Source organism: Mesocricetus auratus, unplaced genomic scaffold, assembly GCF_017639785.1.
Source record: "Mesocricetus auratus isolate SY011 unplaced genomic scaffold, BCM_Maur_2.0 Super-Scaffold_100010, whole genome shotgun sequence".
Classification (NCBI taxonomy): Eukaryota; Metazoa; Chordata; class Mammalia; order Rodentia; family Cricetidae; genus Mesocricetus; species Mesocricetus auratus.
Genome location: NW_024429194.1, coordinates 36,270,791 through 36,342,879, shown reverse-complemented (window position 1 = coordinate 36,342,879; position 72,089 = coordinate 36,270,791). Strand labels below are relative to the sequence as shown.

The following is a 72,089-nucleotide window of genomic DNA, read 5'->3' as shown; positions in this document are numbered from 1 at the left end:
TATAAATCTGTCTGTTCTCTCTCAACTCATTCAGCCTTCTGATTTATCAGAATCACTATCATGTAGCATGCTGGCATATTTGTGAATATATTTTCTAACATTGAATTTCAGGAAACACACATAAGAATCAAATAAATCTTACTCCCATTCATGTCATCCTTGGAGTCTATGCTTGACAACAATAGTACAATAACACTAAAAATAATGGAGTAGACACATGTACATGGGAAAATTCATTGAATCAATAAATATGTACCACTGCTTTTAAGAGTAAACAGCTTGTGGAAGATGTAGACTTGTGACTCACGAGGGAGTTCACACTAGCTTCCAAGAACCAAGTACATGTAACCCTTTTCCGATTCCACTTCAGGGATGGGCATCATTAGCTTGAATTCAGTCGTGGTGAAGAATTTGCACCATAGAAATTGGAAGCACAGTGAATGTGAGATTTCATTAAACTTTTACTGTTGTATCCACCACCACACATCAGCATAGCCTGTGGTTTGCTAAATACCAATGATGTGAATAAAAAATGATGAAAGTGCAAAGAAAAGGTTGGACCTTATGAGCATCATGAGCATCAATGAAGGTTCCTTTGGGGACCAAACTCAAATGTCAACTGTAGGCAGAGTTTCTCCGTGTCTTGTCAGCTGCTCCCAAATAACCATTCAGAGACATCATTAATTTTAAATGCTTAGCCAATAGCTCAGGCTTATTACTAACTAGCTCTTACAACTTAAATTAACCCATTTCTATTCATCTGTGTGCTGCCCTGAAGTTTGTGGCTTTTACCTCTCCTGCATGTCCTGCCTCCTTTCTATCTGGCTGGTGACTCCTCTCACTCTGTTCTTGTTCTTCCCAGCATTCTCTCTGCCCCCAAAATCCTCCCTAGTCATTGACCAATCAGATTTTTATTAACAGTGGGATTAATACATTGTCACAGTGCACAAAGATTTGTTCCACAGCAGTCAACAACTCTGAGACACTTTTCACAATGCCCTAAAGAAACCCTGCTTTCATTCACAGGCTAGGATACGACAATCTTTATCTCTTCCAGAAAGTTTGCTTCATTGAATAATTATCCTTTTTTTTTCCTTTTCTGCTCATTTATATGTTCCTCCTCACTGGAATGTAAACCTTTCAATGACAAAGGTCTTAATCCTAGATAGTAAAAATCATTCAGAAAATGGTAGGTGACTCTTGAAGGATTAGTAGGATTTGGCCAAGCAAAAAATTAAAGGGAGAACATCCCAAGCAGAGGAAACAGGAATAGGAAGTGCACAGTGACCAGAGAAAGATGGTGAGAGCACAAAATATGGAGTCAGATCAGGGTAGGAGTTGGCAGGGCGAAGATTTGAGCGCTGGGGCATGAAGAATCCCTCAGTGAGCATGGTTAACTCTGAACTCCAACAGATTTGTTCACAAATAGAAAACAGAAAGAAAGGTTTCTCTCCTCAAGCCCCACATATATAACTGAGATTCTTTTGTCTTACAAAAGGGGGAAGGGGACCACACCCTAGAAAGTAGCATTAACATCACTCAAACATGAAACATTTGGAAACATTTAAGGTGAAGGGAATACACCAGTTTCTATGATATGCATTGTTAACATCCTTCCAGGGGTAACTGTGATCTCTTGACATGACTGCATGTTTCAGATATTCTGAGAAGGGTCTCAAGGGCATTTTCTCTTAAACAAGGAAGCAGATGATCCCATTCTTGAGGATGTAATCTAATCTGGTGAGACATACTGAGTCGTTGCTCTACAGAAAGTGCACAGTGCTTCCCCCATTCCCAACTTGCTACAGTCTATACATGAGAAGACAGGCTCTCCAGGGGGATGAAGAGAGACCTCCGGAACCCAGATAATGGAGTGACTAATTGTCCTGGGTGGAATTGAGGAAGGTTCCAGGGGAAGGTTATGTTTGAGTTGGCCTTGGAAGATGAGTAGACTTGAGCAGGCAAAGAGCAGAGAAGGGGCCACTTGAGACAGGAAGACCCCTGATCCAAGCCACAGAAGCCTGGAATCAGGGGTGTAGCCATATTTAAAGGATCAGCTTTCACAACTCTGAAAGAACAACCACCAACATTCTTTTGTCAAATAACATCCTAATTTTACTTTGGTTTTTCCAGTGACAAAATGATTCATTAGTTCCTATTACACAGCGCAATTTCAAAACAATAAAACACCAAGAATTCTTTCTTAATTAGGAAAGGTCACGTAAAGGGGAACTAAATCACTACTTCTTCAACTCAGCAGATCTGCACACAACTCCCAATCAGTGTTGTGATGCAAAACGGGTAAGATGCAAAACCCAGGTGCTCTTATATGCTCCATAATTTAGCATGGGGATTTAGATAGATCCCAAATCAAGTTACGTTTGCCAAGGCAGAATTATATACACTGGACAAAAACGTAATTTAAGTATAACAGTTGGAGAAAATTCAGAACATAAAACTAACTGATTTCCAAAGCAGATAAGTTGAGATAATTTTTTTTCTTTTAAGATCACGTATTTTTATATATGTGAGAGTTTTGCCTATGTATATAGTCCATGGTACTACAATGTGTGAGTCTAATGACCAGAGAGGTCAGAAGAGGGTGTCAGATCCCTGGAACTGGAGTTACAGGAGGTTGTGAGCCACCATGTGGATGCTTAGAAGTGAAGCCAGATCCTCTGGAAGAGCAGACAAGGCTCCTACCCTTGAAATCAACACTCCTGCTCACTGAGGCAATTGTGTTTAACTTTCACTTTGCATTGGATTTCATTGAACAGCAAGTTTTCAAATGGAACTGAATTTACCAAAACTGATGTCTGTACACAAATATACTTCATATGTAAAAACTGATGTCTGTACACAAATATACTTCATATGTAAAAACTGATGTCTGTACACAAATATACTTCATATGTATAAAGCAAAGTACCTGAAGGATTTGGTAACCAACAAAGGAGACCAATTCTGGCTGACTGGGGTTGAAAAGTAAATTCTTATAATGATGTTTGACAGACCAGAACTGCATACTTGGCAGCTTCAGACCAGTGAGACACACACACACACACACACACACACACATACACGCACGCACGCACGCGCACACACACACACACACACACACGCACACACACACAAATTGAACAGGTAATAAAGTAAAAAATAGAAAGAAAGAAAGAAAGAAAGAAAGAAAGAAAGAAAGAAAGAAAGAAAGAGAGAGAGGGGGAGGGGGGAGGGAGGGAGGAAGGAAGGAAGGAAGGAAACAAGAAATAAGGTTCAAAGATCTCTTCCTTCCCCCAACAAAGCACATACAGGAAAAGAGATCAACTCCAGCTCTAGGTATCCTGGTGGAAGGGTCTCTATCCACTTACTATCCTCTCTCTCTCTCTCTCTCTCTCTCTCTCTCTCTCTCTCTCTCTCTCTCTCTCTCTCTCTCTCTCTCTCCTCTCATACATATGTATGCATACATATATACATGTTATAAATAAATACATGCATAAATATATACATATCTATTTCTATCTCCTCTCTTTTCACTCAGCTTAAACATTCATTCTCAAGACAGAAGAACCAATTTGGGACCACTCCCCCAAGAAAACAAATTGTCTTAAATTACTGTCCCGTAAACCAGGCAGTGGTAGTACATGCCTTTAATCCCAGCATTTGGGAGATAGTAAGATGGATCTCTGTGAGTTCGATGTCAGTCTGGTTTACAAACTGAATTTCAGGATGTCCAGGGCTACACAGAGAAGCCCTGTCTTGAAAAACCAATAAAATAAAATTAAAATTAAAATAAAAAACCCCTGGCAGTCCATAGAGCTACAGAGTCTTGAAGAGTAGTTTCACAAAGGAGTTAGACACTGAGTGGCAGATAGCAAGGAGTGTCCCTTCTAACCTCTAAGCAAGGAATGTCTCTCCTAATTTCCCAGGACACGCCTGACATGATTAGCTGACTTACTGTATCAGTTTGGTGCTGGACTCAGAATTCTATTTCAGTCTTTCTTCACTGTGTCCTGGTTGCTTTGCTTCTAAAAGAGTCAAGAGCAACTCAGAACAAAGCATGCTTGTTAGCTGATGTTTCAGTATCATGCATTTTACATAGTTAACAATTCATCTGCCATGAAAGGCAAAAAAATACGCATAGGATCTGACCACAAAACATAAATAAGCAAGCAGAAATTTATTATAACTGTTTCCTTTTTTGTCAATAGTCACACTATGTTTGTTGTGTAATTTAAATATAAATGTCTATAGGCTTTTCTTTTAATTTGTTATTACTTAGTTACTTTAAATTATGTGTCTCTATGTGTACATTGGTGCTGGCACCTGCAGATGCCAGAAGCTTTGAACCCTTCTGCTACAGGGTATACAGGCAGTGAGCAGCCTGGTGTGGACTCTGGGAACCAAGTGTGGGTCCTGTGCAAGAGCAATTCACATTCCTAACCACTGAGCCATCATCTCTCCAGCCCTGCAGAATAGTTTGAGGGATGGGGCTTATTTTAAAAAGAATTTAGGGGGCCGGAGAGATGGTTCAGCAGTTTAGAATACTTGTTACTCTTACAGAAAAAACAAGTTCAATTCCCAGCACCCATGCTGGGCAGCCCCAACCACCTAGAACTCAAGCTCTAAGAGACCTGACAGCCTCTTCTAGCCTCCAAGGGCACCCTCACATACATGGCAGATGCTCATCCAACGCACACTGTGCTGCCTAGTCTCATGTCAACTTGACCCAAACTAGAGTTATCTGAAAGTAGGGAGTCTCAATTGAGAAAATGCCTCCATAAAATCTGAATGTAATGCACTTTCTTAGTGATTGATAGGGGAGGGCCCAGTTCATTGTTGGTGGGGTCATCCCTGGGTTCATGGTCTTTGGTTCTACAAGAAAGCAGGCTGAGAAGCCTCGGGGAGTAAGCCAGTAAGCAGCACGCCCCAAGTCCTCTGCACCAGCTTCTGTCTCTGGGGTCCTGCCCTGTCTGAGTCCCTGCCCTGACTTCCTTCAGTGATGAACAGCAATGCTGAAGTGTAAGTCAAATAAACTCTTTCCTTCTCAACTTGTTTTTTGGTTATAGTGTTTTGTCACAGCAATAGAAACCCTAAGACATGCGCCATGCATATAAATAAAAATACAATCTTTTTAAAAAGAGATTTTTAAAAATTAGGTCTTTGATCCAAGTAGTCCATTGAACAGATATTTTTAGTGTAAACTACTCAATTACACAGTTGAGTACTATATAATTACATCTCAACTCTATAAACGTATTAATCATTCTTATAAAGAAACTGTAGGACATAACATGTTGTGTTTTCCCACAACAACAAATAATCTCTTTCAACATGTACCGCTGAGATGCAGTAGCATATCTTCAAGTATAAATATCTAGAAATGCTGAATAAAACGCAATTCTTTAAACTCACAGTTGAGTTTGTCAGGAAGATGTATCAGAAGGCAGAGAGTGGAAGCTGATGTGGCCATGGTCCTGTGTTTACAGGCGCAGAGCCTGGAACAGACTTGGAAATAGACTCATGACTTAGATAAGACCCTGAGGGTTGGCGCTACACAAGGACTGTTCCAGCTGAGCTCTCTACATGACCATGATTTGAAGAAGCCCAGATTTTCTTTAAAGGAACAGGCCATATCTACCTACCAGTGCAGAGAAACAGCAGCCAGGCTTATCTCAGCGCTGAGAGAAGAATGGGAAAGGGGAAGTTTCCCCACAGGAAAAAAGAGCCCTGTGTGCAAACCAGCTGAAAACAGAATAAACATTTTCTTGCCATATAGGACTTCTCCACTTTGAAATTGGGCTAACAGCCTAAGGCTCCTTAAAGGATGCAAAAACTCACAGGGAGACATTTTATGTGTACTTAAACATATATATACATATCATACATATGACACAAATCTTCACATAGAAGAAGGTGCACAGAAACAGCAGAGGGGAAAAGTAGCTAAATCTATAGTTAACATACATTGGAGCAAACCTGTGAAGCACCACGCTCCTTCCAGATGACTCAGCAGGTAAGAGTGCTTGTGACCAAATCTGAGTGCTGAGTCATTCCTGGGACTTGTGTGGTTGAAGGAAAATATTGACTCCTGTAAGCTGTCCTGTGACCTCCACACAGTCTTATCACCCCTACACACACACACACAAACACACAATTTTTAAATTTAAACCCAAATGAGAAAAATAAGTGAAAGCAAGAAAACTTTTCCTAAAAAAGAACATTGAACTCAGTACACATCTTAACAGCAACCACAAAGACCAGAAAAAAAAAAAAGAAATAATATCTTCAAAGTTCTGGGGGCAGGGGAGAATGATTTTCAAGCCAGAATTGTTGAAAAAAATAGAGAAATAGTGCAGCAATTAGAAGCACTCCCAGAGTGCTGCTCTCCCAGAGGACCAGAGTTCAAGTCCCATCACCCTTGTTGGGTGACTCAGAGCTACTTGTTACTCCAGCTCCAGGGCATGCAATACCTTACTCTGGCCTTACAAGCACTGCACACATAGGCACTCAAACATACTCACAAATGAAAATAAAAACAAACCTTAAAATATTGCATGGGAAACAAAGCAATTTTTTTCCAAGAAATATCCATAAAGGGCTGGAGAGATGGTTCAGTAGTTAAAAGTACTGACTTCTCTTGCAGAGAGTCCATGTTCAATTCCTAACACTCACATGGCAGTGCACAATTGTCTGTAACTCCTGTTCCAGGACACAAGACATTCTCTTTTGGGTTCCTGGAGCATCAGGCACATGCGAGTACATTGACATATATGCAGCCAAGAAACTCATACATATAAATAATAATGAAAACTAATCAATGATTTTTACAAATGGACTATACTTCCTAACAAGAATGTATCCAAAAGATGGCCAATAACTCCCAGACATTTAGAATGTCTAAATTTTTCAAAATAATTGTTGGATCAAAGACAAATTCTCATTGGACACTTACATGCAAAGAAAGAAACAGAACGAATATTAAAGTTATAGCAATTATATATATATCACATTATTCTTTTTCTAAGAAAGATAGAGAAAGATCTAAAATGAACATAACAAAATACCAGCAGTTTTGGGAGCCAGATGCACCAAGACCCGTTGTATTATTTTTATGTATTCAAGATACTTCATGATTATTTTATATTTAAATATTACTCATGTTGATTTACTGAAATATAACTTATACCTCAACAAATGGAGGAACTGGTAAAGACCTGTTGACTTGGGGTTTCTTTTCTGTGTGTGACAGACTAGAATCTAGAAGGGGTTCTATGATGAGGAAAAGGCATCACCCAGTCCAGGGTCATGCCGTTTCTGGTCTGCACATCTCATCTTACTAGAGACTCAAGCTAGCTGTTCCCAACCTGCCCTCAGGGTAAGGAGAGGTCACCTTCAGATCTATCAAAAATAAGTCCTGATGATTATCAGGAAAAAAAGCTGTAGAATCAATTGTTTGGAAATACCACACTGGGGGAAAAATTCTATGTAGGAAGTCAGTTCTGGGGGCAAGTGAGTGACTCAACTTATGTTGACAGTATTTTTAAACATTTTGTTAAATATTGCTGATATAAAATTAAAATCTGTCTACATACTATAGCTAAGTCGCCCTCCTCCCTTTTCGGTTCAACCTAAAATAGTCATCATAACAAAATTCAGAATTCTCCATTCTTTAACAACCCAAGTTGTAGGTTATCCTCAGACTCTTTTAGTTCCCACAGTTAAAACCTTGGTGAATCTTGATATCAAAATTTTACATCTTTATTGTCAAATGTGAGTCACATATACCCTTCTTCTGGAGGAAGTTCATTATCATGAGCTCTTAACATTGACAAATTACCTTCATCACACTGCTACTTAAATATAAGCACACACATAAAACAATTAGAATATCAAAACAAATTTCCAAATTACAAGTAAAATAACCAAGCCAACAGAGTTTGAGTTAACAAGATTAATGTAATAATTTGGGTCTCAGTTAGAAACAGCTGGCTTAGAGGGGTCAAGGACACCACAAGAACACAATTCACAGAACCAACTAACCAAGGCTCTATCATAAGGGCTCATGGAGACTGGAGCAACAATCAGGAAGCATTTCTGGGCCTGACCTAGGTCCTCTGCAAATATGTTATGGTTGTGTAGCTTGGTGTTCCTGTGAGACTCTTAACATTGGGAATCTTTGCCTACTTTTGAGATCGTTTTCCTCCTACAGGGATGCTTCATCCAACCTTGATATGAGTGTTTGTGTCTAGTCTTACTATAACATGTCATGTTTGGTTGGTATCTCTGGAAGGCCTGCCCTTTTCTGAAGGGAATGGAAGAAGAGTGGATCTGGGTGGAGAGGAGGGAGGGTAAACAGCTGCCAGAATGTAATAAATGGGAGAAGAATAAATAAGAAAGAAAGGCAAACAGAGATACCTGGCTTTCTTGTTAGAGTTAGCCAATGGAAGATGCTAGCTAGGCCTTTGGAGAGCTAGAGGAAGGAAGAGTCAAAGCGGGTTTCCCCTTTTCCTGGTTTTGGCCAAGCGAAGCAGCTCCTCCCTCTGCATTCCAAGCACCTGCTGATACTCCCACTTCTTTTTATCCATGCATCTAACTAATGCTCCAGTTCCTGCCTACACTACCCCACCTATGCTCTCCATCCCACCTGGCAATGGCTTGTGATGCCACTAAGCCCTGGATTGTCTTCTCACCCCTTGTTTGTTTTGCATCTTTTTGAATTTTTGCCTTTTATTTTCCTCAACATGCTAAATTTCTTTTATTAAAATACCTGGCACAAGCTCCTCCTTCCTGATTGTCTTGTGGGTAATATAGGTCATATGTGGGGACTAAGAAGAGGTGGGAGGTAACCAGTACAGAGCAAACAGAATTCTTTCCTTGCCCATTTCTTTTTATGGCAGTTATCTATTGTGCTCCATACTTTCCTCTTTCGTGCATAAATTAAACAAAGAGAAGGAATCCCCTCCCCAAAGCTTATGTCATGACTATTGTGTGTGGAAGTCATCTCTGCTCCCCAAATTTCCTGTGCCTCTATATATCATCAGAAGGAATTCAACTGGATGGCATTTTTCCATCAAAGGGAATGTGCCAAAATGATGAATGAGCTGACTGTAGACACTATGTTGGGGGTGGATGAACAACCTAGATATCTTGTCTCCACCAGCCCCAAAGCAACCAACTTAAAAGAAAGATCCAGACAATCATTTCCTTTGAAAAAATGGTGAGTGGGTGGAGGCAGCAAATCCTGCTTTTCCTTCCTTAAGTTCCCCTAACATTATATGATTCATCAGCATTTCCTTTGGGGGGGATTTAAAACAGAAGCTGTCTCTCCAACAGATGAGGAGCAAAGAAAACAATCTCTGATAGTGACATCTTTCAAATGCCAAGATCCCTGCTTTCTCAAATGGTCTTTACTGTGCAAGCAACAACCATAATTTTTGCCAGTTTTCAAGAATGTGAATATTCAAAAGACTGAAAATGCATGATTTCTCTAAGGGAAAAAGAGAACAAGAATGATTGATGCTTAATGTTTAAGAAAGTTAAAAACCCATAGGACATCCTTTGCTGATCTTCAAACCACCAAGACATGAAAGACTGAAAGTAGGAAGGTCTTGACCAGGTGCTGTTTGTGGTACTGGAGAGTGAGTCTAGGGCTCAGGAATTCTATCCTTGAGCTGTAGCTTAAGTTCTGTTTCAAACTTCTTATTTTGAGATAGAGTCTCACTAACTTGCCCAGACTGTCCTTGAACTCACTCCATAGCCCAGGCAGATCATGAATTTACAATCCCCCTGGCTCAGACTCCTGATTACAGGCTCGGTAAATGAATATTCATAATCAGGTGTAATTTATGGAAAAGATAGGTATTTCAAGGCATTTGGCAAATTAGCTAATTCTGAGAAAAAGAGGGGGAGGGAAGCTTCCGCCTGGCTCAGCCAAAGGGGGAAGTAAGCAGAAATGAGCAAGCTGGGGCCCAAATCATGCAGTTTACATCATGCGGCTTCATTCTGGTTCTGCAGCCCAAGAAACCCACCCATCCAAGGTCACATAGCAGTTAAATGGCAAAGCAGAAAACATGTCTGCAGAGTCCTTGTTCACCGTCTTCTCTTTCAATCCATAACTGTTTCTCTGTTTATTATCTATCTATCCTCTTTTCTATCCACCTAACATAAGAAGCTCAAGACATTTGGGAGTTGTCTTGTGAATCATAGAGACCCTTGCTTCCTTCTAGGGGGCCTCCTTCCTGCCTTCCAGTGCTCTTCCGACAGGAGATACCTCTGTATTCCCATCTGCAGGGTTCCTGTCTGTCTCACTGGAGAGTCCTTTTATCATTGCAATGCGTGGGCTGCCTGTCTCTTAAAAATAAGATCCCATTTATTTCTTTGGTACAAGGCAAATCAATTATGGTGTAATTTTCACTGTGGAAATATTCTCACACAATATTTTAACTGACTTCTAAGTTCTATTTTTTAAAAAGCCTCCTATCGACAGAAGTAAAGAATTCTGCAGATTTCATCCATTGTGAGTCTTTACCATTTTGTAATTGTGAAACTCTGAAAATATAATGACAGCTATCAAAACTGTCTCCAGGAAAAAAAAATACACAAAGATACATACACCGGCATTTATACAAAAGCCACACAAAAATGTGCATATGGTACTGTTCCCTGGCCAGGAGGTAAGATCTCAGATCCCGGGATTAGATCTCTCCTTTACTTAACTAAAAAGGAAAGGAAGCATCTAAGAGTATAGAGTTCATTAGCGGAAGACATAGCCCTGGAACACAGAGCTCTTCTACTGGACCCAGAAGTCCACTCTGTGATGACCAGGGTGACCCAGAACACATTTAAAATGAAAATGTAGGTTATTGGTAATTAAGCTGTAGTACAGATATAAGCTGGAGCCCTTTGGTGGCAAGTCTGGACTAAGGTCACTCCAGTTATACCAAAGACAGAAAGGCTCTTGAACCTGCCATGTCATTGTGCCACAAGACCAAAACTTCCCAAGGAAAAATAAACTGTGGGCTTGCAATATGGCCTCTGATTCTTTATCCAGAACCAGTTAAAAAAAAACCCAAGCTTCCAGTTCCTCGTTTGAATGATGATTAAATGCAGATTACATATCTCATGAGTAGGACGCACAAAAGAAATTATTATAACACTCGGCAGCAACAAGACCTAAGTTTGTTTCAGCCTTCCCAAGCGGTGTCTCGATCAATTTTAGGTTTTATCAGCAGCACAATAGTGAAGATCAGAACTTTCTCTTTGCTTCTGTTTCTAATGTCAGTTTTACCCCTGAGGTTTGACCATCTCAGGCTGACTATGCAGAGAAAGGATAGGTAAAATTGATTTCATTGCAAAGAATCTCCCTGAAGGACTAAATCATTCATATCAGTCTCGACTTTTAGACAGCATCGCTAGCAGTACATATTCCAGAAGATGGTAAATTCCCTTCCTTTCTTTTGTCAAACTGGGCCACCCTCATGCTCTCATTCATTGGCTCGCCCTTTTTGCTTTAAGGTTGAATGCCTGTGTCTGCTCAAACCCTTGTTCTTAGAATGTTAATAAGCTTTAAAAAAAGAGTCTCTCTCTCTCAGCATAGTGAGTCTCTAACCATCTCAGTGCAGCCTCCAGTTCTGAATTATCGTTGGGTGTCCCAGACCAACGACTCTCATTGGCTGTGACCAACGGCTCTCATTGACTATTAAAATAGAAAAATTTAAAAATCTCCTTTGTTCAAATTCTACCTCTTGAGATTCTGGTTCCTAGACTGGGAGTTGGGTCCATGAACTGAGACTTTTTTCAAGCCCTTCCAGGTTCTAATTTGCAGCCAGAGTTAAGGACTAGCCTTAAAGAAAAGGGAGAGAGTACACCACAGGCAGTGCCTCCTGGTGTCCTCTTTTTTTCCTCAAGGCGGAGGAATGGCACTATTGGCTTAAAACAGAGATGAGCTAGCAGAGAAAAGGAGACAGCTAAAGAATGGTCCTGGTAGCCTAGAAGGCTATCTAATAGGCATACCCTATGTACAAATCTCTTAAGTCAACCCAAGAGTATCTGAGGCAAGGCAAATATCCTTGGAACTTTTCCTTTGGCACCACAGGCACAAAACTACTATCGGGTTCTTCATTTTCTAAGTCAACACTCACTCTAAGTATTCAAGTTGGAAGGAAATTCAGTGTCCGTTATCCTGTTCCCTCCATGCTTCCCTACTTCTCCCTGTGGTGTTTCCTCAGCCAAAGCCTCCAGGACAGTGCAGAAAACCAGGAAAGGACCTTTTCTCCACCAGAGCAATCACTAGCATCCTAATGACCACACCCTACAGTAGCGGGTATATTCTTCACCGCTGTCCTTTTGGAATCTCCTAAAACAACATGGAGTCATCAGTTTCCATGCTTGGACTCTGCAAATCCTAGTACACTGTCTCATAAAATATTCCTTGCTCCCTACTCTCATTCCCCTTTCCCAATAATAAATACAAGGCCTCCAAAAGGCTGTAACCTCCTCTCCTTCCCTTCCCCACTCTCACTGTAAGGTCTTAGGCATCATGCTGGCCTCCCCCTGTCACCTGGCAGAATGCACTCGGTACCCTGGTCAGCCCTGAGTTCCCTGATTGCCTATTTTGCATGCAGGTGCAAAGGACCCCTTTAAAAGACAGACCCTCCCCACACCCACTTAAGCTCTCTTCCCAGGTCTCTCTTTTTTTTCAGACTGAACAGGTTTTATTTAGTAATATATGCATATATATACATATAATGTATATGTGTATGTATATATACATGCCTACATATATATGTATTATATATATTCATATAATAACAAGTAGTTTTTTTAGGAGGCCATGAATTTTTTTTTGCTTTTTGCAAAATTTATTTTTTTATATATTTTTTTATTTTTAAATTTAGAAACAAGGTTGTTTCACATGTCAATTCCAGGTCCCTCTCCCTTTCCCTCCCCTCCTCCTGTGCCCTCCCCCCTTCCCCCCCAATATCCCCTTATTTCCCCAGGGAGGGTGAGGCCCTCCTTGGGGGTGTCCATAGTCTGTCATTTCATCCAGAGCAGGGCCTAGACCCTCCCCCAAGGGTTCAGGGTGAGAGTGCATCTCTCATTGTTGGATGGGAGTCCAAAGTCCATTTGTATACCCAGGATAAATACTGATCTACTACCCAAGGCTCAATAGATTACCTAGGCCTTCTCACTGACACCCACATTCAGGGTCTTGATCAGTCCCATGCCACCTCTCTCTTTCTGCTCTCCTCTTTTTCTGCTCTCTTCTCTTTCTGGCTCCTCTCTTTACTGCTCTCTTTCCGCGGTTCTCCTGGGGCAGACAGGACTTTTCCTGTTTCCCTCTTCTCTTCTGTCCTCTCTCTGTCTCTTTACCTTTTTTTCTTTCCCCCCTCCCATTTCTAATAAAACTTCTCACTTAAGCTCTGTGTGCCTGGCACGTTTGTCGTTCCCCAACTTCATCCCTGCCTTGGTCACCCTCACCTGCCATGAAATCTGTCAAGGTCCCCCATGCAAGGTCCCCTTGGGCTTCATCATAACACTCACCCCACCCCCCAGTCTGGAGAGATTCAGCTTGATGCCTTCCACCAGACCCTCTTGAAGATGAACTCATTAAACCTCATTTTGAGTGGATACCGAGATAGCTAATCCATCCATCCACAGAGGTGCAATGCCAGCTTAGAAAACATAGACGCTGAGAAGAAAATTGTGCAATGTGCCTCTAGTTGCACCCAGAAACACAGATTCTGAAATAGAGGCACAAAGGTGTGCTTGCCTCTTGAAAGGTCTTCAACTAAGGAGGAGGAGTACTTTGCGAGGTCACCCCATGGGCTGGATGAATCATATAATGGTTCCATGTTTAGGCATTAGCTTCTTGATTAACAAAAAAAAGCAATTATGGTTTTAGAAAGATATACCAAGGACTGAGAAGGAAATAATCTGCTCACTTAGAATCATCCTTCCATGTAAGTTATTTTTTCATTAGTTGCATGAAAAGTTTTTCCAAATGATTTGTATGTAATAATATGTGTGGAAGGAAGGTATATGCACATGGGTATAGGCACATGTCAGAAGTGTAGGATTCCCCTGGAGCTGAAGTCACATGGGTGCTGGGAGCCAGACTCAGGTCCTCTGCAAGATCAGAATGCTCTCTTAATCACTGAACCATCTCTCTCCACCCAGTTGCACGAAAGTGCAATTCACAAATCCACCTGAGAAATACGGCCTTTTCTAAGTATTCCAATAATTCAGTTCTTTCTTTCTGTGGGAAAATCGAGCTTTGCCAGGACTTTTCATAGAAAATCCCTTGATTTCCAGAGGCCAGCCTTCTGCCCTTCTCACGGTCAGCAGGATGGCTGCTCACAGAACCACCAAGGGCATTGTCATACTTTAGGATTTCTGAGCAAGTCAAGGGCAGCTCTGACGTGCAGTAGCAACTTGGTAGGAGGCAGTGCTGAAAATAGCAAATCTACTCTACAGCAGGAACATTCAGATGTCCAGACATGGAGTGCAGAGACCAAGAGGATCCTGGGTCAAAAGATTCTGTGACATCCTCCAACAAGTGTGTAACACACAGCAAGAGCTTCATGCGGCACATAGTCTGCTTGCTACCTCAAATGAGCCCAGCATCACAGGTTTAAAAACACGCTGAGAGTATTAGTTTGTGACAATTACACCAAAAGAAAGTGACTCCAAATGAAATGTTTATCCACAAGTTGGACTTTGGGCTTTCTGTATTGTGTAAGTTGGGGTTTGTACCTAATGAAAAAGAAGTTATTTTCCTGCAAAGCAACATTTGATTCACTGGGCAAGGCACATTCTATGCCAAACAAAAACTACTAAAATCCATTTGTAGTGAACTGCTTAAACCTTGCAGGACTGTGATCCCCAGGTGTAGCCCAGTTCCATGCTTGACTGACCCATTCCATTATACTCCATCTGGCTCTTCACCTCTGACTTCATGCAATTTCCTAACCAGAGCCACTCTAGGCAAATCAGAGGTTTTAGCCAGCCAACATTGTTTTAAACAAGTCAATTTTGAAACTGTGTGTGTGTGTGTGTGTGTGTGTGTGTGTGTGTGTGTGTGTGTGTTTCAAACTGAAAGATAAGGAAAACCCCACTCTGTTTCTGTGCTTTGAAGAGCAATTTCAACCTAGAGGAGAAAAGAACCTTTTTATCACTGTCGCCAGACATTTTGTTACACACTTGTTCACTCTTATTCTACTTCCTTTAGACTTTCTAATGTAATTTTTCCCATAGCCCATGAACTCAGTGAGGACTCACCACACCAACTTGTAGATGAGAAAAAATAAGCTTTAGCCATTTAAGTTCTTGGAGAGCTTGACACGGAGAAGTGCCAAATCCAAAACTAAGTGCCTGTTCTTTCCGATCTGTGTTGTCTCCATTTCTTCTTCTTCACATGACAGCATAAAATATTACGAGTATATGCACTGAATATTTCCATCAGAAAAAAATCTACATTTATCTACTAGAGCCCTTCAAAACTGAAGCAAGTCAGTTGTCTTTACACTTCCAACAATGGACCTCACAGTGGCTGGATTACTCTGATGGGAGAGGACAGAATGGAGAATCTGGAATTAGGTGCATAGAAAGGAAGAAAATACTGCAAGATACAAAATGTTTAGAAAGGATGTATTTCTGTTTCCTCTGAAATTGCCTCATTCTTTTTATTAAGTATTCATCTCTAGATGTCCTGTCTCAATGTCACAGATAGGATATGTTCATTTGGCTACTTGGCCACTCTTTCTAGTGAAAGGTTGGATATGGATATTATAAAAATGTAACTCTTTTAAACAAAGAAAGTGGTAAAAGAACCTTGAAGATCAGCCACCCTTGCTATAGTTATGAGAGAATAACAAAAGGAAGGAGCTTATGTATATGGCAAAGGGGGAAATGAGATCAAATGAAGAAGTACATTATGATAGTATTTATGACCTGATCTTTTGTGTTAGCTGTCAATCAAAGGATGGCTTGGCTGTGTTTCTGCTTTAGAGTCTCCTACAGGCCAGTCATGGTGTCAACCAGAGCTGGGTCAAGTCCAGTGAGATGGCTCTGTTTTCTCATTTGTAAAAAAATGACCGACAATATATCCGTAGTTAGACCAGAACACTAAAATAAACCATCATTTCCTTAAGAATGCTTCACTAAAAGCTACTTCTTTAGAATGTGAACAGGTAAAGAAAGGGTTCCACCATTCACCAGGTTTGAGAAATAGTGGGTTTTATAGAGTTAAACTAATCTTTCTACAGCTTCTCAGAGTCAAAAATGAGGTACTCAGCATTCTGGGTTTGCAAAATGATGACTTACTAGGCAGTGTTAGCCCAGTGTATTTGGTCACAATGCTTTCCCAAGAGAATTACATGTGACTTGAGTTAAATAATGAACCAGACAATCTCAGTACAAATGCCTGTCCATGGAGCCTGGCAGATGACCTGCTTGCAATCTGGATGTGTTGGTGCTGAATCGCATTATAACACAGGAGTCGTGGCAGTAAGTCACACTGGTACAGACAAGACATAAATCACATCTATCATAGCCTTGGCTAACAGGATAAATCTCCTGCTACTAGATGTGCCAACCCCAGAAATAAATGTTAGATTTACCATACCATGCTCCGAGAGACTAGATTTTTGAGACCATCAAGTTGGATTTATTCTTGTAGAAAGGAAACAGGAAAAAATAAAGACAGATCCCAGAATCATTCGTTGAGGAAAAAGTCACAAAAGTGTCATGCTGAAAACAGACCTTTGCCAAAAGAAAAAAAAAGTTCCTTTCAGATTTTCTTATGAATTTTGGGTTGGCTTAAAGGCAATTCTCATATAAGGATTTAATATGGGGGTTTTTTGGTTTATTTTGTTTGTTGGTTGGTTGGTTTTGTTTTTCAAGACAGGGTTTCTAGCCCTGGCTGTCCTAGAACTAATTCTGTGGACCAGGCTGGCCTTGAGCTTACAGAGATCTGCCTACCTCTGCCTCCTGAGTACTAGTATTAAAGGTGAGTGCCACCACTACCCAGCTTCAGTATGTGTTTGACACGTGGATCCAACCCTGAGAAAGGCAAGAGAGGCATCTGGCAAGATATGTGACATGAAGATCAGCATGTCTTCTTCATTAATAGTTTTCCTTACTTGTATGTTTCTCCTTTGCTTAATGTTCTTTATTGAAAATCTAGGCTTTGGGGATAACCTCTAAGGATATGCCAACTGTGCTGAAGGGAACCAAGGTACATGCTGATCCGGGAGGCTGGAAAGGCATGATGCCCAAGAACAGCATGATCAGGGCTGGTACACATTCCCAGCCCTTTCCTGAGGAATGGCGGCTCCCATTCACTGAAGTGAGTCTCAGGGGATATGTCTTTACCAAATGGTATGAACCAGAGCTGATACAGTCAGTAGTAAATGTCTATAAATACAGTCAATCTCCTTTGATTACCTTGCTCCAGGGACCGTGGACATTTTCATTAAGAAGAACAGTCAAAAAGCATCATGAAGTGAGCTACAGAATATCCCCAAGAAAGGTCTAGATACTCCTGAAACTAAGCTCCCTTACTGTGATCCTCCTGCCGCTGTAAACTAGCATCGTCCTTGCAAATAAATGCTTTTAACTGGACAAATTCTGTTTTTCCTCCCTAAATCTCATGTATCTATCTATCTATCTTTTGTTTTTTGAGACAGGGTTTCTTTGTGTAACCCTGGCTGTCCTGAAACTCGCTCTGTAGACCAGCCTGGCTTCAAACTCACAGAGATCTGCCTGCCTCTATTTCCTGAGTGCTGAGATTAAAGTCATGAACCACCATCACCAGTCCCTATTTTTATTTTTTTAAGATAGTGTATAGTAGAAGATGACCTTGAACATCTGATCCTTCTGTTTCCACCTTCCAAGGGCTGAAATCAAAGGCATATATGACCGCACTCCTATTTATGCAGTTCTGAGAATCAAACCTAAGGCATCCTGAATGCTAGGTGATCCCTCTACCAACTGAGCTGCATTAAGCAGCAAGAGTCTTTTCACTTAGAGGGGAATCTCTCAAGACTCAAGCAAATGGTAGTGCTTTGATTTCACTCTGTTGCTGTGATTTAACATCTTGAACAAAATCAGCTTAGGCGAGGAAAAGGTTTACTTCACCTTTCCCTTCTGGGTCGCAGTCCATCCTTGAAGAATGTCAGAGCAGGAACTCAAGGCAGGAACCTGGAACCCAAACCATGAAGGTAGCTTTCTTGTACATTCCAGGATCACTTGCCTGGAGGTGGCATTGTGCACAGTGGCCTGGGCCCTCCTCCATCAATTAGCAATCAAAACAATGTCCCACAGATATGGGCACAGACCAGTTGGGTAAAGCAATTCTTCAGTTGAGGTTTCCTTTTCTTGGGTAACTCTGGGCTGTGTCAAGTTAATAATAAATACTAACCAGGACAGGTAGAATATAAAAATAAGAGCTAGTAGGATTGAGGATTTTTCCCTTTATATAGCTTTATTGGAGCATAGCAATATTGGAGAATTTTGTTCTTTTGGTTTTTCAAGACAGAGAATATATATGACAGCCATGGCTCTCCTGGAACTTGCTTTGTAGACCAGGTTGGTCTAGAACTCACAGAGATCTGCCTGTCTATGCATCCCAAGTGCTGGGATTAAAGTGGTGCACCAACATGCCCTCCTGGCTGTTTGGTTTTTTTGTTTGTTTGTTTGTTTTAATACTGGATAATCTCAATTGGAATTAGGGTATACTTGCTAAACAATTGGGGTAGATCCCATAGGTCAGTCTCGGGAGAATTAACTTCTGAGAAGCAGGAGCCTGGTGAACAATCGGACAAGCCCCAAGGAGAAGGTAAAGCACAAAGTGGTAAAGAGGTAGCCAGCTAATGGTCAAAGTAGGTATTTCTGTAGATTCCAACAGTCTAGCTGATGGGGCAAAGAAATGAACAAAGTCTAAACAAAGTGAAATTCACGGCAGGGACAGAAGTCCAAGGTGACAAGACAATCACCCAGCTGGTTCACAGGTCAGAGCAGAAGTCCAGTTCCCAGAATAGAAACATAATGTCAGAGGAGCACATCAGCTCATCAGTGTGTGACCTGAGTTGTAACACTCCTTCATTCCCCACAAAGGCCAGTTCTGGTCTGGCCTTGGACTCCTGAGACTGCAGGCAGGGATCCAGGACAAGCAGTCAGGGATCCAAGCACAAGAATCCAGTGTTCAGGGTGCCATCTCCCAGGCTTCTTTTCCATGATGGCACAGCACTAAGGTCCTGGTCAACATGACTGCCAAGCAGAGTGGGCAGCAGGGAGGAAGGAAGTCCAGGGAAAGGGCTCACTGGTCCTGCAGGGAGTGGCATATGGGGGTGGAAAATCGAGAGAGTTGCATTTGTTTGTTTATTTCCTCATGGCAACTCACAAACTTAGCCAAATGCAGATAAAAATTGAGGGCATGAAAACTTTCCTAACCATTCTGACTCAGAAATGTTACTAATTATGTGGGTCAGATGTAGGCGGAGATAGGCAAAACCCTAAGTCCCACCTAATGGCTCTCTACACGTTTCCCCTCTGCCTTCTACACAGAAAGAGCTCCCAGTGTCACTGAGATGAGTTTGATTTTTCTAAAATGACACAAAAGGAAATCCAATATCCACCTTCTGTATGTCTCCTAAGCAAGAAGAATTTAAGGCCACATGGAGACACTTGGCCAAAATTTGATTAATTTTCCCATTTGTATTCTCTCTTTATTTCTCTGTCTCTCTACTATTCCTATGACAGGGCATGACAAGGGTTTCCCTGGACTAAAGATAATGTTGCCAGTGAGATGAGACCAAGGATCAGCAAAGACAATGCTGATAGAACAGGGCTGACCATGGCTTCGGAGAGTTAGCAGCTTTCAGTGTCTATCTCCCAGCAAGGCAGGTCTATTAATGGCTGACAAAGGAAATTTGATTAATTTTCAATAAATATCGAGTCAAGAATTTGGCTGATCAACACTCCCATTTCTGTATTTCATCTGTGCTTTAACAAACTAGTTGGAGAAGGTAGAGGGAGGGGGGCAACTGTAAAATCAAGGGAATTCATGTTGGACCACACCACAGAGCTCAGTGTAAAGCTCAACACTGCTTGACACATGGGGCTAGCAGATGACTGAGCTGGAAAAATGCCTGCTGTGCAAGTGTGAGGACCCGAGTTTGATCCCCAGCACACACATGAGAAAGTCAGACGTAGCAACTCACATCTGTAACTCCGGCACTGAGAGCAGAGCCAGGCAGAGTCTTGAAGTTCATTCATCGGCCAACCTAACCAAAAGGATGAACTTCCGGGTTCAGTGAAAGACTCTGTCTCAAAAAATAAAAGTGAATTGAGGAAAGACAATCAACATTGATCTGATCCCCCACACACATTTTTAAACAACTTTTTAAAAAGATTTATTTATTTTATACATACAAGGACTCTGCATGTATTCCTGCATACCAGAAGAGGGCATCCCATCTCACTGCAGATGGTTGTGAGCTGCCATGTGGTTGCTGGGAATTGAACTCAGGACCTCTGGAAGAGCAGCCATTGCTCTTAACCTCTGAGCCATCTCTCCAGCCCCCACACTTTTTTTTAAAGGAAAAAAAGTCATCGAATTTCAAAAAAGAAATAAAAACTTCTCATTTATTTCTTTCTTTTAAAAATGTGGGGGAAAAAAGATGTGGGGCAGTGGTGGCACTGGGGACACAGAGGCAGGCAGATCTCTGAGTTTGAGGCCAACCTGGTCTGCAATGCCAGCTCCAGGACAACCAAGGCTGTTATGTTACACAGTGAGACTGTCCCTCCCCCCAAAAAAGGAAAACCAACAACAAAACAGACAAAAAGATTAATTTATTTATGTATCTTATTTATAAAGGTGAAAGCATGCACACCTCCATACCAAAAGAGGGCATTGGATGTCATTACAGATGGTTGCGAGCTGTTGTGGGTGCTGGGAATTGAATTCAGACTAGTGTTCTTTACTGAGCCATCTCTCCAGTTCCTCCGTTCTTACATTTTAAAAGTTGCCTTTACTTAGTGTAGATTTCATAAAATCTACACTTTTTTAAAATTTTGATATAATAGATGCAGTGGCTCATGTTTTTAGTCCCAGCTACTCTGGAGGCTGAGGCTAGAGAGACATTTAAGACCAGAAACCCAAGGTCTACTTGGCAATACAACAAGACCCACTTCTAGATCCATCCATCCATCCATCCATCCATCCATCCATCCATCCACCCATCCATTAGCAACCAATATCTGTACTTGATAAAGTTGTGAATTACCAGAAAAAAACACAAAAGAAAGTAAAAATAAGAAACAGTACATCTCTCCATCCCCCGCCTAAGTGAAGTTTATGCTAAAGGAAGAGTGGAGATGGAGACACTAAATTTCTGTACCTTAGATCTTCAAAGCTCTAGAAGGATGTGTCAATGACCTTGACACAAGGATTCCTTACTCAAGGCCCATAGAGCAGCAGCTGGCACACAGCAAATACTGCATAGGCATCTGCTATGGGGGCAACATCCCAATTTGCATTTGTCTTTAGTAAGAATCTTGTCCACATTCCAGCCAGCTGCTACCTTCTGTCCCCCAGGTTGTCCTCCCTCTCCCAAGGCTTGGCACCTACAGCAATCTATTCCAAGTACCTTTCCCAGTTGAGGATGGATCCATGAGTCTCTTCTCTTTTTAATGTGCATGTCCCTGCATGTGTGGGTGCAATTTAGTTGTTCCTCAGGCACAATTGTTTGTTTGTTTGCTTGTTTGGTTTGAGACAAAGTCTCTCACTTAACCAAAATTCACCAAACAGAATAATCTGACTGGCCAGTGAAACCCTAGGATCTACCTGTCTCTGCCTGCCTGACACTGGACCCACACACATTACAACCACACTCAGCTTTATTTACATGGGTTCTACAGGGTTTGAACACACGTCTTCTGCAAAGCAAGTACTTTACCAGCACAGCCATTGCCTCCGCCAAGGATTTTCTTTTTCAGATGGTTCTTAGAGGGGGAATTTGCAGATTAAGCAACTCTCAATTATTAATACTCAGAAAAGAAAAATGTGAAAACAGCTTCAGTGCTGTCCCTTTTTGATGCCCATCCATCCGCTGCTTGGATCGTGCTGACAAAACCCTCTATTTTACTTTTCACTTCATAGATTCATTCATTCAGTAATTTCCCTGCTGATTCATTGGTCTTCAAGTCAACTTGTCAACCTTCTGCCTTGTAGATTCAGGAACACAATTGAGTATAAAGTGAAGGTAAATGTTGGCTATCCTCTGGCAGGAGACAAGAAAATGATTCATTCCTTAACATTTTTTTCTGCTTTAAGGCCATTTCCAGGAATGCCATGAAGCAAGCAAGGAGACAGCAGCCAATATGCAGTCAAAACAGTTTTGTTCTTTGTTGATTCATAGGATCACTGGTCGCTACTACTGGAGAGGTCCTATCCTGTCCAGGATGGTCTGATTTCAGTAATAACCAGCTAATTGCAAACGCCAGTCAACACAATGACTCACAACACACATGCAAAGCCAGAAACACAGGTGTTCTGCAATACTAAGTCAGAACTCTCAAACCTGACTCATTCCCCATAAGCCCAGGTTTCCCCAGTCTGTAAACATAAATAAGAAAGGTCATTTTACCTGTTATTTATGGCAACTCAAGACTCCATTTATCAAGCAAGCTGGGCCTCAGCTTCCTTCCCTGGGAATCCTCCAAGGTGGTGGTGTTTTATGTACTTTTCCAGAGTCAGTTGATCTCGGCTTCCTCTGGTGTAGGCCATCAATCTCTACTCTGTCCACAGGCCACTTAGGCCAACTGCCAATTGCCATTTACTCCTTTAGAATACTGCTGACCCATTTGTGGCAAATGCTGCTATTTTCATTCTGATCTTGGTTGGAGAAGAAAGGAAGAGAGAAAGGCACCCCTCCCTTAGGTATGCAAGAGGTGCTGCCTTACACAGTACAGCTCAGGCTGTCACTGCTGCCAAGCCTTGAGACCAAAAAAGGAGCTTTAACTTTGCTGTTCCGAATGAGTTCTGCTCATCAGCATCTCCTAGAGCCTGACAGTAATTCAGTATTTTAGGTCTCATCCTTGTCCTCCCAAAACATAACCTCAATGCCAACAGGACTCTCAGATCATAGTTATGGATATTGAGATTCAAGAAATATAAGTTCAACATAGAAGGACTTTCGCCTGCATGCCAGGCATCTGCCACTGCATTGCTAGGCCCATTCACTGCCTTTCTCCAACTTGTGTTCTGCTCAACATGCTAACTAACATCTGTTGGACCACACCAACAGGGCTTCCTTTGCCAATCAAGAAAAAACAATAAACAAATGACTCCTTGATGATAGAAGATATTTTGTACTTTACCAAAGTAGTAACCAAAATGTGTGTGCTTGTGTATGTGTTGGTGATGAAATACTTTCCATACACTAGTCACTTGTGATTTGCTAAGCTTCTTTTGAGAAGCATATATTGCAATACTTTCTGGAATGAGAAGCAAGAGAAATAGATGACAGTATGGCCAACACCAAGTACAATAATCTGAAATAGCTACATGTTTTCCTACAAATAAAAATGCCATGTCTATACTGAGAAACCAACATTCCTCATGAAGTAGTTAGCTGAGGCAACAAAACCTGTGGGGTACAAAGTAGAGCCGGTGAGCTTCTGGGTACTGCCTGATCCTTCTTAGGAATGATACTCTAATAAGTGATTTGTTTCCATTCTTCAGCTTGACTATAACTCTAATGGACATTCTCAGTTCCATCTGAAATTACTTAGTCCAACTGATCTAGGCGAAAGGAACGTTTTAGAGTTTTGTATGATGAACACTACCTCTCAGGCAGTGAGTTGGCCCATCCATGTAGTCTACAAGCCAAAAAACCCTTCCTCTTCTTAGCAATGTAATCACATAAGAGATCCCCAGAGAACCTATGCAGATGAGCCCAGAAAAAAAGGGCTGGAGAAGAGTGAGTCTGTCCTTGGCGGTGTAGGGTGTGTCAGCTGACTCTGTGTCTCCTGGGCTTTCACATCTCTAGACCACCTCCTGTGCTTTCAGATTTCATCATTTTTTCCTAATGTCAAGAGTGGCCTTGTCAAACCTATGAGAAGCTCTCAGAAGACAGTGAAAGATTAAAAGAAAGAACTACAATAACTCTGCTCAGGGTATTCGTAAACCAGGTTTGTATTTTTTATATTTTTAAATGAACTCACTTTCTTATGGAAAGAAAATTGGTAAAGCTAAGCACTAAGATAGACAGAAGAACCCACATGTTAGTGAGAAACAGAATTATTTGTGAGAGTCTAGGTGTGGATCTTTCAATGCATATAAGAAAAGCATGTGTTTTTAATGAAATAATTTAGTGATTATAAAGCAAACATTCAAGCCTACCAGTTACAAGACGACTAAAGACCAAAAGAAACACAAAAAAAAGAATAGGAGGAGAAAAAGGAAAAGGAAGAGGAAGAGGAAGCCCCCATAGCCACTGCCATACCTCCAGTGACTGCCAGTGCCCTTCCTCATCCTCATGGAACCTACTTGAGCCACCTGCTCCACATGACTCTGATGAGAGAGAGACACTATTTCCTTGTCTCCACCTCCTGGAGACCTCCCTCTAATCTGTCCAGTCCACAACCCTGTCTCAGATTTCTGTGGCCTACAGACACATAGGAAAACCCATAATCAACAACCTAACTACAGGTGTACAGGTCCCATGACAAAAACAGAAGCAATAAAAAAACAAAACAACATTCCCTTGTCCCAAATCTGCAGTCCATTAGTAATTGTTCCCATGAAGAATAACTTAGACAAATTTCAAGACAAAGAATCCAAAAGAACAGTTATAAACATATTCAAAGAATTCAAAGAAAATGTGAATAAACAGTTAAACTAACCTTAAGAGGTCAGGAATAAACTAATAGAAGTGTAACAAAACACAGATAACTGAAGAAAATGAGGGAGACAAAAAAGGTAGGATATAAAAATGATATAAAAGAGAATTCTATAAAAAAGATAGGATTACCAAAGAACTACACTGAAATGAAGCTGAAAATGAACATTTCAAGTAGTTAAATAAAAAGCTCAGTGGAAAGCCTCAGCAACAAAATGAATCAGGAGAAGTGTAGAACTTCAGGGTCTGAAGACAAAGAAGAAGGAGTAGGCCCTTTAATCAAAGAAAGTGGTTTTTTTAAATGAAAGAACAGAACAAGTAGGATTCTTGGAATAGTATGGAAACACCAAATTTACAAATTTCAAGCTTGGAAGAAGGAAATTCTAAAACAATTCTAAGGTAAAAGAAGAGAAAAGTACTCAACAAACTCATAGATGAAAATTTCCCAAATTATAAGAAAGAAATGTTCACACAGGTATAAAAGGCCTATAGAATACCAAACAGGCAAGACCAGAAAATAAATTCTGCATGACATATTATTATTAAAACGCCAAATATATAAAACAAAGATGGATATTAAAAGCTTCAAGAAAGAAGCACAAAAATCATATATAAAGGCAGACAAATCAAGATGACAGCTGTTAATAAATTTTAAAGCTGGAAAGACTTGGGAAGATGTACTCTAAGGTCTGAAAAAGCACAACTGCCAACTCAGAATCTTATACCCAGCAAAACTATCTTTTACACATGAAGACTAAGTGAAAGATTTTCATAATAATAGAATAAAGTAAAGGAATTAATGGCCGCTAAGCCAACTCTAAAGGATAATGCTTTGGATGGAAGAGAAACATAAATTCACCCAAGTGAAAAAATAAGCAACACTAGAAGAATTAGTCAAAAGACACCTAAGAAAATGCCACAACATCAACAAAACCCAGAATTAATGCACATCTTTCAATAGTAACTCTGAATATTAAAGCTTTCAAATCTTAGCAAAAATACACAAACCATCAGATTGGATTATAAAGCAAGTTACATCTATTTGCTGCTTCCAAGAAACACATATGACTGTCAGAGAGAGACTCCACCTTAGGACAAAAGAATGGAAAAGGGTATTCCAGGCAAATCATAGTAAGAAGCAAGCAGGAGTAGCAATTCTAATATTCGACTAATAGAGTTCAAATCTAAACTACCCAGAATAGATAAAGGTCATTTCATACTCATTAAGGAGACAATATATAAGAGGATATTAAAATTTTAAGAATACACACAATGAACACAGGTAAACTAATAATACAAATACTACTAGATGTAAAGCCACAGATTAACCCCAACACAGTAATAGTGGGAGACTTTAACACCCTGCTCTCACCTCTAGACTGCTCATCCAAGAAAAATTAAAAAGGTAAGCCAAATGGCCCTAACAGACATCTACAGAACACTACACCCAAACACTAAAGAACACACATACTTCTCAGCAGCTCATGGAACTGTCTCCAAAATAGATCAGACATTAAGACATAGAATTGAGTTAATTAATTAATTTAAAAAATAGATTTGCTAGGGATTATCTGTGGGATATATAGGAAACATGTTACTAGACATTTTTCTAGGTAGACAGATATGACCATGGAAATAATAGGCAATGAACTTAGGGCAGAGTTTCCCCAAAACTCTCTAAAGTACAATTCCTTAAGCTTTAATTTTAAAAAAAGCAAAAACAAGATAATAAAATATTTGAGCCCACTGCAAACTTTGAATTCCCATCTAACTGAAGAAATGCTTGCAGAGGAAGTTGCATTGAATGCAAAAATGAGGGAAGTATGAGCTATACTGTAAAGGGGGAACATAGAACTTAAGACAGGACCAATGGGAAATGCTTAGCCTTGGAGAATTAGATTGTATAAAGCCATGTGAAAGAATGAAGATGGTAAACCTAGAGTGTGTCTAAGGAGCAGGGACACACTGGTTGGAAGGGTCAACAGGGCCCAGATGATGGATAGTCTCAAGTGACAGGCAGAGAACTAAGAGCTTGATTCTGTATGTATTTTTGATAAAAACAAATAAATCTCCAACTTAAAAAAAGAAGAATGGATTAATTTAGGTCATAGTACCATGTCTAGAAAAATATCAAGTATATTTTAATGTCTTGATACTAGTCTTACATGGTTTTCTTTTTATATTATGTCATTTACCCCTTCCTCTCTTCTCTCTGACCCCTCCTTTCTTCCCCCTCCCTTTCAAATTCATGGCCATATAGTTTGTAATTATCACTGTTACATATATGCAAATAAGTATATACATGCAAAAAATAAAAGAATGAAGATGGTTTAATCAGGCAGTATCAGTGGAAGTGAGGATGCAGGGCTGGGCATAGCTCAATGGTAGAGCATCTGGAGGTATATAGAAAGGCCAGGTTCAGGTCAAATTGCCTTTTCAATAATTACCTTTGTGTCAGTGCATTAGTGCTTTTTCCAGCTTGGGTCACAGAAGCATTTTGCCAGAAGCTGTCGTAACTGCAGAGACTCATAGCTGATCAAACTGCAGAGAATAAGTGATTGCCGAACGCTCCGTCATAAATGAGACATCTACATCGTCACCCCTCCAAAGCTCAAGGAACATCATAGAAGAGGGAGATGAAAGAACAAAGAGCTGGAGGAGAAAGGACAGAGTGCCGCGGAATGCTGTCTTCCGGGAATAGCACGGGCTTTGTACTGAGAACTCACAGCAGCTGTGAATACCTGCTTAAGACGGGCACAAGGTCAGACCTGCCAGCACCCGTCATGGAGGAAGAGGGGCTCATGAAACCCCAGGCTTCCCCGAGAATCTAGAAGCAGTTCAGTGAACGGCGGCGGGGAAAGAAAGTAAGTTTCCTTCAGCGATATAGACACCCACATGCTTTCGTTCCTACAAATAACCCTTCACCCATGTGCACCTATAGGTAACCACAGTGAATCTCATTGGCTTACCAAAAAAAGACCCAATAGAAAGTAGAAGGGGGACTGGTTGAGAAAAAACAGGAGGGGGTCAACAGAAGTGGGTAGGGACTAAGACAGAGAACAGGAGTGACTATTAGCAAAATGCATGTACGAGGAGGGCACAATGGAACACATTACTATGTATAATTAATATATGTTAATAAAACCAGAATGAATGCAAAATTAATTTTAAACATAGAAAATAATGGGTTCAATATCAGAAAAAGATGGGGAGAAGGACCCGAGGAGGAGACTTCAACACAGGCAAGGAAGGGTGCCTGGTTTGGGTTTAAGTTGTTCCCTCATTCATGTAGGATAGTGCTGGCAAGTAGTGTGAACTTTTAAGAGGAGCTTGCCTTGAGGTCACTGAGGATGCTGCCTTTTCTAAGGAAGCAAGACTAGTGGAGGCTGTTGTCAGAGAGCAAGCCTTGCTCTCCCATTTCCTGTCTCCGGATGTTACCTCTCCCACTCATGTGGGCTCCCAGCACCAGGCCCTCTGACGGTCTGATGTTGGGTCTTCACCAGACAAGGAGCACAGAGCAGAGGGACTCAAGGATTCAAGCATAACTAAAGTCTCAACTATTTCTCACTGGTTGTAACTTATACAGAGACAGCAGTTTTAAAAGTCTGCTAAAGTTAATTATCTTCCTTCCTCCCTACTAAATTTATAACTCAATCAGGAAAACAACTATAATTTTAAAATTAATAAATGAATAATTTTAAAGCTCTTAACCAGAACATGTTGTCCAAGCATGAGGACCTGTGTGTAGTACCCAAAACCACTCTGAAAACCAGGTATGATGTGGTGTTGCACATCCCAATGCTGCGGAGGTAGAGACAGGAGGATGGAGGATGCCTGGGTATCAGTGGTCAGATGTCTTAGCCGCCCTGGTTAGTGCTAGAACAATGAGAGCACCCTCCTCAGAAAAAAAAAAAAGGTGAGAGCTTGGAATGTAGCTAAGCAGTCAAGTGTGTTGCCTAGCATGTGTGAGTCCCGAAATTCCACTCCCAACACGATAAGCTAAAAAGAAGGGTGGAGCCAGCAGCTGGTCATTGAGTTAAGACACCTGCCGCCTAAGCCTGACAACAAAGTTAGAGTGTGGCCCCAGAACCCACGTGGTAGAAGGAGAGATTCCTGAAGGTTGTCGCCTGGCCTCCACATGTTCATCGTGGGATGCATGTCTACCTCTGTGCATGCAGAATACAAATAAGCGAATAAACATATAGATGTAAACAATTTTAAGGAATGAGCAGACCCTGAGGAATAAGACATCAAGTTGTCCATTGCCTTCCGTAAGCACGCGCGTGCGCGCGCATGCACACACACACACACACACACGTCTCAACCAGTTTCTTAGCCACTATTTCTTTCCAGCACCTAATACATTAATTTAAATGAATCTTGTAGGCCACACACACCCTCACAAAGGCCCAAAGCACAACCTGGACCAACACCCATGGAAACTGCGGAGGCACTGGGTTATAGTCTGTGTGCTTTGTGGAAATCACATGGCTCTGCTGCAGCCCACCTGATACATAATTTGACAACAGCATAGGAAAATGTGGGGCTGTTGATTATGGAAAACTGAGCCCAAAAGGAAACCCTAGGAGAAATGAAAGTGAGATTATAATAAACTATATGGTGGATTCACTTTTAGTGACTGCGGCATATACTTGGGAGCCTGGAGGTGCGGGCAGGAAATAGGCAATCCTGTTGCTTCAGAGTGGCAAGCTTTGCTAATAAAGAGATTATAAAGAACTTTCTGGGACTGAGGAGATGGCACAGTTGGTAAAGTGATTGTTAAGCAAGTATGAGGAGCCAAGTTTTGTCCCTGAACCCACGTAGAAAGCAGGGCGTGGCTGCACACACTTGTGATCCCAGTGCTGGGAAGGCAGAGACAGGAGAATCCCTGGGACTTGCTGGTCAGTCAGCATAACTAAAGCCCCAAGTCCCACTGAGCAGCCCTGTCTCCAAAAACACAGTGGCTAACTACTGGGGAACAGGTTTGGCCTCTGGTACATGTACACACACACACACACACACACACACACACACACACACACACTTAAAAAATCTCTTCTAACTTAAAGCAGATAAACTTACAGCCTTCACTTTACCTAGTGGAGCTGTTTCCCCTTCTCAGAGGCTCTCATGTTCCTCCTCCTTCTCACTGTGGCATTTGGACACAATACTAAGTGGGGCTCTGGTCACAGGGCTTTCCTCCGCATCAGCTGGGGATAGCGTGGATGGCTTCACACTGATCCTGTCTGGGATGCACAGAGCTGCGCTGCACCCTGTCCTGCTGTGTGCCAGATCCTGCGAATACTTTTGGTTATAATTCTTCAGTGAGGCTTCGTTCTGATTCCCGGAGTTAGTTTCAGAACCCAGAACTGAAAACACCACTTCCAGCAATCCTGCCCTCAATTCGCATGATGCCAGGCCCAATTCAGGGATCCTTGGGTCTTGACAATTTTCACCAACTCGTTGCTATGAACAGAAGCAGTCTACAGAACTCTCAAAGGCACATAATTATAACTGATATTCTTTTATAAAGGATATCAATTAGAACAAATCAAACAGAAAGTTACATAAAGAGATGTCTGGGAGGGTCCCAGAGATCTGTGCATTGTCCCCAGGGTATCATCAGATGTGTCACCCTCCCAGGAAACCAGTGTGTCACCTGGAAGCTACCCAGCGCTTCAGTGCCCATAGTTTGCACTGGGGGTTAGTGTGAAGACATGACTAATGGAACTGATCTCAACCTGCCCACTTTCTTCTTCTGTCCCCAAGAGGTTCAGAAGGTGGGATGATATGCAGTTAAAAGCCCTATCCTCTAATCTCATGTATAGTATTGGTATGGCCTGGCTTGGTCTTGAGTCATTTTATTACTGATCAGGGACCACCATGAATAACAAATATCCCTATCCCTCAGGAAATTCCAATGGCTTAGTAGCTCTCTCTCCCTGGATGCAGAGAAAGACCAGACAAATTCTTTGGCTTAGAGGTTCCTTCCCTGAACCAGGGAGAAAGACCAGACACATTCTTTCTTATACCATAGGCATGTACCCACTATTGAAGCCTGGTCCATGGATTTCTAGGCTAGATCTTCAGAAAGCCATTTCCCTGGTTCGCATGGAACTTCTCTACCAGCTAAGGGTATGAAATTCATTGTTGCTGCTCTGAAGTGATTTTACTGTACTCAAGACTCCCCACAGCTCTATTCAAGCACTTCCCACAATGTTAAATGAAAACGGATAAGCAAAAAGGATGTAGTCAGTTAGAAATGGCTAACTACAAAATACTAATGTTTATAGAATCTTCAAAGGATAAAGAAGACCATTAAAAGCAAACTGCCATGTGGGTTTTATATGGAGAAGAAAAGTGCATGAAATCAATAACCAAAGACTTAGAAATATAGAAAAGGAAAGTGTAGTATTGTAACTTCTTACATAAAAGGTTATAGCACTATTTTTATAGGCCATAGTGAGTTAAGGATGTATGTTATCAATCATAGGGAAGTTAGTTATTATGGGTTTTGACATGCGAAGCAATGATTCTCAGGATGTGGGTAGGACCTTGGTTCAGGCTGTTACCAAAACATCATGAAATAGATCCTTACAAACAGCAGAAATGTATTCCTTGTGGTTCTGAATACTTCAGGTCTGAGACTAGTGGGTCAGCACAGTTGAGTTCTGGTGAGGGTTGCCCATCACTTGGTCTTCTTGTTATATCCCCACAGGGTAGAAAGAGAAGGAGAGCTCTTTTGGGGGTGTTTTTTATAAGTCTGCTGGTCCTGGGGCTGCTGAGATGGCTCAGCAGCTAAGAGCCTGATCTTCCAGAGGACCTGGGTTCCATTCCTAGCACCTACGTGGTAGCACAGCACTGTCTGTAACTCAAGTTTCAGGGGATCCAGCTCCCTCTTCTGGCCTCTGAGGGCATCAGGCAAGCGAGTGAATCACAGACATACCATACCAGCAAAGTGCCCATTTACATATAATTCAAATGTAAAATTTTCAACAAGAACACTGATTCCATTCATGAGTATTCTGTCCTTTTCACCTAATTACCTCCCAAAGACCCCATCTCTCAACAGCATCACTTGTGGGTTAGGACTTAAAAGAGGGCCAAGAATAATATAACCAGGGATACAGTTTCAGATGGGCATATTTAAAATTATGAATGAGGCCAAGAGCAAAATGTATTCAGCTGCCCTGAGACATAAGACCCAATACACCCTCATACTGTAAGAGCACATGGGAAAAACCAGCCAGGTTTTGATGCCAAACAAAGCATTAACGGATGAGCTGATACTATCATGGTGCCTACCTCTTTGCCAGGCTCAAAGTCTGAATGCAATTATCCCTTGAGTAGTCTCAGCCTATCCAGATTTTGCTGCACAATTTAGACATTGCTTGAGCTCACACAATCTTAGTTTATGTCTCAAGAATTCATCTGTTGGTTTTAGTTTGGCTTCCAAACACACATATCCCCATAGACACTGCATTATACATTATGGCTAAATCCTCAAAACTGCCCACAAAAGGCTCTTTAAGTTATTATGTTTGAAATATGTACTAAAATAGTACCATATCAACTATGCTAGCCATCACTTATATAAGCCCATGGAGGGAGAGAGAGAGAGACAGAGGGACACAGAGAGAAACAGAGAGACAGAGGCATCCCGTTTTGCAATTGGAGATATCAGAATTGCCTTGAAGAGGAGGGAATTGAGGGGAAAAGGCATGGGGGGGATGCCTGGGAATTCTTCACAATCTGGGTGTCAGAAGCACCCAAAGTGGACATCTGTTGCCCATCATCCATTCACTCCATCTGGAAACAATACTTTGATTTCACATTGGGGAACTAACTGCCTCCTTTCTCAGTGTGTGTGGTTGGATGGACCGAGCCTGACCTCAGACAGACACTCCAGGGTGGCTACATGACAGAGGCAGGGCTGGCCACAGTGACTGGCTCAAAGGTGGCCATACCCTGCCTTTCCAGTTAGAGTTCAGACCACATGCAGGCAGGTAGCATGCCCTAAACAGACTTTTATCTCCAAGACAACCCAGCACAGTGCTGGGAATATAAGATATTGCTGTCCCCAAATAAAGAAGGAAATGATATGCATTGAGCAGCTACCAATGGCTTTTTATGTCACTTTAAGTTTTCCTTTTCTTATTTGCATAGTGTTGAGTGTTGACTTCTTTTCTCACAAATGTATGCTGCAGACTTTTAGTTTTATAGAGACATAATGCTCTGAAAATAAAATCCTAACCTTATTTATTTAAAATATTTTACTTGGAGTAATATAGTAGGGCTATATTTAATTTATTAACTATCATCTTCTAATGATACTGGTGTAATTTGGCAGCATGTGGTTTGTGTCTTATAGGGTTAGGCTTAAGTTTAGGGTAATAATACAAAACCATAAGAAACAATATGTATATACACAGATAAAGTATTAAAACAATAAGAAGTAGGGATGATGGTGCGCTCACTGACATGTAGGTCAAAGACCTTCCTCTCAGAGTTTTATAAGTTGAAAGATAAAATTTTTGTTAGTGAAATTTGCAAAGCACTGTGAAAAATGTTATTTCTACTGTCATTTCTGTTAATATTATCACTATTTTCTTCTCTTCTCTTTTCCATTCAAGGGAACATGACACCTCAAAATCAAATCAGGACAATTTGAAACCATTTGCACCTAAGCTGTAGGTTTATTTATAGTGCAATAAATGAATAAATTAAACCATATCACAAGCACACAAACCACCCACAAAGAAATCATAAATGAGATTCTTTTCAATATAAACAAAAGTATCCATTTTCCCTCTAGAGAAATATGTGATTAAGCAATAGAACTCTATAATAAAAATTTGCACCCACTTTATTGGCTAATAGCTCTATGCTAACCCAGGAACTAATTTACCTCTATTTTCAATATTACATTTTGGCTAAAATAATCTTTCTATATGCTTAAAAACTGAGTATTCATTTTCAGGAAGGGCTGTGATTAGCTCAGCCTTGAGTTTGTTGGACAGGCGCCTCAGAGACCAGCTATGGAAAACTTTACTTACCCGGTAGAAGTCTGTTTCTCATTATCTCGAACACATCCTTACTTAGAAGCTGTGGCCTGCAGTCTTTCAAACAGTATCCAGGGCGATGGCCCAGTGAGAGCCAGGGGCAGAGGAGGGAAGATAACTCAATGTTCATCACCTCCTCTGACTAGGGGATATTCTGTCTCATTATCCAGGAGAAGAAAGTGAGAGACTATCCTCTTCCTATGGAGTACAAAGCAGTAGATAATAAGCTGATATCCTAAGCCTGGCTTTGGTTGAGGTTTATGTCTCTTAAAAGATGGCATATGTGGTTTTTAAGCACCTGAAATGCAAGCATGGCCAAACCACAAATGCTTGCAAACCAAACTTCTACTTTCATTTACATGCAAAGTGGATGAAGGATGATGGATGGATGGATGGATGGATGGATAAAAACAGTTTCTAGTTCATGATTCTAGGGCAGGAATTTTCTAGAACAGCTCATGAATATCATAAGGCAATCACCAACAAAACACAATAAAGCTGGTACAGAAATCCAGGGCAGGCAGTGAGTCAGCAAGAGATAAACTCCTGTAATAAATTCTGTAGCAACTCTGTCTATAACTAACTACTCTTCAGCTTAGTTATTAGTGGGGCAGCCATACTTTATGAAGTATTCCTCCTCCATCTGAAGTCTGCTTGCTCTCCTAATTCCAGCGCCATCCTGCTAAACACAGGAGATGTTAAGCAGAGCATCTCACTAAGGACTAAAGACAAAATATCTAGTACACAGTAGGCACTTGAGAAACACAGGATAAAGTGACATCTACCACTCTATTCCCAGATTTCTCATCTGAAATGTTGACTAATTATCAACTTTTGCCATTGTAGTGCATATCATTACATTAGGCTTCATGGTTTAGAAATTATTTGCATAGCTGGTGAGATGGCTCATTGGGTGAAAATGCTTGTCACCAGCCTGATGACCTGAGTTTGATCCCCAGGATCCACATGGTTCCACAAGTTGTCCTCTAACCTCCTCCACACAAGTGCTGTGGCATGTGCACAACACACACACACAAGAAAGAAATCAGTAGGTAAGTAAATAAATAAATGTAAAACATTTCATTTATTCTCATGATCATTCCTTCATGTTCTTCTCAATAACTGTTGGGTAACAGTGGAATCAGTATTATTGTTATTGTTACTGATGAAGTTGTTTCGGGCATGGTAACTAGGAAATCATGAAGCTAGTGAGTTAAATAGATGTTTAAGCCTTCATAGAGTTGTTAAGCAACTTACACAAGAATGAATAAATAATATTTATATGGGTAGGCAGTGGAGCATTGTAATTAAATCAAACACTTTAAGTTCAGCATCTGGGCTCCATCACTTTCTTTGATGGCTAATTTTATGCATGAACTTGACTGGGTCACAGGGTATCTATATATTTGATTAAATATTAACTTCTGAGAGTGTGTGTAAGGATGCTTCCAGATAAATTTACATTGAATCAGCACAGTGAGTAAAAAGGCTGTCCTACCCAATATGGGTGGGCTCTATCCATTTTATTAAAGATCTAAATAGATTCTTCCCTCCAAAAAAGGCAACACTAGAAAGAATCCTTTTCTGCCTGATGACTTGTAAACTAGCTCACATGTATCAGCCAAGACTCAGTTTTCAGCTTGATGCTGTAGTTCTCTTTATTTAATCTCTTTTCTTCCCCCTTCCCCCTCCCCATCTATGTATATGCATGTATATATGTGTATCTATTGTGTGTATATATCTCTAGGTGTGTATGTCTCTCTAAGTATTCTCTCTCTCTCTCTCTCTCACACACACACACATACACACACACACACACACAAGACTGTCCTGAGATTTCTGGAGAACTCGGACTAACACAAACCTTATTACCAAGAAGTAGAGTACTGTTATGACAGTACCAAAGAATGTGAAAGTGTTTTAAGCAGAAAGGCTTAAAAACTTGGAAAATTCTCAGCATGTCCATATTGAAAACACACACACACACACACACACACACACACACACACACACACACAGTTGCCCTGGAAAAGAACATTCAGCTTGTGGCTGGCAATCATTTGGTGAGGCATTAATCTAAGTAGGAATGCAGCCAGGTACCCCAGCAGAGCTGCTAGTTTGACCTAAGGAGGCAAGATAAAATAAAAGAAGGCCGCTGGACTTCTTTTCTCTTTTAAGATCTTTTATTGCCATGTATTATTTATACAGAATAATGTGGTTCATTGTATTTTCATACATGTATATAGTTTACTTTGATCGTATTCACCCCTGCTGTCCCCCTCCCCATTCCGATAAGTCCTTTCCTCTTTCCATCTAATCTGTGCCTCTACTTCCATGTTTTTTCCCCTCTCCAATGAGTTTAATTAGTGTGGCTTACAGGAGCATGGGAGAGGGATTATTAAGGGAACAACTTGTCAATGGCTACACCACTAAAGAAATGTCTCTTCCACTCTTGGCAACCATTAACTGCCTATAAATCCTCAGGTATTTATGAGCCCCAAGCCTCATGACCTAACATCAACAGATCCAATTTTGTTTATGTGTGTGTGTATCAGGGAATGTTCATACATGTGCAGGTATGTGCAGGTATATGCAGCTTCAAATGTCATTTCTCAAACATTGTCCACCTTTCTTCATTTTTTTATTTTTGTTATATGCATATGGATGTTTTGTCTGCATGTGTGTCCGCCAACATGTCTGGAGTCTGCAGAGACCGAGGTCAGTGGATCCTTGAAACTGGAGTTATGAATGACTGTGAGCCACCTTATCGGGTGCTGGGAACTGAACCCAGGTCCTCTGGAAGAACAGCCACTTCTCTTACATTAATACATTATCACTATATTAACTGCTGAGCATCTCCAGCACCATCTTTCTTTTTGGAAAGGCATTCTCATAGTTCTGAAACCCACCAAGTAGATTAGGCTGACAGGACAGCAAGCAACACTAGTTAGCCAGGGATCTCTAGAGTATAACAGAACTTTTAGAATGAATCTTTCTATATGTATAGAAAGGGAATTTATTAGGATGATTTACAGACTAAGGTCCAGCTAATCCAACAATGGTCCATGAACAAAAGGTTCAAGAATCCAGTAATTGATCAGTCCACAAGGCTGGATGTCTCTGCTGGTCTTCAATATACACTGGAATTCTAAAGAAGCAGGCTCTAATGCCAGTGAAGGGGTGCACTTGCTAGAGAGGGAGAGCAGACAAAGAGCAAAGCTTCCTTCTTTTCATGTCCTTTACATAGGCTTCCAGTAGAGGGTGTAACACAGATTAAAGGTAGATCTTCACACCTCAAAAGATCTGGACTAAAGGTCTGTCTTTCCACCTCAGAGATCCAGATTAAAAATGGGTCTTCCCACTTCAAATTATTTAATTAAGAAAAATACCCTCACAGATGTGCCCAGGCATTGGAGGAGGGAGTTAGTTAATTCCAGATGTAGCCAAGTGGACAACCAAACTAGCCACCACACCAGTGCCAGGATTGCATGTGTGCACCACCACACACATATGTGGAACACCCGATATATTCCCCCCCTCCGGAATTCTTTTCTAATTTTTTGTAACCTAACAGGTTGTTTTCACATTGCAATGACACCATTTCATGGTATGGTAGGGGGTTGGCAAGTTGGTCCAACAACTAAACCTCGAGGTCAAAGTAAAAATGGATTGTTTTCAAATACTCCAAAGAAAAAAGCGGTCATGGAGGCACCAAAAGGGAAACCCATCTGTGTAGGGTAAAGCCTTCCTGCCAGTCTGGTCCCAGAGCCGCATCAGTCCCAAATGAACACACAGGACACTATATTAATTATGAAGCTGTTGGCCTTGCTTGTTTCTTACTGGCTAGCTCTGACTTAAGTATTTACTGCATAATTGTTAATCTAAGTATTTCTCTTACCGGAGAAAAGGTCCGGACTTCTTACCCCTATGGCGGCTACATCGTGACTCCCTGTGTTTCTCCTTCCCAGAGTCATCCTTGACTCTTAGTCCCACCTATCTTGCTTCCCTATTGGCCAACACTGCTTTATCCAACAACCAATAAGAGACAGATTACAGAATGACATTTCCCATCACATCTGTAATGTGAATGAGGTATTTAAAATACAACAAAGCTCACACCATGCTAAACTAAAATGTTCTCCAAAGAATGCTGATATTCCTTAAGAACAGCGGGGTATCCTAGTGGGAATATCCTTCACAAAAATCTTGGAAATACTCAGGAAACCAAAGCAAAGGAAAGTTTCTAGAGACAAAACAGTTAAGGGAATTAAAGGAGATATTTTGCTTCTTCCCTTCTACCCTGTGGGTCCCAGAAATAGAACCCTGGGATTTGGAGACAAGTCGTTCACCCATTGAGCCATCTCACCACACACAGCAGCTATTTCAAAATGGCCATCTTTGGCCACGGTGAATACTATCAAGACTGACATCAGACCAAGGTTGCAAAGGAAGTTGCTGGACAAGTAGTCCCACGGAAGCACTTTTTAAAATAAGGCTTTAGTGGCCACTGAACTTGTGACTCAGTCTGAGTAATGCGTAAGACCTTTTATTTCAGAATTTCCTGGCTTTTGATTTGTTTTGCTAGGGCTGACACAAGCAATTCCATCTTCTTCTTCTTCTTCTTCTTCTTCTTCTTCTTCTTCTTCTTCTTCTTCTTCTTCTTCTTCTTCTTCTTCTTCTTCTTCTTTTGAGTACCAAATATTTTATTTTTTTAAATATATATTTTTTATTTTTAAATTTAAATTAGAAACAAGGTTGCTTCACATGTCAATTCCAGGTCCCTCTCTGTTTCCCTCCCCTCCTCCCGTGCCCTCCCACCAACCCCCCCAATATACCCTCATTTTCCCAGGAAGGATGAGGCCCTCCATTGGGGTGTCCATAGTCTGTCATTTCATCCAGGGCAGGGCCTAGACACTCCCCCAAGAGTTCAGGGTGAGAGTGCATCTCTCATTGTTGGATTGGAGTCCAAAGTCCATTTGTATACCCGGGATAAATACTGATCTACTACCAAAGGCTCAATAGATTACCTAGGTCTCCTCACTGACACCCACACTTTTCACATTTCTTTCACAAGAACCAGCACCATGACCTCAGTTGTACCCCCAAAGAATGAAGTAGCCTTAAGAGTTGTTGACACAGAGCTGGGAGGTGGTGGCATATGCCTTTAATCCCAGCCCTTGGGAGGCAGAGGCAGGAGGATCTCTGTGAGTTTGAGGCCAGCCTGGTCTACAGATCGAGTTCCAGGACAGGCTCCAAAGCTACATACACAGAGATACCCTATCTTGGAAAAAAAAAGTTGCTGCATAGACATTTCCATATCTACTCTCTGAATCTACCTAATGGAGCACAGATGACCATCAGGATGAACCACTCACAAAAACCAGTCAATTTTTCATATGATGAGTACAATCAGCTGACACATATTCATGAACTATGGCTGTTGGCAGAGCACAGTGCAGGCAGCCTTCAAACTTCCCAGGTACCATGAGCTCAGCTATTCCAAGGCTTCTTGACTCCCCTGACTTCTAGTTGTTCAATTTCTCCTACAAACAAAAGAGCCCTCACTGCACAGGAAGATCGCTTACTTCCAAGTGTGTCCTTCCAACCATCTAGGTCTGTTCCTCATGAAGAGAACACAGTCTGTTTTCAGAGAAGTGTCTAGTCAGAAAACCTTGGCCATTTCAACATGGAACTAACATCAGCACGAAGCTCTGTGCCCTTTCCACTGATGTTTACCACCAGCTGGCTTCTATAGATAGTCAGCTGGTTTACCTGTGTTTTCTCTGCAAATCAATACTGGGTTTTCTGAAAGAGAAAGAATGGTGAACCTGTTATATACTTAAAAAAATAAGACATCAGCTGGAGGAAAGATTTGAGTGGAAAAAGTTACAGCTCACCAGCCCTTCCTTCCTTCCTTCCTTCCTTCCTTCCTTCCTTCCTTCCTTCCTTCTTCTATATTCTCTCTCTCTCTCTCTGTGTCTCTCTCTGTGTGTCTCCCTCTGTGTCTCTCTCTGTGTCTCTCTCTGTCTCTGTCTGTGTCACATACAATGGCCTTGAATTCACCATCCTCCTCCCACTTGAGCCACCAAAGTGCAGGACTATAGGCTTACACAACCATACCTAGCTCAACAGCCCTTTCTCCAGCAGCTGAACACACATGATGTTCCTCCAGAAATAAAATGGCCCAATCATGTTATTGAGTCTTCCTATTCACTTATCACTCTCAAAGGGGTGGCATTCACAACTGTTTGCATATGTCCAAAGCATTTAGGGTATCAAGACACACCCCAATTCAGCTCAGGCATAGCAATGCAGCCTATAACTTTAGACTTTTGTCCTATTTCTGAACACCATTTTCATGTAGACCTTAAATCCTAGAAGATCCTTAGAGTCACTATATTTGAGATTCTTGATTCAACTATGTGTTTTCACTCTCATGGTTTACAAAACCCCAAAGACAAAGAAACTATTACAAGGTTTCTGTAAAGCCAGGAGCAATAGTAGCAGTAAAGTGGGTGAAACTCTTGGCCACATCACTGATGCTCTTTGACATTTTGATGTGTTGTCTACACTGGGTACTACAACATTACTCTAGAGCTCTAAGCAAGACTGGAAACAGGTCTTTATAATAGGAGTTGAGAGAAAGGACAGATTGTTTCAAATCGGTTGCATGCTAATGAGGTTGTATATCTTCTCTTTACTTATAATGGGGAGGCGGTCAAACCCAGACCCTTGAACATGCTAAGTTCTCTAGCCTTTAGTTTTCTGCTTAATCTTAGTCCTTCCAGTGTTGAGCCAGTAGAACTAAGACTTGGAAAGTTCTGTCCTAAGAAAATCAGCTCTGCATTTTGCAGAGACGCAGGCAGGAAACAAAGACTTATGGCAGCATGAAGTTGGCACTGAAGGACAGGAAGATGGGGCTTGGCACTACTCTCTCATGCATGGGAGACAAAGGCCAGTGAAGCTCCCCTCACACCGACCTGCAAGCATCCAGAGCTTCCTAACATCACAAGCTTACTAAGCATTTCATATGTAGAATTTTACAGAGCATACATTTAACCTTAAGTTTACTATTTGTCTACAATATTCCTTGATCATCCCATAACTCATTCCACAACCAGTCTGTTTTAGTTCCTTCTAGTCACAGTATTCTTTCCTAAACAATGTTTTGTAGAAGTCAAACATGCAAACAGATAATATTAGCTTTAAAAATATTATTAGGTATGGGAAAGGGCAGACGACCAAAGGGCTGTATCCACTTTGTAAAAATAAGAACCATTTTGGTCATTTAGTAAAATGTCCTGTTACAGTTAGTATTAAAATCTAATTTGATATCAGAAAGACTAAAACCTGTCAAAAGGAGATGTCACTGTGTAGAAATAGATGGCTTGTTACTCTGAGTTTTATACTAGAATGTATATCTTCTGTGAATGAAATGTAATGGTGGGGCAATTTGTCATACGCTCATAACGTTTTTCTACCCAGTGTCACCTCATTTCTTATTTTGGCATCCTAAATGCTTGATGAAAATTCTCCACTGAACTCAGAGAAGTGCCAGTGAAAGGATCTGGACTCGGGACTCTCCTGATCATCTCTAAGTGCTGCCATAACCACTGGCATTGTCCAAGAACACAATGACCTTTTATAGTACTTAGTTCCTCAGCGATTATCCTCATCCTTCCCTCACTTTAATCATCTTCGCTTTCTTTCCTAGCTCCACATCCCAACCTCCATCTCCACACTCCCTTCGATACAAAATAACTCTACTTGCCTCGTATTCCATCAGGATCTGCTTGTCTCTTATATTTTCAGTCTCTTGATGTTAGTGTACCAAATGCAGCTGATCTCATCACAAACCATGAGCTACAAGTCAGGATGTCTTCACATAGAGTCAGATCCTGACCTGAGACTGACTCTGGTGCAGTAAGCCTACCCTCAATGCCAAAAGTCACATTCAATGGAGAAGCAATTGCTGAACTGTTTAGCTGTCTCTGACACCATCTAAATCCATCACTTTACTGGGATGTTTTGCTCATTGTCTTCTTCCATCTATGGATGAATTAACTGTGTCCAACGCTGACCATCCTTACTCTAGAGTTCAAGCCAGCTGTGATGACCCAGCCAACAGCCTCCTCAGAAACCCTCCTCCCTCCTGATTTACAGCTGGAGAGCCAAGCAATCTGTACCAGCAGCATAATAAGGGGGAACTAGCAAAAGAGGAGGGGCAGGTTTTTGTCCTTCACTGAATCCAGATTGAACCTTATAAAATTATTGCTTTTTGTAAGTCTGAAGTGGCCAAACATCAGCAATCATGTATAGAAAGCAAGGTATTCACAGTCTCACAAAGTTACAGGTGCCATTATGAACAATTACGAAAAGTGAAGGACATCTTGAAAGATCAGTTCACCGCTCATTGTGTATTGAATGCATGAATAGAAACACTCCTTATGAGTGTATCGTCTGCAAGGCTAACCCTCTTGATAGGTTCTATTTTAGAATACTGAGCAAGAGTAATTGAGCCCCTGGTCCTCATCTGAGGAAATGAAAGCACCACACCCAGGCAAGTGAGACTGATGGGAAAACATGTGAATGAAGGATGCTTTTCTTATTTGGATCCACAAGCCAGAGGACTGATTCAAGAGGCTGCTTCATTGCGGTTGGTAATTCATCCAAGCATGAACCTCAGAGAGGGCACCACCCTGCCATGGGTATGAGATGAGGTTCTGGCCCAGAGAGGCATGACTAATACAAGGTCATCCCAAGGTCTACAGGCTGAACAAGGGGCGAACCTCAACTCTACCAAGATGTGGCCTTGGCTTCACCAAGAGCTCCATTTCCTCTTTAAACAAGGCAAGACTGTGGATACAAAACTACAGATCTCCTTTGTCCTGGGTCCCAGACGACACAGACACGCCTTTGAACAGACCCAGTTGTACTATTTCCTTTTAAAGTTCTGCACGTAGAAATTACTGTGTTCCCCTCCCTCCTTTCATCACTCTCTCCCCATCTCTCTCCCCTTTTCCCTCTTTCCCTGTGTCTTTCAGACCCTACTTTCTTTTGCTCTCTGAGTTTGAAACTAAGATCCTTCCTATAAGACCCCATACACATCCAAGCATATATACACAGCATTTAAGCTGCATCTCAACTACTTGAACCAAGCAAAAATTGATGATTCAAATGTCTGTCATGAATTCAGAATCTGATTTTAAAAGTCATTCCCATAAATCAAGCTTTATCTAGCTCACTTAGGGAAAACACCTCTATAACATGATAACTTGACAGCACTATATCAATCTTAGCCTAATTATTTCTGGATTCTCCTCCCCCGCACCATATGGTTTTTTATATCAAAGTAATAGTCAAGCTCTTTTTAAAAGAAATTCAATGGGTTAGGGGACGGCTCACTAGGTAAATGAGCTTGCTGTCAGGTCTGATGAACTGAGTTCAATCCCAGGATCCCACATAAAGGTGAAAAGAAAATATTTGACTCTCATAAGTTGACCTTAACCTCTGCACATACGCACAGAGTATATACACAAACAATTTTAAGAAAAAAAATGTAAAGAAATTCAAGTTTAAAATTTTATGTGAGCTACTCAAATAGATACCACATGCATAGGTTTGTAAAATGTGTCCATAAGCTTGCTCCATGACTGGGCTTCTCCCCTCACAAGCCTTTGACATTATTTTAAATGTGTTTCATGTGAATGGGTGCACGTATGTCTGTGTACCATACGCATGTGTAGTGCCCATGGAGGTCAGAAAAGGGCATCAGATCTGACGGAATGGGAGCTGCAGATGGTTGTGAACCACCAAGTGGGTGCTAGGAATTGATCGCAGGTCTTCTGTAAGAGCAGCCAGTGCTCTTAACTGCTGAGACATCTCTCCAGACCCTGGAAACTATTTTTAAAACTTACTCCAAGATCATTTAAAAAGAAAAAATGGGAATAGACAGGGGCTAACAACAGAATCTCTTGCCTCTAACTAAATACAACAAAAGGATGTCAGGCATAACCAAATAGCATCCCACATCTTGACTTAAATACTAATTTTCACTTTTCTTTGGCCAGGGACCTTAAGAACCTTCTTCCTGTGTGTGATCTAAATTTCGTTACCAAATTTTACCAATACTCTCCAAATTTTCATTGGGCACCTAGAAGATGCTTGGCAAAAGGCTAGATTCTGGTGGAAACATAAAACTGCAAACACCTTTGACAGCTTCCTGGAGACTAGCATTCCATGGGAGGGGGACATACCCTCTTGATTTAATGTGATTTTTTTTGTGGGTTTTTTTTTTGGTTTTTACGAGACAGGGTTTCTCTGTATTGTTTTGGAGGCTTGGACCAGCCCGGCCTCAAAATCACAGAGATCCGTCTGCCTCTGCCTCCCGAGTGCTGGGATTAAAGGCGTGCACCACCACAGCCCAGCTGATTTAATGGTTTATATATGAAGAATTAGGCTAAGTGAGTAATGAATGGCTTGTTGTCTATTCTGTTCACTCAGGAGGTCTAGAGAACAGAGCAGAATGTTGGGGAAAGATTTCCAGAGATTACGTTTAAGCAGAATCCACAGGTATATAAATAACCAACTAAATAATTTCAGGCAGAACAGACATATAAGCCTGGCTTCTCTCTTTCTTTCTCTTTCCCTCTCTCTCTCCTCCCTCTCTCCCTCTCCTCCCTCTCTCCCTCTCCTCCCGTCTCCCCCTCTCCTATCCTCTTTTTTAAAAAAAGAAACAAATATAAGCCAGTATGCTCTAATAAAAATAGAATTTGCATAGAGCCAATGGGAGAGAGGGATTTCTCAAGGAATAGGACATGAATGCATCAAGATTTAGAGCCAGAAGTGAACATGCCGCATTTACAAGTCAGGAGAGGAAATAATCTCACCTGGGGATTGATTCACATTGGAGAAAGGTAACATAAAATTTGCAAAGCTGAAAGTACATCTTTCTAGCCCTCCTAAGGTCTCTGAAAGATACTCATTGCTGTGATCATTTTACAAACAAGGAAACTGTGGCATTCAGAGACTAGGATATTTACTGAAGCCCTTCGAACCAATAATTAGGCAAAGCAAAATGTCCACTCAAGTTTGTCTAATTACAAAGCCCATGCTTCATTCATTCCAAGAGGTCTATTGTGAAATCAAATTTACAAATACAAATTAATACAAAATTAAGCTGACATAGTATAATGCTCCTAACAGAATGAAAGCCAACTGATTAGGACTCTAAAGCTAATTCAGGGAATTTATAACTTGAATTTTTATATCAAGACAGTATTAGTTTGTGGTATAGGGGATTTCCCAGGAAGAGATTAATGTGAAGCCAGGGTTGTCGGAGGACACGTTCAGCTAGGGTGCTCCTGACAGGGTTACTGGAGGAAGGAAAATAGGTCTGAGATGTCATTGGGAGACTGCTTCAGTAACTTCAACTCAGAGTTGTGAGAGGCAGACAGACTCAGCAACAGTGCTGTGCCCTGTGGGAGGAGCTCCTGGTGTGAACATGGAGCCCCGCAGTTCAAAGGCAGGATTAGAGGCCCTTGGCCACTGGTTGGAGGTAGAGAAGAAAGTGTTAAAGTAAAGGAAGAATCCTAAGTGGTCTTTCCACTCCTCTCTTGCTTTTCCTTACCCTAGAATGATGTGGACAATGGGCTGTCAAAAGAACCCTGAAATGAACAGGATAGAGGCGGCAGATCCCTACACTACACCATCACGCATGAGGGTCCAGTTACCACAGAATGCACAGACCCATGCGCACATGCTTGATTCCTCAACCACAGTCATGAGAAGTCGTTCAGTGGCACAGAACTTGTCTGTTGGAGAAGGGGTTCCATAGCCTCAGGCAAGGTTGAGAACCACTTTGGAAAAGATACGGAGAGTGGACAGGGTTATATCCCTAACTGAACAACTTTGAGTAAATTCCCGAACATCTTAAGCTCCAATTGCTCATCTTCGAAATGGAAAGGATGACCTAAGAAGTTCATCTGAGGTAGTAAATTCTATAATTTATATAAGCAGCACAGAATGGCAGGTCTTTGGCTAGAGTAACATGTCTTTGGACTGATCTGTTCTCTGGCTTTTCTTACCTCTCATTTCAGAATAGAAACATACATGTGTGAAAACTCTCATTGGCCTCAGGCTCAAACCCGATCTTTTTCCAAGTTCTTGGCTTCTAAATCAGGTCTCAACAGCCTGGCCACACAGAGTAGCTGGTGGCAATTAAGCTGTGACCAACCTGGACTTTTCCTCCTAACACAGAAGGAGCTTTCTGCAGTAATATGAATATTTCCTAGATGAACCAGACTTTACAGAAAAGCCATAATAGTGTGCCTTCGCATAAATATGTGAGTGAACTGAGACTCAACATCAGTGAAGTGTCTGGGTTTCGATCATGCTCTATCCCTGTGTTTACTGTTGGGAATCATGCATAAATGAGTAGTGATTGCACCACAGGGGGTATCCATTTCCCTCGGAGTAGTCGACAAGCATTGGAAGACTCTGGTCAACTCACTTTGTTTTACAGCGTTCACCCTTTTTCTCCCTGTAGAACTAAAAACCATTCATTTTGATTGGCTACACATAAACTAGTTGGGAGTCCTGCTAAGGAGCAAATTTCAACATCCACAACCCTGCCAACATTTTTAAATCTCTTCATGAATGTATGCCTTTAAACACTCCCCAAACAAAAGACCTTTTTCCCCCTTGTGATCAACAAAGTTATAACATGACTACAAAGGGCCAGAGACCTTGGCTGGGAATCCAGAGACTACACATGGAGCTGGAATAGTCATTTTCCTTTCCTCCCATGAGCGCAGCAAGACTCCCTTGGGTGTCTGCTCAAAAATCAGCTAGAGTCTGGATCGTTGTCAGCTCTGTTTCACATTGTTCTCTCTCTGGAAATGAGAATGGGATTGTGGCAGTATAGGAGTGATGGGGCGGGACTGTGTTGGGGGGGATGAAAGAGAGAGGCTGATTCTGAAACAATAAGGATGAGCCCCACCTGTCAGAATGGGGTTCATCACCTGCACCGATTCATTACCACTGGATGCTGGCATTCACTTTTTAAGAAAAGTGTGCATATGTGTGTGTGCATGTTTGTGGGTATGTATGAGTGTGTGTGTATGTGTGTGTGTGTGTATGTGTGTGTGTGTGTGCATGGGGAGGCCAGAGTTGGCATCTAGAGTCTTCCTGCCCAGCTAATTCACTGAGGCAGTTTCCCCCAACTGAATCCGGGGCTCCCTGACTCTGGTAGTCTAGCTAGTCAGCTTGCTTCTCTCTTCCTACCATCTGAGTGTTGGAATTACAAGCCGCTACACCGCCCATGACCATGACAACTCTTATAAAGGAAACATTTAATTGGCATGACTCTCTTACAGTTTCAGAGGTTCGGTGCCTTGTCATCATGGCAGAGAACACGACAGTGTGCAGGCGGGTGTGGGGCTGGAGTTGACAGTCCTTATGTGCTGACTCAGAGGCAACAGTAAGTAAACTGTCACACTGAGGAAAGCTTGAGAAATAGGGACCCCCAAAGCCCACCCCCACAGTGGCATACTTCCTCCAACAAGGCCGTATCTCCTAATAGCACCACTCCCCTTGGGGGCCATTTGCTTTCAAACCACCACAAGTAGGAAAAAGATAGGGTGGAAAGGATCCCAGTGTCTAAGATAGTTTTATCCCAGGAACAGGCCCTTAGACAATGATCTGAATGCAATTAAGTGAAAGAAGGTCCCAGAAAGTATCCAAGGATAGTACAAGGTACCTCAAGATCTTATTCAAACCCAGGCTTTCTGGGAACACCAAATCTTTTTCCTTTAAAAAAAAACTATTAGTGACAATAGTCTTCTTTATATGCAAGCATGTTTCTAGGCCTTCACAAATACATGCACACATATATGTGCGTGTGTGTGTGTGTGTATGTATATATATGTGTGTGTATGTGTGTGTAAAATTGTTTTTCCTCTTCAATTAGAAAATGCTGTTGTTTGCTTCCTGCTTACAGGTTAAAACTATAGCAAGCCTGAAAGGATTTCTAAGTCACAAATCAACACAATTTTCCAGCCAGCCAGTCAGCTTCGCGGTATCCAAACACTCCTAGTTTCTGTCTGTCTTTGCTTTTAATATTTTCATCTTATCCAAATGAAGTAGTTGGTGGCTCTCAGAGTGGCTTTGTGTGCAGTAGAAAACCTGCTTCTGTCTAAGTCTTTCTTTTCTGGCATTGGGTTCATGCTTCCCTCAGAAACAAGACAATCTAACCATTTTCAGAAAAGCAATGCATCTACTAAGTTGAAGTCACTGCAGCTTCTCCCAAATCCAGTTCCTTGTATGTGATCAACTAAGGCTGAAAATGAAGTAGAAGGTGTCCAGCATTCCAAAGATCCATATCATCACTGTTGCAGGAGGTGCCCGTTGCACTGTATTGCAGACACACTGCCACCTAATTAAGTAGTACTGAAAACCCGTTTGATTTTTCAGGTACTGGATATCATTAAGGGCAATATATACTGTTTTCAAAACCTGAAACATGAACCTGGCATAGGAACACAAGCCTGAAATTCCAGCACTTGAGAGGCAGAGCAAAGGAGATCATGGGATCGAGTCCAGATGGGTCTGCATTACAAGATGCAAGACTCTGTCGAGAGGAGCAGAAGCCGGAGCAGGAACATGAGGAGGAAGACGTTGTTAGAATCATGTTAGGTCAATAAGTGGCTTCGGAATCTGAGTAAGAAAACATTTTGAGCAAAAATAAAAATGCAAAATCAAAATTCATAGTAATTTCTTCTCAATCTGTCAGGGACCTTTCATATGACATTTTTGTCATTTGCTTTGCTATTGATCAACTAGAGAGCTAAGGCATTTCCCCCAAGAAACACAACTACATGCAACCCAGAGAAGCAGCGTGGCACTAGTTAGGAGGGAATCACCATACATGGAAGTATAGACTTTGGCCCACAGTAAGGCATCAACGTGATTTACTGAATCTAGGACAACAAAGAAGATTGAAAAAAAACACAAAACAGAACAACAATGTCAGAAACTTTTAAAAAAAGTTTAGTTGAACATAAAAGAAAACTAACTTATTGTTATGGTGACTTCTAAAGTCTGTAACCAGAAGCAAAGTCCTAGTCCCGTGCCATGAATGCCTAAAGCCCTTCCCCAAAAACCACACTATAATCTCATTTGACCACACTGAGAGCTGGATGCAAATCAGAAAGGCAGAATGGTCAGTAAGGGACGGTAATAACTGTAGGAAACTGGAACAATGTAGAGCATGAAAAATTGTAGGGAAGACAGAGACTTTTTATTTCCATTTAAAATATTCTAGAAGTCATGATCTCATTGGATAGGAATATCTCGTTCTTAGAGAAAAGAGGAGAAAGTAAAATAGAAAATCTCTCTTTCTCAGCATTCAGCAAATCCAAACCAGCCCTAAAGTTGGACCTAGTGGAGAATAAATAAAGGCTGAGAATGGGCCAGTCGCTAGGGATCAATATTTTCTCCAGACACAGAAGTCTAGAGAGTCTCCAAACATACTTTGAGTCCTTCTTATTTATCTTTATTAAAACCATAAATTAAAATGGTAACAACAAATATATCGAACTTTACTCTACACCAGGCACTGAATCTTTCCAACCACTAAGTGTCATGGATACTAGGTTCTTGCTTTACACATAAGATAAATAAGGTTTGGAGATTACTCACAATTAAAGTTACTTTGCTAGGACATGGTGGAAGAAAATTCTAGTACAAGCTTTGGATATATTTTTAGAATATCCTTTCGTTGTCATGGGGTATCCCTTCACACTGTCTGACAAGGGCGAGACTCTTGCATTGTTCTATTTGGCTCCCAGAACTCTACATGGAACACCCCCACCAAGAGTAACTAGATTCTTTTTTATATTTATAAGTTCTAAGCATCTTGGAAGCCCCTGACATAGCTTGAGGGAGAGTAACTATTGAGACTTAGCTGCTAACCCAGTTGACCATGGGAAAGAGTTCCAGTGCATGTAGACCAGATGTGGTTTGGGAGGGTTTTTGAGGTTCAGTATGTGCCCTAGTTGTTCAAACTGTGCCTCCCATAGCAGGCTGTCCCCAAGGACTACAGCACCAAATTCACAGCACACCCATTCTTGAACAGCTCTTTAGAATCAGGCTTCAAGCTTTGATACCTTGTGTCTCCTGCTAGTCCTTCCTGTATGTTCCGTATCTCTGAAGACAGGCGGCTTCTCAGGATGCTTCAGTAGAAAGCTTGGAAACCCCAGAGCCTAGAGTCAAATCACTGATCACCCTGTCTGGCAACTACCCTCTGAGGACACAGAAAGAACTTGGAAGAGAAGGTCCTTCATTCCCAAAGCAGGGTTTCAGGTGTTGAAGGTAAGAAAAACTGATCTTCAAAAAACGTAACCATCCTACACAAAGGCAACTAAAACATGCTGCAAGTGGGAGAAATAGTCTCCTCCAGGGTAGAGCATACCAGTTGCTTATCTAATACCACATGGGTCAACCCTGAAAACATACATACAAGTAACATACAGACTGAGCAGGTTATATGTAGGAATACGTAAATACATGTAACAACAAGGAAAAAAGAGACCATGAATTTGAAAGAGAATAAGGGGGGAGGATATATGGGAGAGTCTGGAAGGAGAAAATGATGTCATTATATTATCTCAAATATAAAAGAAGTATTTTTTTAATGTAACCAGAAGCTAGTTCCCCTCTGGGATTCCCTGGCATTAAACTGAGATAGGAAAAGTGAGGGTGAAACCACACTTTCTCATGCTCTGTCTGGCTCTCCACATCCTGCCTGACCACCTCCACCATGGCATCACAAAGTCTCCCTAGAAATGCTCAGAGCTGGAGCAAAGCACTCACTCAGCAAATATTGTGAAATAAACGAGTACATGGGCACATTCACAGAAGATTGGGACAGAAGAGAGACACCCGTCACTCAGACTTGTGACCTGTTAAGCACAGTGGTTTATTTCACTGCAGTACCATACTTTAATCGTGGGTTTGTATCGTCCGTGTGAACCTTTCACCATGCAGCTGTTCATTCACTCGCACAGAGCAGAGTTCTTGAGTCTTTCTCATATTCAAGGCATTGTAGGCACTAGGAAATAAGAGCACTCTAAAATATGGCACGTAGTGGCTGCCGCAGCAAGCTCTCTCCTGTGCTTTTTACAAACAGAAAATGGAACTAAAACGAAGGGAGGAATTAAATGACTGGTAGCTGTCAGAAGGAGGCATAATGATGTTTTCAAGGGAGAACAATATGTTTCAAAAGGGAAGGGAAAGAATGCCATTGCCAATACACACACACTCACACACACACTCACACTCACACACTCACACTCACACTCACAAAAGGCATGCTAGACGTCTAGATGACAGGAAGTTTTAAGACACACTCAGCAGCGAGAAAGGGAGAGACTGCCAACCCATTCTTACACTATGAAGGGCAAAGGAAAAGGTTGTGTGACTTGTCTGTACGCTCTCTGAGAAGGCCCAGCTGTCCTCTGGAAAGCAGAGCGCTGCCTCGGGGAGCAGAGCTGAGCCTCTCCGGCTGATTGAAAAAACATGTACAGTCTGAGAGTAAACACAAAGCTAAGACCATCTTGCTGTGCTCCATGTGGTCAGCAGAACTCTGCTGAGCTCTTAATACACAGCCATTATCCACAGTGCTGACTCATGCTCCTGAACTCCACAGATGTCTTCCATCTTTAAAGACTCTTTTAGAAGCTTCTCCGTCCTTCTAGTGGGTGGTGGTGTGGGATTTGAAAGGAAACTCCCAAGAGAAGACTTCCAGTGGGAGCACCCAGAAAGTATGTGCCTCATAAGAACATTCCAGAAGATTCTTGTTTATTTCATGCTCTTGCCTTTGGGAGTCGCATGGTGTTTACTTCTGTCATGTTCTATTTGCTGAAGAAGTCATGTACACCCACTCAGAGTTGAAGGGTTGGGGGCTTAAATGCCACTTCTCAAAGGAAGGAAGTCAGGGATGCAAAAATCTCTCTTAAAAACAACACACTGCCCCCGCTCCCCATCAGATAAGAGTGCTTGCCATTGAGCTTGACAACTTGAGTTTATTCTCTAGAACTCACGCAGCATTAGGAGAAAATCAACTCGGGAATGTTGTGTTCTGACTGCCTCGTGCTCACCGCGGCATATGCCGTGTCCTCCAAGTGCTCACTGTGGCCTATTCATGCCTACACAGACACACAAAATGAATAGATAAATATTAAAAACAAAAACCCACAGTCACCTTCTTTCAAAGAGAGGTTCTGATGTTTATTTACATCATCCTGCAGAAGCCATCTTGCAATAAGGAGGGAAGCACTAAGGGAATCCTAGAGACATCAGCCCTAGTAATACTGAGCTAATGAGCCAACCAGAAAACTATTAAAACCTCCAGACTTTTGATGATGTGAGAAAAACCAACTCTAATTTATTTAAGACAATTTCGAGGGTTTTTTTTAATTGCTTATAGCAAAATAGTTCCTAACTGGTGTACTACCTCCACTGATAGACATGGTAGGTGCAGAATGCCATCAACAGACCTGCATCTGGAGGGAGCCAGAAATACAGCATTAAGGAAGCTATATGAAGGCATTTTGGACTTTCATTACAGCTTCTGAGTTCTCATCAAGTCCGGGTAAGCCTCAGAGAATTTCAAAGCGAAGCATATTTGTAGCTAACTGACATAAATTTGGGGTATAAAACTGACATGAAAAATGCATTATCCTTAAAAATTGGTAGAGCACTTAATGACTACAAAGCACTTCCTGGTCTTCAGCCCCGTAATTGGAATAGGTGATTTACACTCTCGTTTCCATTCCAGTGCCAACCAACCACGATGTACAGAATGAAGACATTTGTCTCGTCCAAGAAATTAGACCCTTAGAAAACAAAGCCCAGACGAGGCAGCAGGGATTCAGAAAGAATGAAGGAAAGTCAAGTGCTCCTCCAAAAGGAGAGTGGAGGAAAAGCCAATGAACTCCTGCCTCCTCTGATGCAAGGACCCATGCCAGCTTTATGTCAGAATAAGGGAACTAAGGATGCCAGCCACACAGTCCCGAAACCCACTCGGAGTTTTGCTGTGCAATCTCGCCAAGCTGGGTTTGCTGCTGGGATTTTTTTTTTATCTCATGTAACAGAGCAGGTAGGCTCTCACAGGTATCTGAAAATGATGTTCACAAAAGTGAATTATATACCTCTCAGAGAAGAGGTGGGCAGGGTCAGTACCCAGACTGTGAGCCTCAGTTGCTGCCCTGGAGTTTAAAACAGCTCCAATACTCTCTAATATATGCTTGGAGCTTGCTGGCCACAAGAGGAAGTGTGGGACTATTGCTGGAGACACTTTCACTCCCCTCAGATGATTCAACTCTAGACCTCCGTGGACATTTCAGCGTGTTCCCAGACCTCAACACATGACTCTCCTGCAGGGGAATTTCCGATACTGACTTCGGGAGGGTCCGCTCTTGGTTTGTGCCAAATCCAAGGTGAGTTGCAGCCAGAACTTCTGGACTCCATTGGTGCACCCCACTCTTCCAGTATGTAGAACTGAAGACCCAGCATTGGCCTAGGAAGCTCTGCTCTGCAGACTTCCGAGAGAACAAACTGCCCACTAGTGGACCACATCTCCCCAGAGGTTATCCACTAAGCCTGAACTCCCAGACTCCACGCAGGCTTTGAAGAGCTCTCTGAAGTCCATCTCACTCCTCTTCTTATCTAGCAATGCTTCGCAATCCATGAGCTCTAAATCCTAGAACTGGAGCCCTAGAACATTCTAATGAGACAGAATGACTAATATAAGACCGACCCCCTTATTTGTTTGCTAGTTTTGTTGTTTGTCTTTAGGTGAATAGCAAAACACAATTGCACTTTTTCTAAAGCTTGCACTTTTCTCAAGTTTTCCATTTGGATGCTATGCGTAAAGCCTACCCTTTGTGACCCCAGCTAGTCATTATCATTATGAACAAGGAAATCGAGCAGATGTCTATTTGGATAATGATGCTGACTCAGTAACCTAGGGAACACTCTTGTGGAGAAAGGAGCTGCAGTAAACACTATGTACGTGATCAGTAACTAGCCTGAATGGGGCAGAACTGGAGCTCACTGGAGACATTGTATCAGCTCCGTTGGAGGTAATGAGATGTGCATGTGTCTGTGTCTATGTGCTCAGCTGCACGTTTGCAGTGTGTCCATTTAGAAGAAATGGAATCCCTCGTTTCCATTTGGTTTTCCTGCAATAAATAAAACCTGTCTTATTATAAGGACAAAGCACCTCACATACACTACCTTAGCATTTCTTACAGGATCCTAGCGAAGTTTACATGGTCAGGAGTCACTCTTCCCAGAACCAGTGTCCCGCAATCCCTGAATGAGTAGTCTCAGCCCTTCAAAGCTCACACATGCGTAAATTAGACAGGAAGGTGAAGGTTCAAGGAAGCCGAGTCTCTTCGTTTCTAATTCCTGCCATCTGGTGTGAATCTAACTCCAGGGAGAAGCAGGCTGGCAGGTGACAGCTTCTTAGAGCATGGCTGGTCTTTAGGACTGCCACCCAACCCTTTTCAGTGTAATTGGTACATGAATTTACATAGATTTACATATCTTATGCATCCGTCCGGATCCTCTTAGTGCCCATTTAGTATTAAAATAATGTGCTATTTTTAAGATACCAAGTCTAGGGAGCTTTTTATTTCCTTTATTTCCTTTCTCTCTTTCATATTGCTGTGTTACCTGCCCTTATCGGGTATATCTCTCTCTGGATCCCACAGTGGTATCTGTCAACGGCAAAGTCATTCACTTACTAAGTGTCAGGTAAACAAGGGAAGCTACAATCTTGGCCTGTCCATTTCCATTATCGATCCAGAGTCAACATCTGTAAACTTCCTAGGGCTGGATGTGGGAAACAATAAAGATAGTGCTGCCTTCCTGCTGGCTCCAGAAGAGACAAAACCTCCTGGCAGATAAATGGTGTCCCTGATTCCCATAGTCCAAAAGAAGTCAGCTTGTCGCACCTGCTGTGCGGCCTGCATCCGAGAATGTAGCGAGGTGGGATAGATGACACAGAGACCGGTCGGTTGTTTTAAGAAAACTTTATGCTTCCCAAGTCAGCTTAGGAGGAGACCCCAGTCCGCTTAGGAGAGCTCTCAGGAGAAGTCTCTGGCGAAATCTCTGGAGAAGTCTCTCCAAGAAAAAAGAGCTTCCCTTTTTAAGGACTTTTGCCATCCATTTACATACCATTCTTTCCACTTCTCACCCTCCTGGCTGGTGGTTTAATCTCCGGCCCCAGAATCAGGGAGACACCACAGGGGGCAGGGACAGAAAGAGGCATCTAGCCGTAGGGGGTGTGACAGTCATGGTATTTCAGTGAGCAAGCCCTTATCTGAGCCCTATGAAGCTTTAAAGCACTGAATTGTTTCCAGTAAACATTACACAGATGCCTGCTCCCAGGCCGAAGGGGAAGTGGGTTTCTGCTCAAGGTCTGGTGTCCCCACATCAGCTGGCTTGGAGTCACTGGCGTATTCCCTTCTATTGTGACAATGATGCTCTGTGTATACTCAACTGTGTCTCCATCCTGTCTTTTTCAGGAGGAGCAGAAGACAAAAGGAAAGATAGAGAATATGTAAAGTTGGAATCTGCCTACTCCGCAACAGGTCTTCTCCCCAGTTCTTAGAAGTTCTCGTTGACAGTGTTTTGTGTTGACTTGTACTGCTTAGGTCACTGACTACACTTCCTCCTCCACTATCCGAAGGCTCTTAGAGAAGGAGGAACACACTTATGTGTCCTCAAAGCCTCTCTGCATACAGACATGAAGCTGTTTGCTGCACTATAATGGATCTCTTTCTTCCTTGTATTCCAGTGTTGAGTCCTCTGAAGGGTCCTGGGCTTGGAACTTGTACAGCCCTGTGTCTTTCTGCTGCAGTGTATATTAGCATTCCTTGGAGAAGTGAGCCCTCCCCTCCCAGTGAGTTAACTTAAACATGGCTGGAGTGGAGCTCAGCAATGTAAACCCAGGTGTTCAAAAGCATCTCCAGATGCTGGAGTTGAGAATGCAGAAAACTCCCCAGATTTGCAGGAAGTCTCATTCAGAAGGTGCAAACTCATGGGAAGACAAGCCTGGGGTCTCTTCCCACTTCCAATACGTCAACTGTTGTCTTTTCTCTGTCCAAGTGATTATTAAATATTTTCAAGAAATTTAAAAAATATATAACACAAAGAGGTTCACCCAGGCTTGGGTGTTTCCAGGGTGACACCATCTGGAGTTAGATAGAGAATGGAATCTTTTTGAGTACGAGACCCTGATCTTACTCAGCATCCTTCTCTGTGGCTCCAGCTGGACCTGGATTCTCCACTCAGCATCCTTCTCCATGGGTCCAGCCAGACCTGGTTTCCTTACTCAGCATCCTTTCCATCAATCCAGCTGGACCTGGATTCTCTACTCAGGTTCTAGAAGTCAGAGCTAGTTTGATCAAATTTTAAGTGGGAGCTTCTTCCTCTAAATCTTCCAAACAATCCAAATTTTAACCTTCCCCCACACTCCAGAGAACTCTTCAGACACTCTACCAGGAATAATAGATGATCCTTAATCCAAAAGCCAACACCGATTATAGCTGACTAGTTCTTTGGCCTCCCTGAAGCACCTTCTGGAACCCTTAGATGACGTTTACCTTTGCAGTAAAAGAGCATTAAGCCAGCCGGGCATCGGTGGTGCACACCTTTAATCCCAGAACTCAGGAGGCAGTCTGTGAGTTCGAAGCCAGCCTGGTCTACAGAGTGAGTTCCAGGACAGCCTCCAAAACAATACAGAGAAACCCTGCCTCGAAAAACCAAGGAAAAAAAGCATTAAGCCTTAATCTGAGACCTTTGAATGTTGACAAAGATCACGATCACAGGACCATTCAAGAGTCCTCATGATTGCCCTTAACCTTCTATATTCCCATGATTGAACTTCTATACCAAAAACAAAGTCCCAACATCTATGCTCAACCAAAAAGGTGTATTCTGACTAAATGTAGCCAAGAAGTCTTGGTTGAATCATGCTTAAGCACTGTGTGCCACTCAAAGATAAATGATTTGTGGCGTGTACTACACTATATGACTTCCCTCACATTACACATCCCGTGCATGAGCTTCTCTGCTTTCCAACTGATTTTTTAAAATAAACTGGACAATAATATGCATTATAGAACCACAGGAGAGACAGACACACCATGCAGACAGGGCTCACGTGGAGTTTTACTGGGGAGGGGGAGGGAGCATAGAGTGACCTTGTGAGAAGAGACAGAGAGAGACACAGAGATGCAGGGAGACAGAGAGAGGCAGAGAGAGAGAGAGACGGGACTGGGAAGAGAGAGAAAAAGAGGAAAAGGAAAGGAGGAAGAGAGCGGGCTTCAGCAAATCCTACCAGCGTGGGTCGCCACAATCAGCAGGACCAGTAAGCCCTCCTTCCCCACTTCTGGCCGTGTTCCCACGAGTGAGGATTTCTCTTTTTACAACACCATGCACATATTGTTCCATCTCTCCCTCACAGAACTCTCAAAAGGTAGGTGTCAGCATACTGTTGGTGCTTTACTCTTTTTGTTGTTTTTTTTTTTACCTTTTTGAGGTGCCCTGTCACCCAGTTCCCAAGTAAATCACACACAGAGTCTTATTCTTAGTTATGAATGCTCAGCCTTAGCTTGGCTTGCTTCCTGCCAGCTTTTCTTAACTTAAATTATTTTGACTGCCTTTTGCCTCTGGGCTTTTATCTTTCTCTATTTCTGTACACCTTACTTTCATGCTTACTCCGTGGCTGGCTGGGTGGCTGGGTGGCTGGCTGACCCCTGATGTCCTCCCCTTCTTGTCCTCTTGCCACCCTGCTTCCTTGTTTCTCCTTCCATTTATCCTCTCTGCTTGCCAACCATTCCTGTCCTTGCTCCTGCCTGGATATTGGCCGTACGGCTCTTTATTAGGACCACCAGGTGTTTTAGACAGGCAAAGAATCACAGTTTCACAGAGTCAAACAAATGCACCGTAAACAAAAGTCACACACCTTAAAATAATATTCTACCACATCACCACCCTTTACTACTGAAGATTTCCCAGGAGATTCAGAAAGCATCAACACTGGGGATGGGGTGGGGGTGGGGGCTTCCATACAAACAGGCGGACCTGAGTTTAGATCTTCAGCACCCATAAGAAAACTGTTTGCTTCCGCATATACTTTGAATCCCAGCACTGAGAAGGTGGATAGAGGAAGTTCTCGGGAACTTGCTAGCCTGCCAGTCTATCTGAATTACTGAGTTCCAGGTTCAATGATAGACCCTCCCTCAAAAAGTAACATGGAGAGCAAAAGTAACATGTTGAGGAAGATACTCAGCATAACAGCTGATCTCTATATAGTCACACACACACACACACACACACACACACACACACACACACACACAGCACCACCAGGATTTGAGCTCTTGTTGGTCCAGATGCAAAGAATGTGCTTTACACAAAGCATGTGACTTCCTTCTCTGAAAAAAGCAAGAGGACTGTGAGGTGGCTCAGATATGCTCACTTCCCTGCTCTCGAGTGACTTGGGCAGCCTCATAGTTAAGAAAACAACCTGAATCTGTGCCTAAAAGGGCCCTTCTTTCACAGCAATAGTAAAATCACTTCTCTGAATCCACAGGTTTCTGGGACTGCCCTGGGCTAAGGGCAGCCCTGTTACAGAGTTTAAATACATGCTTTTCAGAAAGCATGTTCCTTAGTTAAAACCTGCTGTTTGGCATTTCCACATCTATGGCTTTACCTAACTTCCAAAACTAGGTGGATTTAAATAATTTATCTTGTAGGACTTACTTACTAGACTGAGAGCAACCAAGCCTTTGCTGTTTTTAGTTGTTTTGTTTGCTGATCATTATTATTATTATATACAATATCACTGAGTTGATTATCTTTCAAATAATAATCTTGCCATTGATGTGAAACATTTGTACTATAGTCAATTAATCATTTGTCATCAATGTCGGGGGAAAAGGTCACTTAATTTTCAATGGAAGTTACTCTGCCAACAAGATCCACAAGAGACTTGCTTTTTATTGAATTTTTTCCCTAAGAAATTAAAATTTGTATAGACTAGTGGAGAGCTTTGAATGGGGCAAGGTCTGCCCCACAGCGTGCTGATTAAATATGTGGAAGCCCTCATCTCTTGGATGAGGGTGGTTAGTCTGGACCCCTCTCTCTGCATCCAAGAACATGAAGGTCAGCACTGTCCCCTGGAGTCCTTGGGATGCCTGCACTGTACACTCTACATGCTTGAAGTTCATTACTCTTCCCAACGACCACCAAGGAAGCTAATGCCAAATGAGGTTAAATCACTTGGCCCTGTTTTCATAGCAAGAAAGGAATGAATCAAGCCCAGGCTATGATTTCCAATCTCCTTTCTCCCTCGGATGCACTCTGTGGCTATGAATGAATCCTTGCTGAAAGGGTGTTTCTCTGACCCTTTGTCCCATGAACTGAGTTTCAGACCCAGCACGAAGTTCTCAGAGGAGATAACCTTAGAGACCTGAGACCCTGCCTGCCTTTTGGCCTTTCCTGAGCCCAAAGCACTAAGATACAGAAACAAAAACCCTATCAGTACTGTGCTGCTGTCTCTCACCTCCTCCAGCAGCCCTAAGGGACCAGTGTCTTTTCACTTACCCCAAACACTCCTGCAAGACAAATATGTGCTAATCGCGAATCGGTTCCCAGCCCCTCAAGACTTCCTGTTTCCCCTGGGTTTTTATCACAGTTGTTGATCCCCTGCTTAGGGTTAAGTTTATAGTCACTGAAGAATTAGGGGTGACACCACACAGTTTTATTTTTCCTGCTTACCATCTAAAGCAGTTCATAGATAAGTCTCCATCGGGATGTTTACAGAATCCTAGAGACCTATACAAAATAGCCTGTTGTTCCAAATTTGGTGCAGGAATTAAGCTCATCTGTGGGGCAACAGAAATACTCCAAAAAGAACACAAACCATTTGTTCAAATGAAACATTAGGACCAAAATGTGATACTTCCAAAAGCCATCACCAACTTCTGTAATCTTTGCCATATTTGTAATTTCAGTCAAGCATTCTGAGATGTGGGGTGGTCGTTGGTGAAAGGCCCTATAGGAATATTAATTTGAGGTCTCCTGGAACCCACCCTCTATTGATCATTATTTTTCTAGTCTTTGCACCAAGATAGCATTTTTTCAGACTAACACTCTTGATGATTCTGTTTGGTAGAATCACTGTGGGAAGACATGGAATTAGGTTATCAATACCAACATTTGCAGAGAATGAGATTTTTTTATATTACTGGAACTTTCTAGAGAAAGCTCATTTAGAATCCTGTCTTCAATTTTCATTTGTTCATTTGAAGATGAAGGAAATAGACAAGCTGACATGTAGGGTTCCTTCTCATTCTGGTAAATTATATCTCTACTGTACTATTTCAACAGCTCTGAGAACAGCTGTGACTGAACATAGTGGGTTAGCATCTAGCAGAGCAAAAAGCCAAAAAGGACAGCCAGGAGACAGACAGACAGACAGACAGAAAGAGGAAAGAAAAAAAGAAAGGAAGGAAGGAAGGAAGGAAGGAAGGAAGGAAGAAGGAAAGGGGAACACTGGGGTTATTTGCAAAACATTTCTTTTCCTGGAGGAAAAAACATGGGGATTTCAGATGGTGGGAGAGCCTACACATAATCCACATAGAAATTTTCAAGTAAAGTTCAGTACACTCTTGAACCATGCTGTTTAAGGTCACAGATTACACACTGGAAAGAGAAAGATGGTGGGCATAAACACATTTGGGCATGCTCAGTTCAGTATTGTAATGAGTTAGGTTTACTCCACCAGATTCTCTAAAACAGCAGTTCTTAACCTGTGGGTCCTGACCCCTACAGCAAACTTCTAACTCTAAGGTGGGGAGGGTGATAAAGGAAGGAAGGAAGGGAGGAATAAAGGAAGGAATCTACACCACAATTCACAATAGTAGCAAAATTACAGTTTTGAAGTAGCAATGAAATGTGTTGATAGTCACCACAACATGAGGAACTGTATTAAAGGGTCGCTGCATTAGGAAGGTTGAGAACCACTGCTCTCAATGAGTCAAAATGCCTTGGTAGCTTTGTCTTGTTCCTTTTAAGTTTCTCCAGAGATTTTAGCTGAAACAAAAAGAATGAACAACTAAAGTACATTAGCAATCTTATTTTGTTAGTTGGTTTGTTTACATTGGGGGGGTGGTCTTACTTAGGATCCCAGTCTAGCCTATAACACACAGTTTATAGAACTGGCCTGAAGCTCACAATTCTCCTGCCTCAGTCTCCCAAGTGCTGATATTATAACATGCACTACTGGGCCTGATGCACTGATACATTGACGCATGGGAGTTTTTTATTTGGTTTTGGTTTTGCTTTTGGTTTTTTCAAGATAGTGTATCTCTGTGTAACTCTGGCTGTTCTGGAACTCACTCTGTAGACCAGGCTGATCTTGAACTCAGAGATCCACCGCGTCTGCCTCCTCAGTCATACGATTAAAGGTGTGCACCACTACTCTTAATGGTGCCTGCCTTGCTTAGCAGCTAACATTGTCCCACCAGTACAGAAAAAGAAGGAAACAAAACCTCAGAGAGCCAAGGAAAACTGTGTTTTTATGCCTTCATTCCACAGAGATAGAGTTGCAGATATGCATGACTGGATAAAAGTGGGCTATGACCTCATTGTGATAAGCTGAGCTGAGGCACCTCACATGGACTGTTTACTAGGATTCATCTTTGTCTGGATAAGTTCCCACTGGAACAAAAGTTTTATCGCCAACTTCCAGGCAAAGTAGGTCAGAGAATTCCTTTTGGGTTATATGTCACAAGAAAAGAAAGAGGACAAGGTGACCTTACTTTTACAGTTTTATCAGATGCCAAGACAGCATATTTGGGGGTCCTATTTCTGAACCCCAACAATTAACTTCCTTTTCTATCCTCTTTTCATTCCTTTTAAGTTTACTCACTTGCCCCAGAAGTCAAATATTAAATGAAAACTGCCTGATCACTTCAAGTTTTCCATCTAAATCATTTTCGCTATGCATGCCATAGCTTTGGAAAGGTAACCGAGATAAAGTCAGCTTACATAGATACACATGTGTTCATCTTTCACCATCCATGGAGTATTGATTCCTGAACCCCTCACAAATACGAAAACATGAATTTTCAAGTTATTTCTATAAGACAGAATTGCTATACTATGACCCACACATGCCTCCATATATACCCTCATACATCTCTATGTTACTTATATCACCTAGCACAACATACACACACACACACACACACACACACACACACACACACACACACACCCAGACCACTCATGGGTGATGCAGAACCCTCAGTTAGAGAAGGCTGATTATACATGTTCCTCCCTTCCTGTTAAAAATCAAGGCGCATCTGAGCAGTGTTATTTGTATATTAACTGAGCAGCAAATAAGCACAGATGCGAGTTCCTCCCACTTTATGTCATTTGTGGTTTGATCTCCAAGCCAACCTGAGGAGCCTAAGTTTTACTGTTATCGCTCGGGGATCTGGACTGGGTTCATTTTCGCTGCCAGTTAAAGAATTAAAAGGCAGGGAAAGTCTCCAGCTCAATGGGTAGTAGCAGAGAAATCACAAACACAGGCAGCCGGGGCAGACAGAACCAGTAGTTGAAGAAAGGCTTTGGCTGGGTGTGAGAAAATGCAAACACACAGCAAGACCCTCCACAAAGCAGAGGGGGAGTATGGAGCCAGAACTCCAGTTTCTTCTTGGTGGGTGGAGCTCTTAGGTCTCTGAAGGGTCTTCATCCCCTAATTTAGGGTTGGTCTGCTTGAAGATAGACAGGATGCCCCACAACTAGTGTGTAAACATGTGCTGATCCAGCTTTAATGAGCCAGTCCATCAACAGGGTGCCTGCTGGTGGGAGAAAAAGTTCCCGGGTCTTTGCTTTAAGCTGCCTGGATTTTGCCTCAGATGAGGAGGGTGAGGAAGTAGCTGGCCACCTTTATCACCCAGCCACGACCCCTTTCCCTATGTGTCTGCCTACCAGGCGATTAGCCTAACTTCAATACCATACCACCAAGTCTGTGATTCCAAGCATGTCACCTACAGAAATCTCCAAAGATTCCACTCTAGCTCCTAGGTTCCCACATGAAATGTCACTTTTTATCTTATACCGTATCCACCTTAGACTCTCAGCAGGTTAGAATGCAATGATCTACCTATTGTTAGCAAAGCAAAGGGAGTAAAGAGACAGATAAAGTTTGTTTAAAACAGAAGCTCTGGGGCTACAGGATAGCCCTGGGGTAGAACGCATGTGTTTGCCCTGGGTGTGACCCCCAGCATCAGAAAAACAAAATATTTAACTTCCTATAAAGCACTTTACTCAATCAACAGGAGGTAGACTATCTCCAAGACAACAGGAAATGTCCTATTTTTCAGCGGCTGCTTTCTTTCAATGAAGATTGCATGTGCTTGGAACTGGAGACAGCCTGGTCACTGACATAAGGCAAGGCTGTGAACCCACAGCAAGCTTAACCACAGACCATCGCAGCAGAGAATAACAGCTACCCTATGGCCAAACTTTAGACTCTCTTCTGACAATTGAGCCCCATGGCTGGGCTTTGTTTCTGCCTGCCTCCAGTTTAGCAAGAAGCACCCACCTTTGATCTGGCCATTCAGGCCAGCTTCTGCCAAAACCCTGCTATGTCTGTTCAGCTAGAATTCCCTCCTCATGGATGTCTTCACTTAGTAATTTTCCCATCCACTGACCCTCTCACTCTCTTCATGGGCTATTAATCCCCAGATGTGTGTTTGCTGTATTTAAAGTTGAGCTCGGTCTTTCTCCTCTGTCACAACAGTCCTGAATAACACATCCCTTCCTACTTCAGCAAACATTAATTTTTTTCTTTAAGTATGCTATGCTCTTGGTGCATTGGATAAGTGTTTTTAATCTCCATGAAAATTCTATGATTAGTTTCATCTATGCTTTTTGTGTAGATGTGTGTACTTGTGTGCATGTATGCTGTGTGTGTTTATATTTTAGTTGTTAGTTTGGTTTGATTTTGTTTAGAAAAAGGAGCTCTTTAATCAGGCTGGTCTTGAACTGATTTTCATAACTTCACCTCCTGAGTGCTAAGATACACACACACACGCACATACATACGTACATACATACATACACACACACACACACACACACACACACACACACATACACACACACACACACACACACACCACTATGCTCAGTGGTGGATATCAAACTCAGGCCTTTGTTCATGCTATATAAACAATGTCGCCAACTGAGCTACATCCCCAGCCTCAACCACAGGCATTAAAAATATAGTATGGTCCCTGGGGCCTAACGGGGTCGGTCCCTAGATTCATCTGCAGGCATCCTCAGTATATCTGCCCACTATGTCTCCTCTATGTCAACCCACTATGTTTTTATTTAGAAATAGAAGGCTATAACTTATTTAAAACTATTATTAGAGGACCAGCAAGATGGCCCAGAATTTATAATGCATACTCCTATTCCAGAGGACCTGAATTCAATTCCCAGGACCCTCATCAGGCTGTTTGCAACTACCTGCAACACCACTATAGTGGATCTTACACTCTCTCCTGACCTGTGCAGACACTTATACACACTGACATACATTTCCACAGTCATACACATTAATAAAAATAAATGTTTAAAAACAAAACCCCGTGGTCAGCATGAAAATATTCCAGTAGAGTAGACTGGGCACATGGAGAAGGGAAGCATTTCTGTTTGTGCCATGGTGGTACAGGGGCTTTTGTTTACCAAGAGACATTCTTATATCAGGTGAATGGCATTGAGGTGAATGGGTGGATGCCAGGGAAGCATTACCAGACACCAGGATAAGTTTAACGGGTCATTGGAAAGACTAGTAGGCGAACAGCAACCTTGCTGAGACTCTGAAATCAGAGAGCATGGAAACATCTGAGAAAGGATAAAAAGAAACAAAAGGCTGCCATGAAAGTAACAAAGAAAGTGGACATAGCAGGGGAGGGGTGGGAGCACTGGCCATGACGACCAGAGCCTATAATCTCAGCCTCTGGAAGACTGAGGAGGGGGATTGTGAGTTGGAGACCAGGTGAGACTATCTAGGAGATTAAATCTGCTCTGATCTACACAGAGAGACCTTGTTTTAAAAACTAAATTGAGACTGTAGTTTTTGCTTAGTGTGTCAAAACTTCTGGGATGAAACCACAGGGGTGTGTGTGTGTGTGTGTGTGTGTGTGTGTGCGCGCGCGTATGCGCACGCGCGTTCATGTGCGTGTTTGAATATTCTTTCAAAGAGAATAATCCTTCTAGATATTGAAAATTTATGATTTATATTAGATGTTCAGTCTTCATGTTGACATATTTTGCAAAAAAAATTGCAATAAACACAGCAACCATTTGTCCTTTTGAGGATAAAAGTAGTGGGAAAAAGATTGAATTTAGGTTGTCATTATGCCCAGAAGGCAATTTCTAGATAACTCTGTCCCAAGGTTTTTGACATACTACCCAATTAGTGTTGCCAACGTCGCTTCCAATATGAAGAACCAGAGCTGTGAAGACATTTCCTCACTCTTGAAAGCTTTTTTCATGTAACTCAATATCTGGTTCCCCCCTCACATCCAAAGGAAGGCTGTCTTGTAGATAAATTACTTTAGGGAATGCATAGGGATGCAAATGGGGAAGTAAAAAAAGGCATTGAGTGAGAAGCAAGCTGACAAGCCTGAGAAAAGATTTCTCTGTCTGGTTAAAGACTCAGGCCTCAAAAAATTCCCTTCCCAGGCGTGGGGAGCATAAGTGGAAGGAAATGACAAAGCCAGACCCTACCAAGCACCTGGGGAAGGGATGGGCTGTGACTCTTGCTAAGGCAGCTTCTCCGGCTCTCTCTGGTTTGTCTTGCTTGGGGATATCAGATCAGGAAGTATTCCACACGCCTTTGCTCTATAATTTGCAGCCTGGAAAACAGCAGTGAGAAATTCAGAGAGCGCTGAGACTTCTAAGAGCTTGGGAAGAACAACCCACTTTATGTTTTCCTAGAGCCCGAAAATATTTTTATTTTATGAAGGGGCTATGGTTTGAACTGGCCCAATTAGTATCCATGGGTTTTTACCACACTTCCTGAGCATATTTAGACACTTCATTGGACATTCTCCATCTTGGTCTAATTTTTCTCCCCTTAAAACAGCAGATGGATTCACAACATTGGCCACCTACCCTAGAGGCACAACAGAAATATGAATAGAGTTTAACTTTAGGACTTTGAGTAAACCTTTCAGATCAGCCGCATTTGCCCCTGGGGCGCTGTTACTATGACTAAATGTAGACCAAAAATATTCCTAGGCGCGTGCTCCCTCACTCCTGCAGTTTTCTTATAGCACAGTTTGTAAGTGTGTAGTCTGGAGGGTCAGTCAGTTTGTAGGTGTGGTCACTGAACTCATTCTTACTTTTGTAATTTGAACTGTAGTATCGGCTTTTTTACACTACAACTCCTTTGCAAAGTTTTCTCAACTCTATGATGAAATAGATGTTTGGTAAATGTGGGGAAATTTGATGACTTGGGGATCTGATAAAAGCTTATTGCCGAATTTTTATAGAGATGAGGGCAAGGCAGAGAGGTCAAATGAAGGTCATCAGAGCCTGTAAGCATCTTTATATATCCTTTCGCCCACTTAGATTTGCTGAACAGCTTCAAATTCTCACTGTGGGAGAGTGCTATGATGGAGCATTTTCAGCATCTGGGAATTTTGTCTTGAGTTCCTGATTTCAACTAGAATTTTTTTTACTTTGTCAGTGGTAACAGGATACACATACACACACATACACGCAACACATACATACAGCATATACACAACACACACACCAGACACATACACACACAGCACATATACATACAGCACACACACACAGAGCACATGCAGCACACAGTGCGTGCACATACACACACACACACACACACACCACATGATACACACACACCATAAATATACTCACTCATACACACACATCACAGCTCCACAGTGCTGCCAGTAGCTTCAGTCCCTTTTTCAGAGACCTCCATTCAGACATTTGACCTTAGCTACAGAAAAGAATCTCAGAGTAAAGCAGTGTGAAGCCAAGTGGAATTCATGAGAAAGATTTTGCTGTAGATTTTCAGCTTGAGGATTAAGAGAGAGGTGCTAGGGACGAAAGTAAGATACACATGAGAGCATGAGTATGGCCTGCTCAAGGGGCAGGGGACTTTGTTGTCTTTGTAGTAATCAAACACACAGTTTTGAAGCTATTGTCTTTAAAAGTGGCTGAGCCATCTTCCAGTCACAAAAGCCAAATTTTTGTCTTGTTTCTTCTTCTGCTTCTTCTTCTTCTTCTTCTTCTTCTTCTTCTTCTTCTTCTTCTTCTTCTTCTTCTTCTTCTTCTTCTTCCTCCTCCTCCTCCTCCTCCTCCTCCTCCTCCTCCTCCTCCTCCTCCTCCTCCTCCTCCTCTTCCTCCATGGAGGAAATACGAAGAACCAGAGCTGTGAAGACATTTCCTCACTCTTGAAAGCTTTTCTCATGTAATTCAATATCTGGTTCCCCCCTCACATCCAAAGGAAGGCTGTCTTGTAGATAAATTACTTTAGGGAATGCATAGGGACACGAATGGGGAAGTAAGAAAAGGCATTGAGTGAGAATTGTACAATAGTTCAGTCTTGAACTCACAGTTATCCACCTGCCTCTGCCTCCCTTTTATTTTTCTTTTAAATTGCTACATCTTACAAATTTCTGCGCTAATCTTTATTGTCGTCTTCTCCATTCCTCCGGCTCAGCACTCTGCTTTTTCTCGTGTCTTAAGGATTCAGAGTATTGATTTGAGATTTTTTTTAAATTTTTATTTTATTTATTTATTACATATACAGTGTTCTGCCTGCATACCAGAAGAGGGCACCAGATTGAATTGTAGATGGTTGTGAGCCACCACGTGGTTGCTGGGAATTGAACTCAGGACCTTTGGAAGAGCAGTCGATGCTCTTAACCTCTTAGCTATCTCTCCAGCCCCGAGATTTTTTTTTCTAATACGGGTATTCATAGCTATAAATTTATTGTCAGGGCTGCATATGTGACACCCAGTCTCAAAAAGCAGCTTAAAATATTTCATGCTGTAGCCTGTAGTCTAGGTTAGGTTTGTTCATGTGCATTTGAGAGCTGTATTTTGTCACTGTGGACTGCTCTATTGACGGCTGGTTGGTTTCTCATGTTAACTTTTCTGTTTCCTTACCTGTCTTCTGTGTAGTTGCTCTGTTCATTGCTGAAAGTTATCAAGTCTCCATTGGCATAGCCATATCACTTTTTCTTATTTTGAAGTAGAGTCAGAATACATAATATATCAGACTGGCTTTGAACTTGAGATCTGGCCTCAGCCTTCTAAGTACTGGGATCACAGACAAGTAACATATCCTAGGTTTATGTATGCATGTATGTATTTATTTATTTATTTATTTATTTATTTATTTATTTTTGACTTTTTGAGACAGGGTTTCTCTGTGTAATAGCTCTGGCTGTCCTGGAACTCGATTTGTAGACCAGGCTGGCTTCACACTCACAGAGACCCGCCTGCCTGTGTCTCCTGAGTGTTGGGATCAAAGGAGTGCACCGGTGTGCTGTCACTGTCTGGCTCTGTTCAGAATTTCTTATGGTTAGTGTTCATGCTGTATCTTTTCAGTCTTAGTGCTACAAGTAATCTTATTTCTTTTTTATAGACTTTGACAATCCCTATCATTTCATCCACTATAATTGGGAAGTGGAGCTTGAGTCTGGTGCCTTAGCCCACTTGGACATCTTGTTACCCTTAATTCATCATGAGTATAAGTAGGTTTATGTCTGCAATTTAATTGTGATTTTCCTCTCCCCCTAGTTCTCTGCATTATTTGCCGTTCAACTGTGCTGCTAAGTGTCACCATTTTCCTCCATTGTTTGACAACGCTTAGGACAGAGTTTGTTTTACATTCCAACCCAATTAAACTCAGGTTAGAGGTCATTGATTTCCGTCACCCAGTGAACTACATACCTAGCCCCAGTAAAGTAATTTTCGAGCCATTACAACTGAGTGGGACAAAATCCATATGCCTGTCGGGGGCAATCTTAAGGGCATGAGAGTGGGAGAGCTGGTCCTGCCCGCCTTGTCTGCTAGGAAGTGGTGAGGGCAAGGGAGAGATGCCCTCCCCCTTGCCACCTGTGACAGGTGGGAGAGCTGGCCCTGAGGTCATGAAAGTGGGAGAGCTGTCTTTGCCCCTCACCAGCAGCAGCACTTGGAGGAGTGGCTCCTGCACCTCCCCTGGGCAACACAGTAGCTAGTGCTTGCCCTGGTGGTTAGGTGTGGGAGAGCCAACCCCTCCCCTTGCTCCTTGCTGGGGCAATGCTGGAGGGCTCACCCTGCTGTTAACGACTGGGGAGAGCTAGCAGGCCGACCAACCCTGCATCCACTCAGGCCCAGAAGCAGAGTTGTGAGTTGGCCCACCCATCTATGACCTGTTAGAACCCGTGAAAGGGCTGGTGATGCAGACCCAAAGCTGCAGGACCTCAATGACCCAGGGACAACAACAGGATATCTAAGACGAGTCCCAGTGAGAGAGCAGTATCTATAGTGTAGCAGAAACCAGAATCCCCAGACCAGACCAATGACTCTTTGCAACGAGCACTTGAAAGTAAAGATGTATAGACTAAAGGCTACGCAGTGTAACTCACTGTGTCATGCTACAGCTTCCACGACAAGATTTTTCTTTTCCTTTTTCTCTTGAATTTTATTTTGTTTTATTTGGTGGCAGGGTGGGGGGAGATTGCAAGGGCAGAAAGAAGATATGAAGAGATTGGGAGGTGAATGAGGTTGAGGTACAAGATGTGAAAGCTTTTGATGAAAATATTTTTTAGGTCAGTCTGATAGGAGGGATGTGTCTCTCAGCTTTCTCTTTTCTGGCTATCTCTGAAATTTAGTAGCTTCCTTTTAATATTTACTGACAAAATGTTCATTTTTTTCAGCCATCTTATTTTACAGTAAAGTAAGCTCTTTGTAGAGAAGTACAGAGAGCTCTGCTTTTACGAGTGTTTTAGCTCCTTGGGACCACCACTCTGGATGCTGAGCAGGGGAAAGGTGCCTCTGGAATTGACTGACTCCATCTCCTGTGAAATCTTTGCCCTATGAGCAAGCTGGGGTGTGATAATTTGGGGCCACTGTACTTGGTGTCTCAAGCTCTGCCCACAGGAGGGAGAAAGGAAGCTCCCATACATACTCTTGATTACCCTTAACCAGGAATTATGTTTTCAACCTGGAGCTAAGAGGAGACCATGCTGCCGTGTTTCCTTCTGGTGAAACTCTGCATGCCCTAACCAGGAGGTAGGAGATGAGGAAGCCACAGTTTTAGCTGGAATCCCAACCAGAGCTGAAAGTCTGCCAAGTTACCTAGGAGTGGAGGAGCTGAGCATCCTTCAAGTTGCCCATGAATGGAGGTGTTAGCTGGTCATGGTTTAGGTGCATTAGGCTCACCGCTATTACAATGTGTTATCAGATTGTCTTGAATAGATGTTTCTGTATTTTCAGTGGACCCTTGGGACAATTTCTAGATACTCTGAAAATGATTTTCATCAGTTATGATTGTTTCACTAGAAAGTAGGCCCTCAGGGATCTTCATGTTGCTGGAAGTGGAACCAAGAGCCACTTCTTTGCAATCTAAAAACCCTCTTAATTACAATCCAATCTGAAAACACTCTTAGATGTGAATAAACATGTCAGAATGTAGCTGTGTTTTAGAAAGTTGAGATGGATATGAAATGCTGGCCCTGAATGAAGACGTGTGCGTGCCAAAGTCCCAGTAGAAAGTAGATACTAATAGTATATTTAAAAGATCAGCTAAAGAGCAGAGAGGGGCAGTGTAGCTCAGTGGTCAAGGGCTTACCTTGCTTGTATGAGGAACTGCATTCCACTCCCAGCACCTTGAACAACAAACAAAACTGACCCCACCCGCAAGCAGTCAACTAAAGAGGATATTTTAAAAGATGTATAGGTGATGCTGGAGTGATGATGGAGAGATGACAGACCCAGGGCCACCAGGAAAAGGCATTAGTTTCTGCTCGTCTCAAAGAAGGCTTAAAGAAGTGGTTTTCAGAAACACCCTGGAGCTCTTGGCAGAAAGAGGTTTTACCAGACAGGAATAGCCTTATGCCCAGGATTAGTCAGCTGGCCTGGAGGAGAGGAAGGAAGGAAGGAAGGAGACTGTCGTGGGAGGAAGTTCACTTCCAGAAGTGCTCACTCCTCTCAACGTCTGATCTCCTGCCAATTCCTCTACCTAATGGAAGCCAGAGGACGAGCATCTAGAGGGACATGGTGCAGTCATCTCCCGGAGATCAGACTGAGGCGAAGTGGAGTGTAGATCTACTGTTACCCGCGTGGTGCGCCAGACCCTGCCGTGTCCATCGTTGCTCTGGGGAGCAGATGGTTTCACTGAATAACGTGGCACTCATACTTCTCCCAGCATACGCCTCCACCAGCGTCCAGGAATGACACAGTGCACTGAGAGAATCAAAAGCAACTTTCAGCCAGGCTGGGAAGTGGATGCAAAGATGTTAACCAAGGCTACAGAGCTCTGGAAGACTGATGGGGAAGTTGTCTAGTGCCTCAATTAGGAAGAAGGTATCCAATAGATAGCATAACAATAACATAAGCTTAGAAGGTGGAGCAAAGAGAAGATATTCAAATGATTTTCCTATATTTAAGGTGAGTTATTCTGCTGTAAATCACTCCATATCTCACCACTGGCAAGACTCCAATGTCCCAGTAACAGTCCTTTAAATAAGCTTGGATAATTAACACATGCTGAATGCAGATAGCAGGTCACTACCTTCCAGATCTTTCTTCACAAGCTGGGAGGCCACCTCGAGGCTTTCAGGAAAGAATAAGCATGGTTTCATGAAGGCATTTCTAGAGTTCTCCTAAAAAATCACACCCTAGCCCTAACCCTATCACTTGCCTAATTCTCGAAAGAACAAAGAGTGTGTTCTTTTTTTGTTTTTAATAGGCAGATTATAAACATCACTTT

General features: G+C 42.1%; 1 long non-coding RNA gene across 2 annotated transcripts; it reads left to right on the top strand.

Moving 5' to 3' along the window:
* The first annotated feature begins 27,488 nt into the window (after positions 1–27,488).
* LOC121142629 lies at positions 27,489–56,079 on the top strand. Of its 2 annotated transcripts, XR_005879656.1 has the most exons (5): positions 27,489–27,769; positions 48,440–48,686; positions 50,151–50,338; positions 52,806–53,466; positions 55,561–56,079. It is a non-coding gene; the product is annotated as an uncharacterized LOC121142629 (long non-coding RNA). The 2 variants fall into 2 exon arrangements; XR_005879655.1 differs by lacking the exon at positions 55,561–56,079 and having other exon boundaries at positions 27,495–27,769; positions 52,806–54,564.
* Positions 56,080–72,089: the final 16,010 nt, after the last annotated feature.